Raw genomic sequence first — 72089 nt, forward strand, 5'->3', positions numbered from 1 at the left:
GCCCTGAGAATAGTTATTTACTATCTCCAGGTTTGTAGATTAGGATGCGAATTCAGGAAGTGCAAGGGACCTGCTGAAATTTGGATAGACAGTCAAGGGCAAAGTTGATTCTTGAAACCAAGGGTTACTAATCCACTCTCCAGACCACATTTTTCTCTTTCTTATCTCATTAAATTCTACAATATCTTTCCTACCTAGTCAACTCTATTTTGTAATACAGAGAGTCACTTAGGACACTCATTTTACTATCCCCTCAATAGTGACCAACGGCAGTATTAGACAGTAAATTAATGTTTTCTTAATAAAAGAATTGATGCATATGCTACCACTTAATGAGAAGGGCCTTATTAGTTGTTTATTTTCTATTCATTTTTGTGTGATCCTTAAAACAGAGTCACAAAATACATCATCCCCACTGTATAAGTGAGGAAAACACATCTCCAGAAAAGATAACTTTCCCTATCATCCAATTAGAATGCATAAACCAGGTATAGTGGCACACGCTCTTAATTCCAGCCCCATGAGATGCTGAATAAAGTGGAAGGATCGAAGCCAGAGGCCAGCCTCAGCAACTCAGCAAGACATTGTCTCAAAATACAGTAAAATAAAATAAGGACTGGGGGTATAACTTAGTGATAAAGCATATGTGGGTTAAATCCCTAATACTACAAAAAAGATGTATAACTGAATTTTTAAAAAAATTTTTTTAGTTGTTGATGGACCTTTATTTTTATTTACTCATATGAAGTGCTAAGAATTGAACCCAGTGCCTCACACATGCTAGGCAAGTGCTCTACCACTGAGCCACAATCATGTCCCTGTATAACTGAATTTTCATGCTAAGCTTATTTGTATATGTCTGCCGTTCTCTCTATATTTCTAAATCTGCATTAACCAGTTCATTAACCCCTATGCGACTACTGAGTACTTGAAATGTGATAGTACAAATTGATATGTGCCTATGTGCTAGGTATAGAATATGTACCAGACCAAACAATATAAAAAGGTGAAATACATTATCAACATTTTATGTTGATCGTACATTGAAATCATAATATTTTAGATATATTGAGTTAAATAAAATATATCATTAAAATTAGTTTCTCCTATTTCTTCTTACTTTTTTGTGGCTAAAAGAAAATTTAAAATTATATATATAGTTCACATTTGTGTGACTTATATTTGTTAGACCATGCTAGTCCAGATATATTCTATGGCCTATAAGTCTAAACCTTCTCATATAGTCAAGCATAGAGAGCATCTTTTAGTTTCAGGTTTTTGTTTGTTTGTTTTGGCATTGGAGGTTGAACACAGGGGGCTCTCCACCTCCAAGCAACATCCCAGGTTCTTTTTTATCTTTTGATATAGGTTCTTACTAAATTGCTGAGGCTGGCCTTGAATTTACAATCCTCCTGCCTCCATTTCCTGAGGCACTGAGATTATAAGCATGTGCCATTGCACACAGCTACCATCTTTTAGTATCTAAATCACTTAAAATACATAATATGAACTGTATTACTTCCTTACATTCATTTCTGATTCTTCTGGAAAGGACTTAAGAAACAAAAATATTTCTTTGATCTCCTTTTTATTTGATCTAATTTTGGTGTGAATCTAAGTTTTCATCCTCTGTTGGAAATACCTCCCTGTCCTTCTCCACATCTTTGCCTAATAAAAAGTACCATTTTAGTTATCTACTACTTTATTAATCCCAATGGACTTGAATTTAACACTGTAAACAGTGATCCCAAGATCTTTTTTTTTTTTTTTCTTTAATTTTGATACTGGGGATTGAACTTGAAATCTTTTTTTTTTTTTATTGTAAACAAATGGGATACATGTTGTTTCTCTATTTGTACATGGAGTCAAGGCATATCATTTGTGTAATCATAAATTTACGTAGGGTAATGTTGTTTGATTCATTCTGTTATTTTTTTCCCTTCCCCCTCACCCCTCCCACCCCTCCCACCCCTCTTTTCCCTCTATACAGTCCTTCCTTCCTCCATTCTTACCACCCTCCTTATCCCAAACCCTAAACCTAACCCTAACACTAACCCCCTCCCACCCCCCATTATATGTCCTCAAGCTCATCAGCGAGATCATTCGTCCTTTAGTTTTTTGAGATTGGCTTATCTCACTTAGCGTAATATTCTCCAATTTCATCCATTTGCCTGAAAATGCCAAAATTTTATCATTCTTCATGGTGGAGTAATATTCCATTGTATATATATATATATATATGCCACAGTTTCTTTATCCATTCATCATCTGAAGGGCATCTAGGTTGGTTCCACAATCTGGCTATGGTGAATTGAGCAACAATGAACATTGATGTGGCTGTATCTCTGTAGTATGCTGATTTTAAGTCCTTTGGGTATAGGCCAAGGAGTGGGATAGCTGGGTCAAATGGTGGTTCCATTCCAAGCTTTCTGAGGAATCTCCACACTGCTTTCCAGAGTGGCTGCACTAATTTGCAACCCCACCAGCAATGTATGAGTGTACCATTTCCCCACATCCTCACCAACACCTATTGTTGCTTGTGTTCTTGATAATCACCATTCTAATTGGGGTGAGATGGAATCTTAGGGTAGTTTTGATTTGCATTTCTCTTATTACTAGAGATGTTGAACATTTTTTCATATATCTGTTGATTGCTTGTACATCTTCTTCTGTGAAGTATCTGTTCATTTTCTTAGCCCATTTGTTGATTGGATTATTTGTATTCTTGGTGTAGAGTTTTTTGAGTTCTTTATAGATTCTGGAAATTAGCGCTCTATCTGAAGTATGAGTGGCAAAGATATTCTCCCACTCTGTAGGTTCTCTCTTCACATTACTGATAGTTTCCTTTGCTGAGAGAAATCTTTTTAGTTTGAATCTATCCCAGTTGTTGATTCTTGCTTTTATTTCTTATGCTATGGGAGTCCTGTTAAGGAAGTCTGATCCTAAGCCAACAAGTTGAAGATTTGGACCTACTTTTTCTTCTATAAGATGCAGGGTCTCTGGTCTGATTCCGAGGTCCTTGATCCATTTTGAGTTGAGTTTTTTGCAGGGTGAAAGATAGGGGTTTAATTTCATTCTGTTGCTGGGGCTATAGCTCAGTTGGCAGAGTGCTTGCCTTGCAAGCACAAGGCCTTGGGTTCAATCCCCAGCACTGCAAAAAAAAAAAAAAATTCTTCATTCTGTTGCATATGGATTTCCAGTTTTCCCAGCACCATTTGTTGAAGAGACTATCTTTTCTCCATTGCATATTTTTGGCCCCTTTGTCTAGTATGAGAAAATTGGAACTTGAAATCTTAACAACAGTATTTTGGTTTTTTGCAGGCACTGAAACCCCTGAAGCTAGACTTTTCCCTTGGTTATTGACTTAACACTCCAGGTAACTTTGATTTTTATGGTACCTCCTATCAACACAATTTTCATGATCCCACTAAAAAGGAAGAGCACAAAATACTAAATGTGTCCATCAGAAGGGATGTGTGTCACTCCCACACTCTATCTCTGTACAAAAAGCCCCATGGCTAAATTCAGTTTTAAAGCAATGGGGAACAGTGGTGCTATGTATCTAAAGTGGAAGATAACTGAATATTGGCGAAAGGTTATAATGCTTACCATAACTTCTTGCTGACTACGGTGGTACATGACCTCATGTGAAATATTTCCAATTCTCATAATAGTCTTCTAAAATATGGATTAATGCCATTAAACAAAAAGTTAAGATTAAATAGGTTGCCTCAATTCAGTCAGTCAGTTAAGTCTGGATTTGACAAGAACCCAGCCAGATCTCTCTAGTTTTAAAATCTGCAAATTCCTCAATTCCTCCTTCATTCATAGTCTAGCAGAATCATTTATTTCATTCCTGGGTCTCTGTTTGCACTTGGTTCAAATTTATAAGTTTTTGTAATTTATTCTTTTTTTAATTAATTAATTTTTAAAAATTTTTTACAGACTGCAATTGATTCATTGTACACAAATGGGGTACAATTTATTCTTTTTAATTAATTGTGTTATATCCTGAGTCCTATAGGGAGCTGGTTATCTTTCTATTCTCTGAGCCTATAAGAGAGAGTTATAGCTTAGAAAATGTAATTTCACTTAAATGACCGTGCTGATCCATTTTCCAGGGAAACCCACAGACCCATTCCAATGCGTAAAGGTAATTCTGTGAACCTTACTCAATTTAGAGTTCTAGCTGAACAAAATGACATTTCTATATGACAACCATAAGGGGAGATATTTCTGCAGAGTAATCATGCTCTAGTTAAGGAAATAAAGTCAACTAAAGAAGCTCTTTAGGAACAATGAGTCTGTGTATTCCATCTGTTAACCCCATCAGGCTAGCCAAACCCAGAGATCCCAAAACAACCACTTTGCAGGCCAAATCCAGCCTTGCTCATCTGTGTACATGTTACAATGCTGCTTCTGTGCTACACTGGCAGAGATGAATTGCTGCAACAGAGATCCCGTGGACTGCGAAGATGAAAATAATAACTATCTGGCCTTTTACAAGAAGAGGTTGGCAACTCCTGGTTCAAACCAAAAGATTTTCCTTGAGAGCTAATGAAGGAGAACAGTTATATCAATGCAACACTTAATCTAATCTGAGAGCTTCATTAGGAAGAGTCTTTCAATGCCGTCCCACCAAGGACAAACAACACACCTATCGTCAAAGAAAGTTGGATTTATATTAGCTCAACACCCCAAAGGAGATGGCACAGTGTCTCAGAAAGTGAGGATTAGAGGAATTTGTCTCAGTGCTTCTTTTAGGTGATTGGGGAAGAGTTTGGGACAGCAGTTTTGCTCTGCACTGAATGCTGCCAAAGAAGTGAGGAAAATTCTATACTAAGGCAACTTAATGATTTTTATCTGGAAAGCAGAGGATCAGAGCACGGTTAACCACAGAGAAAGAAACCATAGCCACTCTGTCCAGCTAGGAGAGGGAGGAAGGTGTCTGATCATTAATGTGGGTTGGAAAGGGTACTGGTTTTCACTGTGCCTCAGACACAGTTACAGAGTGGTTTTGTTCTGTCTTACTTCATCGTAGTCGCAGAATGACCTGGTCTGCTATTGGATTCTGTGAAATCACTTATGTCGACCAGGAGAGCACCATGGTCCAGGAAGTAGTGTCCGGTCAGCCTCGCCAGCAGTCATGGAGAACTGATTTTCTCCATCTCAGAACTTCTCCTCTGCCTTTGACCCCCACTCTCCCCTTAATTTCTCCCTTTACTTTTCTATAAGACAATGGTGGATTTAGAACAATATCATAACCAAGACTCAACAAAATGAATCCAATAAAATCAATCCCATCTCTTGAATTAGGGGAGTAGCTTCATGTCTTAGAAAGAGGAGAAACTTTGGAGTTTAAATAAAATCTCTCCCATTTTCAATTATGCCATTTCTGAAAAAAATCTCAGAATCACTGAACCTTATATCCTTATATGTAAAACAATAAAGTTGCAATAAGAATTCCATAACACGATGTTTGTATAAGTATGAAATGTAGTATCTGTCACATAGAGACTGTTCAATAAGTGATAGATAGTAACAATAATGACTGACATTTCCTGCATCAAACATTTCAGTTTAATGAAAATAAACAATAAAGTGTCAATAAACATAATTAATTGGCAGAGGTGAAGTTTACCTTTTTCTGTGCTATACTATTCTATAACCCAAAGAAATATTGCAAAATAGGATATATTTACACATTCTCACTTTCATAAATAAAATATCGTTGAATTGACTATGGACTCTTTGGGCTATTGAATTGACTCAATTATTTTTCATATACTCAACAGTTATTTATATTTCCCCTTCTATAAGATGGATATTCATATTCTGGCCATTTTTATTAGGTGGCTGACTTCTCCCCTTACATTACCAGATCCAAAAGAAATAATAATAAAGGGAATTTGTTGAATATTTTCTTCCAAAAAATTCTTTGTAGTGACATATTGACAAAAGGAATTTGTCAATTTGCATCTACTTTAGAGTTCATGTTGAAAAATGACAAGAAAATTATAATTCTTTAAAAAATTTATAGGACCAAGGGGTAACTAACCTTGAACATGAACTACAGAAATCAAGTAGGTTGAGCCAACAAAAGGGGAGTACTATGGGCCATCTGGTTTTCACTGAATTGTTCTTAGAGCTGACAAATATGTTATGAGCCATTAAAAGCTCTTTAGTTGGCCATACATAAATTATGGTCCTAATTAGTTGGTTCAGTTTTGATATGGGTGGTTTATGAGGCACCAGACGGAAAAGACCAGCTCCTGCCTGACTTCAGAATGAGTTCACGTTAAAATATTGGCAGCAGGGCAAATATCTCAATTACACGTTCCAGTAACATTAGAAGAATGTGGCGTGAATTCCATATGGTAAATGAGCAGGACAAGGAGTTTGGGGTGACATCAGAGCACATGGAAACCTACAGGACTGTGACCGTCCTACTGGAGTCCTACTTTACCAAGTGCTCAATAACAGATGGAACATAAAAAAAAAAAAAAAGAATCACATGTATTTTTCTTAATGATTGCCATGGTTTACAATTAATAGAGTTTTAACACAATGGACTGTAGCCAAGAGTTGAAAATATCAAATGTGAAACATGAGTAGAAATATCTACTCAAGTTCAGAGAGATTACAAGACACACATTTTTAGTGACTGAAAATTCAGATGGAAATACATAATTCCAGGAATTTGGAATTTCTCAGACAGTAAATTAGAAAGAAAATAATTTTATAACCTCCACCAGAAATCTTACCTGTTTTTAATTCTGAGACATGAGATTAAAAAAGCAAATTTCTTTGTAAAAGTCTCTCACAGGTGATGAGATGAAATGGACAGAAAATGTTGTGATAAGAAGACTACTAAATTATATATAGGACAAGACCAAAGTACAAAAGGTAGTGATTATCTGGGAAATAATTGTCAGAGAAGTGCAAGTTTTGGGGGGGGTCCACCCAAATCCTCTTTACCTGTTAGGCACACTTGCTCTGCCTGTCTTAAGTATGACCTGGATGATCATTTATTACTCCCCATTTCTCTGGAGATTCACCTTTGTCCAAAGGGGAGCAGCCTCGGTGACACAGTCTATAGATCCCTGTAAAGGAGAAAAGATGTATTTTCCTTATTGATCATGAGGTTCTTAGACAAGGCCTCCATACAAATGGGATTAACAAGAGAAAAGCATACTGATGTATTTAACGGCTTTCACAGGACGTAGGAGCCTTCAGAAGAAAAGACCCGCAGTCATAGTAAAACCTGTGGGTAGGTGTGATGAAGAAGTGGGCCGCTGTAGGAAATAGGATTGGACAAGAGTCACCACCTAACAGTGAGAGACAGGGAGAGCTTCATAAACCTGCTGCCTCAGGCTCTTCTCTGGGTTCTTGTGTCTTCAGAGAAATGGACATTCATTCCCTCCTGGTAAAGGGAGGGTAGCTCCCCAGTGAGGGTCTTAGAACACTTTTGAGAAGGAAAAGGGCAGGAGAAGGTCAGAGTCCCCTTCCCACTTCTGCTGTTTTCTCAAATGCAAGGACTCTGTATTTTCAGGTACTGTCTTGAACCACAACCTCTGTGGCACCATCAGGGTTCCAGATTTTTCCCAAAGGCAAAGATGAAACTAGTCTCCAGGAGATACCAAATTGTTGTTTAGCTCTTTCTTGCCCCTGTCTTTCTTGCTTTCCTTAATCCTCCTTTGTGAGCATTCCCTCAAGAATTCTCTTGAACAAGAATTGTATCTCGGCCATTGTTTCTAGAAGATTCCATCTAATACAATCATTTTATTGGGCGGGGTTGTTTGTTTATTTATTTGGTATGATCCAAAAGACCAAGCTAAGTATTAACATACAGGCATCTTTTCAATCTGAAAATAAATTCAGGTACCTGAAGAATTGAAATCATCTTACTACAATCATACATGCAGATCCATGTTTATGGCCACAATTCACACTAGCTAAACGATGGAACCAGCCTAGGTGTCCATCAACAGACGAATGGATAAGGAAAATGAGGTACATATTCACAATGGTGTTTTATTCAGCCATAAATAAAACTGAAATTATGGTATTTATAGGAAAATGTATGGAATTAGAAACATCATGTTAGGCAAAATTAGTCAAACTCAGAAGGTCAAGAGTTGTATGTTTTCTTTCATATGTGGAAGCTATAGAGGAAAAGGAAAAAAGAAAGATAGAGGTGGAGCTCATGAAAATCAGAGGGAGGCCAGTAAAGGAAAGGGACCAAGGGGCAGGAGGTCGAGAGGGAGGGGGGAAATGCTGGGAAGTGATATTGGTCAAATTATATTGTTACATTGTATTCCTGTACAAATATGAAAAAACAGATCCCATTATTATGTACAACTATAATCTACCAATTTAATATGTAGGGAAAAAAGAAATGTTAAGATATAAATAAATAAACAGAAAAAAAATTTTTCTATCAACATTTCCCCTTCATCCTATATAAAGGTAGATGTTCCTGGACTGTGGTGCATTAAAAGTCATTTGCTTCTTTGGTCCTGTTTTCCACACAGTGTCTCTGTATAGAAAATCTTGCTTAGTTCTTTGTATTTAATTTGACTTTGGGGTCCAGGTTTTTAAACCTAATCTGAAGTAGGTGATGTCTGTTATATGTTCAGAAGATCAAGCCTATTCTTAAAAATGCCTCCTTTCTAATCCAGGAGCTCTTGATATTTGCAGCACTAAGTGCTGGAAAAGCATTATCCCATTATGCTTTGGGTATAGTCAGAAGCCCTCAGTAGCTGATCGGAATTCTACTGAGGTCCCCAGGGGCCATTCTGAGCAGCCAGGAAAGTGGTTGTTGTTGTCACTTGGTCCCCTTCCCCAGCTCTCTGTTCCCTGTCCAAGGAGAGCAGGAATCATCTCAGAGATGGGAAACTTACTTAATTGCTGTCTAGGCACTACATATTTTTCACGGGTTGCTACCAGGTCATCTTTCTCTGAGCTTCTAGCTTCCTGACCTCACCTTCTTGCTCAAAATAATAAAAACATCAAACAAACAAAAACTTGTTGAACTCATTGTAGCAGATGGTAAGCTGCAGCTCTGCAGCAAAGTCCATTCATGCTACAAGACAGCATAAATAAACTCTGGCTGTAAAGACTTAAGACTATATGCCAGATTTATTAGGAGCTCCATCCATGTTGTGAAGCTTCACTTCTGTTTGACTGAGGGATCCAAGAAATCATTATCTTGCTTCACCCCATACTTCACAAAGTAGCCAGATAAAATGATCTCAAAACTTAAATTCTGATTTGCACCTGACATTATTTCTTAAGAAAAATCTAATTCAAGTTGTAAACCTTGCACGGTTTTAGGGTTAAATAAGAAACTTGTGTTCTTCTACAATGTGGCTAACAAAGGAAGTAGTATCCCAAAGGCATTTAGCATTTTTAATGCATGTCCCTTAATATTTATGAATACATTCAATAAATATTAATGAGTACCTGTTAGGTAACAAGCACTATGCAGAGTCTTGGCATTTAGGCCTATGCTCCCAATTCAGCAGGAAGATTGACAAATAAGTAGTTACATGTAGTTTCTTAATGAATGCATATAGAGCAGTTCCTGACACTCTGCCTCAGGATGATCCCTGGCAGTGAGTGGGGTATGTGTGTTTGTGAGTGGCAGGCTCAAAAAACTAATTGCAATGACGGTATCCTAAATGCAAAGAGAAGTCATTAAAGTTGCCTGAGCCGACTTCACGAGAGACACAAACCAAATCTCAAAGAATAGGCAGGTACATGCAGGATCACGCAGTGCAGGTGTAGGGGTATTGTGCCAATAGGATTGGAGTTGTGAAACATTGACAAAGGCATAAGACCTATGGATTGTTCTTTTCAGCTACAGTGTACAGCATAGGTATCAATGACAAGAGATTAAGAACAGGTAAGAAGGAAGCAAATTATGGGAGAAATTATCTCACCATTGAGTAATTTTAATTTTGTCTTAAAAGTAAAAAGGAAGTTGGTAAAGGGTTTTCAGCAGATGAGTGATATGATTAGGTTTCATACATATATCTACACACACATATATATAAAAATGTATTGTATATATACATAAATACATATGTATAGATGTATATGCATACATAAATGAATATAATAGAAAGCATATATATGAGAACAACATCATTATTAGAATTATGTTTTAAAGTATTCAGGAAGAAATTATTAATTTTTCAATAGATGGTGTTTGAACAATTGGTTAATCAAGTCAGAAAAAGAGAGAAACTGGATTCCCATTAATATCTTAGCAAAAATAAATTTCAAGTAGAGTTGACCTAAGTACGAAAAGCAAAACCTTAAAATGTCAAAAGAATATATAGGAGAACACACTTAAAACCTTTGTAGGGATGGGTGTAATATTTTATGCAAGACATGAAAAGGGAAAAGACAGATATATTTGACTACATTAAAATGTCAAACTTCTGTTCAAACAGAAACACTAAAAATAAAGTTATAAGACAAGGCAGTCCGTAAGAGAACAGTCCATAACTGAAGACAAGGCAGTCTGTAACTGAAAAAGGACCAGTATCCAGAATTATAAAGAATCTCTATAAATCGTAAGAGGAGAGCCCAAGAGTCAAATGGACAAAGAATTTGAACGAGCCCAGTCAAAATAAAAGCAAACTGAAATGGCCAATAAGCAATTCAAAAGATTCTCCGCTTCACTAGCAATTTGGCAAATGCATGTTACAATGGCAATGAAATACATTTCATACCCATTCTAATGAGTAGCATTTTAAATGCCTAACAATCCCTCCTGTCTATGGAAAAACAGAGATTCCCATGTATTACTGGAAAGAGTCCAGATTATCTTACACACTGGGGAGAGCTTGGCCAGCCTGGTGAAACCAAGGGTGTGCATCCTCTCACCTAGAGTCCTATATGTGCACACGGTCCCTGCAAAAATGTCAGTGCAGGTCATAAGGACTTGCAGCTAATGCTATTCATTATCATCCTATCTGCATCAGCAGAACATCTAAGAATAACTCAAACATCCATTTATAAAACAATAGATATATTGTGGTATATTTACATAAATGTCTTAAGCATTTGAAAACAAATTAAATTAACTAAAATATATTGAACATAAAGAAATCTCAAAACCTAGTGTTGACCAAAACAAATACATTGTCATATCTCACATAAATATGTGATACCATTTATGTAAAGTTTTATAACATGCACATTATCACTATGCAGAATACACAAATAAGTGACCATTTACAAAAATAGACATAAGAACGAAAAATAACAAGATTAAGGATACTTCTACTACATTATCTACTACTAATAATAGCATTTTTTCAGAGTCTAAGAAGTGTCATGTTCTGGTGCAAATGATTTGAAGGAGTTTAATTCCATCATTCAGCCACCACAACAATCTCATGTATACCATTATTATTCCAAGTTTATAGGTAGAGAAACTGAGGCACAGGGAAATGAAGCAATTCATTCTTATTATAAAGCTAGTAAATAACAGTGTTGGAATTTTAACCCTTCTTTTAATGAGGAAGACATGAGAACAGTTAACTCTAAGAAGAAAGAGAATAGAAACAAAGAAAAAGAAAGAAAAGGCTACAGAAGAAGATACACACACACACACACATACACACACACACACACACACACACAAAAGTACGTCCCAAGTTTTGCATAGATCATATTTATTAGAAAATCCCTAGTTATGTGAAATTCAATTTTAACTGGATGTCTTATATTTTTATTTGCTAAATCTCGCAACCCTAGCCCCCTGATTTTTCAATATTCTTCCAAGGTATGCTATAGTACAAAAAGATAAATTCTGGTCAAAAAGTCAACTGGCAGGTGGAAAGGAATCAAGGAACTGATTTTTTTAAAAATGTCAACAATAGCAAGGGCAAATGACTTATAAACAACACCAAGTTGTGTGCCAATGAATTGAAGAGTTTACCATCATTTGAAAGCACAATTTTATAAAAGGCCCTGGGGGTCTGCAAAACATAACTTCTTTTTGAAGTAGAACTGAATATCCAAGTATACAATGATAAAAGGGAAGAGACATTGAAAAATGTTTTTAAACACTGCATTTAAGACTTTACCAAATGCTTACACAGTTTTCTAATGTAATTACCTCAGTTGTCTTTTTTTTTTTTTTTCCCTACCAGAAATTGAACCCAGGGGCACTTGTCCACTAAGCCACAACCTCAACAATATTTTGTATTTTACTTACAGACAAGGTCTCGCTGAGTTACTTAGCTCCTTGTCATTGCTGAGGCTGACTTTGAACTTGAGATCCTCCTGCCTCACCCTCCCAAGTCACTGGACTTACAGGCCTGCACCCCCACACCTGGTTCTCAGTTGTCTCTGAAAGAAAAAAATAGAGAGAATGGAATATAAGGAGGCTTCCACTGAGATGTTTTGGCTCATTAAAACCATGATGAAAACGATAAGACTTGATAAAACTAATTCAGGAGAACACAAGTGTGCATTTTATCATTCTCTTTATCTGTTGAAGAGACAAAGGAGATGGACAGGGAAGAGAAGATGACAGAGAGAGAGAGAGAGCACACTAGACTCATGATAAGGAATAAACTGAAATGGAGCAAATGAGAAAAAAGAAGAGCAAGGAAGAGATTATTTTAGGTGAATGGATTATAAATGTCACTGAGATATTTGCTGACACTTGGTGATGGTGTACCCAAAATGATTCCCAAACTATTTTGCTAATGAAAAATCTAAATAATATTCCCTAGAGTTTACAAAATGTTTTTAATATATATCACCATTCAGATATTCTCCATAACACTATAAGGCAGGCACTACTGTTACCAGTGTGGTTCAGTTAAGTAACTTGAAGCTTAAAGAAGCATACTAACTTATTCAATACCCCTACAGCTGCAAGGTGCTGGGATTAAAACTCGGACTCAGGTCCACCAACTTGAATCCTCTTCAACCTCTCAAACATGAAGAGTTCAAAGAGGCTCCCAGCAGCCACGTCTGCACTAAATTGACTGACTGACTTTAAAAATGTATTTACATGGTCCTTAGTAGCAGTCATATTCTTCAAACTTAAAACCTTCATCTCAGACATCATTTTCTATAATCCATATTCTCAGTACTTGTGCTTGCAGAAACATCAATATTAATTCCAGCTTTAAAGTGGGTGCTGGCTAGAAGCCTTCATTTCATACTCATTTGCTCTAACTTTTTGCTTTGAAGTTGCAATAATTACCAAATACTCAGTTCCTCTTTTGATAGATTCTGTCATTCCTGGAAATCTAAAGTTATAGGTAATATTATCTCAACTCAAAATATAGTGAAGAAAGAACTGAGCAGGGGGAGGGGATCTAAGTAATAATGTGTACCTCACCTGGATCCCTAAAAGGTGATGGTCTAAATAAGAATATATGGGTTATTTGTAGTCTCCTCACTCATAGAAAAAGCCTGCTGAGAAACAAGCACATTTTTTTGTTGGGGGGAGTGTGAAGAAGTTGCCAAGTTTCCAATTTGACATCACTTGGGAAACAGGAGGCAGATTCTAGAACATAACTTTCTTAGGGCAGAGACAATAAAGAAGTCTGTATGTATGCTTGGAAAATTCTGCACAATGACTTTATTTTTTTTTTTAGAAAACTGCCTTTTAGAACAGATTGCATTAGAATGGATTGATATCTTAAGTTTCTCAAGGAAATTAAAAATGCCTTTATATTAATCAAACTTAATATTTAATTTATACCTTAATTCTCAACAATTCGTAAATACTACTAAAACAATCCATATCTATTCAGACTACTTTGGCTTTTTTTTTTTTCAGTTTCTAAATTTTCCATAACTTTTTGGAAAAGTCTAATGTTTCTAGGAACCAATGCTTTATGCTTCTTCTACCAAGTCATGGTGTTGTGTTCCTCTATCCGCACACCATTCATACCACAGCGAACCATAAGAATGCTCATAATCTTATTGGGAGAAAGGCTATCTCAACACATAAAAGTTTAAAATCTACTATAAGTACAGTTACATAACTTCATTTGCTTGTACAACCCACCCCTTATTTTTCTCTCTGTTTACTTAAAATTAAAGATTAAGGTGGGACAAGAATGTAGTTTAGATTCTGCTCTGCCATTCTCTTCCTGTTCAGAAGAATGTTGTGTAAATGGTTTTACACCAAAAAGACTCTGTGGATTCTCAGGTGAAAAATAGAACCGAAGTGTCTAACAGACATAAAATCTTAATTAACACCTTGGAAATTTACCTTTCTCAGTGACTTTTCTTCAGAAATCTGAGACCTTAGCAAAAACTTCCAAATTTCCCAACAAAAGATTTATAACCAAAGCAGGAGAAGAACATTTTTCTTTCTCCCTGATGTCTTATGCACAAAACTTCTAGGATGCAGCAGCAGAGACCACAGTGTAAACAAGGGATTGATGTAGAAATGACAAAATCACCTTCTAATCCAAATGCACCAGAAATTCACCAGGAGAGCAACTGGATGTAAAGTTGATGAAATAATTGAGGGACAGACAAAGAGGAAAATTGAATACCAGCATATGGAATCCATATTGTCCATGATGTTCTCTATTGAAGATACGCTTTACTTTATTTGTGATAAAAATGATAGAAATTAGCATAAAAAAATTTTAAAGATTTATATGTTTAACAGAGCTTGGCAAATAATTAGATACATGAACTTTAGGATATGAAGGGAACTAATGCTTAAATGGCTAAGTTTCACGTCTCTTTTCCCCCATAAACTTTAAAAAATATTACTTGATTTACTTTTGTATTTAAAACTCTTTAATTGTCAAAAAATAATTGTATATATCATATTGTATAAGGTATAATATGATGTTATGATATATGTTTACATTGTGAAATGATGAAAGCAAGTTTTTAAAGATATCTGGAAAGCTGGAGTAGTTAATTACATTTAGTGGGTAATGAAGCTATAGCTTAGGGAAGGTAACTAGCTTGCCTGGGAATATACAGGGTAAACATGATGGAAGTAGAGGTAGATTTTCACTCAGGTTGGCCTTGATAATGCACATACAATCTTTCTAATACACCAAGTGCTCTTCCAAGGGTGATTTTTGTTTTGAGAGGCCATATTTAGAATAGTTAAGAAAAGAGTGTGCATGGAGTAAGACTAGCTGGGCTCCTGTCTCAGCTCCATTATTTAATACTAGTGTTTTCTTGGGCATATCATTTCACCTTATTTATAAAGTGGTATTCATATCAGTGCCTACTCAAACGAAGTAGTAAGAACAGTGCCTGGAAAACAGCATGCATTTGTAAAGTGCTCACTGCTACTATTATTCACAGCTTTGATCAGGAAAAGAATGGAGGTACTGTAGCCAGGGAGAAATGACACAGACACATGATTTTGGAAAAAAAAAAAAAAAAAGATAAATTGGATTTCAGATATGATGAGAATGTGTTATCGGCAATGCATCTATTTTAGATAAGGTGACACAACACATTCTCTAGTGTTAGATAAAATGCATACGCTTTTAGTTGCATCAAGAAAAAAATGCATATTTCATCCTTTTAAAATGACATGCTTTATAAATTCCTCATTAAATCATGCAAAAACTATATTTTACATTGCTTTGGTATCTTCAGTGAAGTTGCAAATATCTACAGTCCTAGACTACCTAATTCCAAACTGGAGATTAACAAAGGGATATCCCTGCAGCTTGTATCTGCAACTATGCAGGAACTTCCAGGCCAGGACTTAAAAGGATGTCATAACCCTTTTCATGATCTTTCTGGAGCAGAGAAAAAGGGGCAATCGTCTTCAGATTAAGCTGAATCCCACTGGGTAAACAAATATATGAACCGCAGGATCTCTAAATAAGATCATTTCAACAAAGAAGTCTAGAAATTATATTTACCTTCTATAGAGCAAACAGGCCACACCATAAAGAAAAAGGGATGCAACAATCTTTTTATATCTTGTTTAGGAACAGTGAACACAAGCTCAATATCCATCATTCTTCCATATCAAGAAGGAAAAAATGTCATATCGTTTGTATCAAACACAATAGGGGGTAGACACTTTAACAAAAAATGCCCTTCAGTAAAACATTAATGGGAATTTCCAGGATGCAGAAATGAAGGAATATAGTCTATACGAGAATATAGTACTATTTTAAAAAAAAATACAGAGGGTTTAAAGTCTTTGAGAGTTCCAAGGACCAGAGTAATCAAGACCAGTAACCCAAGACAGACATTTGAAGAATACATAGCTGGACTACAGGAGAAGACAGAGTTTGCAAAAGGGGACACTGGAATGAGAAAAGAATAACGGCAGCATGTAGGTTATTAAAGGTTAAGAGGGAAACCACTTCAAGGGCTCAGCAGAGAGGTCTGGGGAAATGAGAATTGATAAAAGGTTAATAAGTGTGTTAATAAGACGACTACAGAAGAGTTTCAATAGAGTGGCAGGAAAATGGTGGAGAAGAAATTAAGGCAGCAAAAATGTGCCTCTTGTTCAAGAAGACTGGCAGTTACCACCAGGGAAACGCCACGTAATTGCCAATACAATTAAAAAGAAATGTACCTAGACTTGTAAATACACATGCATTTGCTGCCAACTCATTTTCATCTGTAGCCAAATAATGATTTCATCCCAGCTGTTCTCGGAATTTTCAAAAGAGTGAATTAGTAAAGTGTAAATTAACAAGCTCTTAAAAATGTATATTTTGATTCTCACCCATCCCAAAGATTTCCTTTTTTTACTCAGGCAAATCTCAAAGAATCTTATGTTCTATGGAATCAGAGATTAACAATGATTTATGATGTTGTTATTTGGCACAATTCTATTTTTCTAGCTGGATCAAAATTTAATGTCAATTTTAAACAAATCTGTATTTTCTCATGTATATTTGGAAGTAACCATCTACTGATACATATCTATATATACATTTGCAAGTGTGAACTGAACACCCCTTGAATAGCTGAATTTGCATGTCAGCATAAAGTCAAACTGCCTCATTTTGATCTCTGCTCTCTCCTTTCTCTCAACCCATTAGGAATAATCACTTTCACTTTTTACGTCTTTTTTTTTTTTTTTTTTTTTTAAAGAAAGGGCAGTCCCATAATAAATTTACTTCAAATCTTCCTGATATAGTTTGTTAGTTTTTCTTTGCAACCCTGTCTCCTCGGGATCCCTAAGCACCTCCATGAAGCCAGAACAGGATTGATTCAATGATAACAGTGGTTGCAAACTCATAAGGCAACTATGCACAAGCTATTACATAGATCAGGGTCCACAGATTTTAGCCTTCAGATCTGTGTTTATAAATAGTTGGATGGGGACACAGCCACTCTTATTCATTCATGCATTGTCTATGACTGCTTTCCTGTTACAGAGATGAGCAGTGGAGGTAGTGACCATATGATCCTTAAAGTTCAAAATGTTTACTATAGGAAACCCAAATGTAAATGCACAGACCAGATGTAAACAATAGTGAGCAATAGGGTGACCAGCATCACTCACTATATTTGAAGCCCTAATTTATTACCTTGTAGGAAGGCAGATCCAACTTAGTCACATTCTGACAAAAGTCAGAAATTCAGATTATTCATAAAATCTTTGCTTTTTTAAGTGTCAGTGACTAGTCCATATTAAAAAAAAACGAGTGAGTTAACATTGTAAGCTCAACAAAATTGATTTATTGCTTACATCTACCAGTTTACAACCTCTGAAGTAGTCCTTAACACCCATGACTTTTAGTTAATAGGTGAGTTTTTTGGAGTCTCAGTTTCTTATTTTGGAAAAGGTTGACTGTCAACAACCCCAAAAGACCAACAAAATAAAACCTGCTCATTAAGCAAAGCCCCTACTTTCTGGGTCACTTATAACAGACTTGAGGAGAAAACAAAATTATTCAGAACTCCCCTTGAATAACTAGAGTTTCAGTCCTAGGCCTTTGGTTTACCCTCAATAAAGGAAGCAAAATTAGTCCTACTAAGGTCTAAGAAGAGGAAAGGCAAAAGCAAGATATAAGATTTTGGGTGAGAAAGGGATCTGTTTCAAGGTGGGGCTTTCACTGTTGGGGGGGCCTGGCTGATATTAAACAAATGTGTGACTTAATAGTTTAGGATTGGCAAACACAGTAAGGGGAGGCTTTGGATGTAAGTTTTGAAGAGTAAACCATTTTTTTAATGAGCACAGTAGAAGGACCTATGTTCCCCAAGAGAGCAAATATCCTCTAATAAGAGCTGGTTGACTTGTCTATTATTTAGATAAATGAAATTTGCAGTAAGTTCCTCAAACAAACAATATATTTATTTTTACATCATCTCTTTAGGTAAGATATTCCTAGAATAGTAAAATTGTATTAATACTGTTAGCTCTACAATTGCAGAGGGTTCCAGTTCTCAGATCCCCTCTTGTCCCTCATTAGAGAAGACACCAGGAAGAATGAGAATATGATTAATGCAGAATGTCATTGCTTTGTGAGGTGTCATGATTGCATGTGAAGTTTTAGGGGATGGCCATTTTCAACTTCTAGGAAGGATGAAGTTTTCCTGTTCTCATTTGATGGGACAGTGGTCAGAGGACAGCAGTTATATATCAGCACTAAAGATTATGAAATATCTATGGAGACAGAAATTATTACCGTATATACATGTATGATTATGCTACTGGTGTGATTCAGCGCCATGTACAGCCATATGAATGAGAAGTTATGCTCCACTTGCGTACAGTGTGTCAAAATGCATTCTAGTGTCATGTATAACCAAGTAGAACAACAACAAAAGGACTATGAAAGATCAGAGAGTTGAGCACAGCACAAAAATACTGTAAGAATGATCATAATCAGAGTTTGTATATACTGTAGTTCTCTGCGAAAGAGCCAAGAATGTCCAAAGCACAAAGTCATACAAGAACACAGACCCAAAGTTATTAATTGCATCACATAATTTGTGATTTCTTCACTGCTTGCTTTTAGGGTCATTTCTAAAAAGTTAAAGATCCCAGAGAGGTCTGAAGGGAGCATAGCATTCTTCCTTTAAAATTGCATGTTTGCCCAAAAAAGGCCAAATTACAACCAGAGGGATTATGCTCTAAACTACTATCTGTTCAATTTCATGGACCACTCTGGGAAAGAGTTCTGCCATCTTGGTGGCTTTATCTTGTTCCCCAGCTACTTGTTGAACCATGGCACGTAGAAGTTCCCTACTTTCTGGGTCACTTATAACAAACTTAAGAAGAAAGCAAAGTTATTCAGAATTCCCTTGAATAACTGGAGTTTCAGTCCTCAAATAATCAAGACACAGAATTTTATTTTGTTTGGCTTTTCCTTTTCTTTTTGAATTAAAACATGTAATTATCTCTTCTTTAACCAAGTGAAACTGATGGATCAAAATGAAGCGTGGTGATGTGGAGGAGAATCCTGGGCCAGGCTTTCAGTTGACTGAGGTAACCAATTGATTTCTTATTTTCAGGTTGCAACCAGTTGACTATTGGGCTACAATCAAATGCCAGTCATCTAAGGTTAGCTAATGATCTGTTTCCCATCCAAATTTGTCTACAAATAAATAGACATTCCACAGTGTGACTTTTTCAGCCAATCACTGAGCTTTCCTTGCTCAGTTTGGCAATAAGTATTGCATCTCTCTCTTGCAGCTTCCCCTTTGAAATATGTGAGAATCCAGGACTTTCTCTTATATTTTCCTTTCAGATACCATCCAAGTGGAGAGAAGCTGGAGAGTGCAATCAGTCCCCTATTATCCTTACTTTCTGTCCCTTCAACATGTCTTTTGCTGAAAGGTGTTTCTGTTGATGTGTATCTACAAGTTATCCCACACTTCCTCAGGCTATAAGTGGTTATGCCTAGTTTGGGCTCCAAGTTACTTCAGTATTTTATCTCTGAGCAGGGCCACTGGTCATCTGCTAACTGGGTCATCTCAGGGATGTTAGCCTTATCTCCTTGCTGTGCCAGGAACAGCCTTTCTCTTTGAGCCTCTAACCTAGAGGTCAATCATGGTCTGATCTCTTTTGCTGAAGAAAGTATTTGTATTGGGTGAGATGTCATTTCCTGCTAGAATTCACAACAATCCAATTCCATCAGAGACTCTCAAAGACATTTGTCAAAAGAAGAAATATGAATGGTCAACAGATACATGAAAAAAACATTCAACCTCTTTAGCAATTAGAGAAATAAAAATTAAAACTACACTGAGAATTCATCTCACTCCAGTCAGAATGGCAATTATCAAAAATACAAGTAACAATAAATGTTGACGAGATTTGTTGAGGGAAAAGGTACACTCATATGTTGCTGGTGGGACTGCAAATTGGTGCAGTCACTATAGAAAACAATATCAAAATTCCTCAAAAAGTTTGAAATGGAACCACCATTTGACCCAGCTGTTCCACTCCTCAGTATACATTCAAAGGATTTAAAATCAGCATACTACAGTGACACAGCTACATCAATGTTTATAGCAGTACAATCCACAATAGATAAGCTATGGAACCAATCTAGGTGCCCTTTAACACATGAATGGATAAAGAAAATGTTGTATGTAATCAAAATGATTATATTCTTAATCAGTCATTAAGAAGAATGACTTTAAGACATTTGCTGGTAAATGAATAGATCGGGAGACTATCATGCTAAGTGAAATAAGCCAATCCCAAAAAGCCAAAGGTTGAACGTTCTCTCTGATATCTGGAAGCTAACCCACTATAATAAGGAGGGGAGAGAATAGAAATTCAGTGGATTGGACAATGGGGAATGAAGGGAAGGGAGGTGGGCAGGAAAAGGAAAGACAGCGTAATGAATGTCACATAATTTTCCTATGTACATATATGGATACACCACAGTGAATCTCACCATCATGTACATCCATAAGAATGGGGTCCCCTAATTAGAATATGATATATTACATGCTTGTGTAAGTATACCAAAATGGATTCTACTGTTATGTATAACTAAAAAGAACCAATAAAAATATAGAGACTAATACTATTGTGCTTTTAACAGGATATGATTTGGGGTCTCAAGGGAGTTGGGAGTTTTGTGACTTCTGTGGAAATGTGCTCATCTTCTTTCTGTAAGCCAATCTTCAATATGGAGCAGTGTCGTCTAAAACTAAGTCTCTACAGCCTTTTCAAAGGTCAGGTGTGCTGGCCTTAATTTGCACAACCAGAGGATCCTCTTTAGTGTTTAGGGAAGAGGCAAAGAAGGCATATTCCAAAATGAGCCCATCCCCAACTTCTGAAGCCAAGGAAGGTCCTCCAAAGTCCATTTCTTCAAGCAGAAACTACATTTGTTTATAGAATATTATTTTATTTGTATATTAATTTCAAAAGTAGATGGTATGCTTCACATTCTCTTTATTTCTAAACTGATTGCAATCAGTTCTCTTTGGTTTTGTCAGCTGCAAACACAGCTATTGCTTTTTTTTTCTCCCCTGCTATTAACACCTCATTTATTTTTCTTGTCTAATCAAATTACTTCTTTCATATCAATGTTGAAAGTGATCATGGGCATCTTTCCCTTGTTTTTAAATTTAATAGGAATGTTGCTACTGTTTTATATTTAATATGAGACTGGCACTGTTTTTAAAAGATCCATTTGTTTGTGGTACCAAATATGGAATCCAGGGTCTCATGCTTGCTGGGCAGGGCTCTACCTGGATTACACCCCCAGCATACCATGGTATTATTTCTCTGTTGTGCTTTTCATAATAGATCAATCATTAGTTTCACCACACTCACTTATAGGTCATGCTGTATTAATCTTTTCATTTACTGCTGGATACTATGAGCTCATTTTTAAATTTAGGAGCTTTTTCATCAAGATTGGTAATTTAAATTCGAAAATTGTATTTTTTATGTTATCTGTAACAAATATACTGTCTTCTAAAAATAAAAAGAATTTTGATGTTTATCTTATTTCTTTCTGTATCTGACCTATAAATAAGAATAATATAGCCTTTAAAGTTTTGAAAGAACCAACCAATGAAACACGTAAGGCTAGTTTTCCCATTTGTTGGTTTTTTTTTTTTTTTTTTAATTTTAAAAGACAGTTCTCGGTAACTTTTTCATTTTTTCAAGGTTATTATTATATCTTCTCTAGTCAGTTTTGATGATTTGTATTTTCTTAAAAATAATCTGTTTTTTTTTCCAGGTTTTTAATTCACTTACATAATGTTGTAAAAGGAGTTCTCTCATTTTTGTTCAATTTTCTCTGCATCTGTGAGTGGTTCACTTCTCATTCCTATTTCTGTGAATGTCTGTTTATTCCCTTTTTTTCTTGATTAGAATGTGTTAGGATGTCTGCAGTTTACTTTGATATATTTCAACATAGATAGTAATACATTCTGAATGCTTAAGCCTAAGTTGTACCCAAGGCAAAAAATACTAGACCTAATCATAAGTTCATGGAGTAAGACTACCATCTGTCCTTCTTGTCAGATGTAACTGTGTTAGCTATTCATACATCAAGCTTTGGAAATTAACATAATTAATATCAGAAATGATTTTAACCAAGCAAGTTACTGATGTTTTAATCTGTGGAACCAACCTAGATGTCCTTCAATGGATGAATGGATAAAGAAACTGTGGCATATATATATACAATGGAATATTACACCACCATAAATAATGATAAAATTATGGCATTTGCAGGCAAATGGATGAAATTGGAGAATATCATGCTAAGTGAGATAAGCCAATCTCAAAAAACCAAAGGACGAATGATTTTGCTGATGAGCGGATGATGACATAAAATGGGGGGTGGGAGGGGTTAGCATTAGGGTTAGGGTTAAGTTTAGGGTTAGGGTTAGGGAGGGGGGCAAGAATGGAGAAAGGAAGGACTGTATAGAGGGAAAAGAGGGGTGGGAGGGGTGGGGGGGAAGGGGGAAAAATGGCAGAATGAATCAAACAACATTGCCCTGTGTAAATTCATGATTACACGAATGGTATGTCTTGACTCCATGTACAGAGAATCAAAATGTATCCCATTTGTTTACAATTAAAAAAAAAACAGTCATAGTGGGTTCTTACTAGCGACATGGGTTACATTCAGTACACATAGAGTAGTTAGAACATACTGATGTTGCCCTCTATGACAAAACATTTTCAAAGATGTCCATCACTAATTTCTTTCCTCCTTCCATTACATGCTGCTCCCTTCATTAAGGGGCAGAGTTACATCTCATTTCCTCAAGTCTGAATTGGTTCTGTAAACATACTATGAGAATGTAATGAGGGTGATATTTTGGTTTTCAGAATCCAAATCTTAAGAGAACTAGAAACTTCTCCTTTTCTTTTCAAGTCCAGAAACCACGCTGTGAGAAGCTCAAGTCTCATGAAATGACCGCATGGGAGAGAAAGAAGGCACCTGTGTTAAAGTCAGAGCTGAATTTCCAAACAAGGACCAACACCAACTTCCAGCTCCATGAGTGAACATCCTGGGTATTCTAAGTTGGTGGGGAAAAAAACAACACATCTCATAAATAGTTTCCTCAATAGAATTCATAGCAAAAATTATGGAAGCCAGAACAGAGTAGGGTGACATTTTTAAGGAGTTAACAACAACGAAACTGTCCTCCAAGAATTCTGTACACTGCAAAATTATCTATAAAGGACAAAGGGGAAATGAAGACATCCCTGGATACCAACACTGAGGGAGTTGGCCAGTAGTGGCACTGCTGTACAAGAAACGTTGAAGAGTCCTTTGGGCTGAAACGAAAGAACGCTACTAAGTAGCTCAAAGTCACACAAAATAATAAAGAACTCCAGTAAAGGTAAATTCACAGATTAACATAAAGGCAATATTTTTAAAATTTGGTTATAACTCCTCTTTTTCCTTCTTACATTATTTATAAGACATACACACAACAATTTTGATGTCTATGCTAATGCATATATCATATATAAAACCATAATTTGTGACAATAACAGAATAAAGGGGTAAGAATTTAAACAGCAGAATTTTCATGCACCATTAAAGCTATCAATTTACAACATATTGCTATATATTTAGAATATTAAATATAATTCCCATGGTGACCATTAAGAAAACATTTTTAAATATATTCAAAGAAAAAAAGAGGTGACTCAGATTGGTACACTACAAAGAATCTATTCAGCATGAAAGAAGGTAATTATGGGAAGATTGAGGGACAAAAGGCAGTGTGACATACTGAAAATAAATATCAAAAATGACAGCAGTGCTTCCTTGTCAATAACTACTTTAAATGTAAATGGAGTAATCTTTACAATCAAAAGTTAGAGACTAACAGAATAAAAACCATGATCCTACTGATTGTCAATAAAGGACTCATTTCAGATACAGTGACCTGAATGGGTTGACAGTAAAAGGATAGAAAAAATAAATTCCATTTGAAATGTAATTAGAGAATTGGAATGGCTTTAGTCATATACAAAACAGACGTTAAGCAAACTTCTAGAAGAAAAAAACACGTTATATTGATAAATGAATCAATCGTTCAAGATAATATAACATGTTTATGAGCACAAGCACCAAACAAGAAAGTTCTAAAATAGATGAAGAAAACACTGTCAGAATTGAGGGAGAACTAGAGTCCTACATTAGCAGTTGGAGACTTCGGTACTGCTCTTTCAATGGGTAGAATGTTTAGACAAGCTCAGCAAGGAAGTACAAACCAAGAACTTGAGCACTATAAACCAAGTAGACTTGAAAGACCCAGGTAACTCCGTTCGATATCAGCAGAATACACATTCTTCTCAAATGCACATGAAACTTCATCAAATTTACAGTGGAAAATGTTCGAAATGTTCTGTCCCAGCTTTCTAGAAAAAAAATGTTTTTAATTAAATGTTGATTTTCATGACAATTATAGCCTATGTCTTGTCATTAATAACTAATAATGCTGTTTTAAAAGCCAGTTTTGAGGATTCTCCACACTGCTTTCCAGAGTGACTGCACCAATTTGCAACTCCACCAGCTAAGTAAAAGTGTGACTTTTTCCCCATATCACACCAACATCTATTATTGTGTTCTTGATAAATAGTCATTCCAATTGGAGTAAGATGAAATCTTTGAGTTGTTTTAATTTGCATTTTTCTAATTACTAGAGATGCTGAATACTTTTTTCATATATTTATTAATTGCCTGTATATCTTTTTCTATAAAGTGTCTGTCCAGTTCCTTGGTCCATTTATTGATCGGGTTCTTTATATTTTTGGTGTAAAGTTTTGTCAGTTCTTTATAAATTTTGGAAATAAGTGCTCTATCTGAAGTGTGTGTGGAAAAGATTTTCTCCCACTCTGTAGGCTCTCTCTTCACATTGTTGATTGTTTCCTGTGCTGAGACAAACCTTTTAGTTTGAGTCCAACTCATTTATTGATTTTTGCTTTGATTTCTTGTGCTTTGGGAGTTTTGTTAAGGAAGTCTGATCCTAAGCCAACATGATGAAGATTCAGGTCTACTTTGTCTTCTGTTTGGTGCAGGGTCTCTGGTCTAATTTCTAAATCCTTGATCCATTTTGAGTTGAGTTTTGTGCAGGGTGGGAGATAAAGGTTTAATTTCATTTTACTGCTAATGGATTTCCAGCTTTCCTAGCACCATTGGTTGAACAAGATAACTTTTCTCCATTGTATGTTTTTGGCTCCTTTGTCTAGTATGAGTTAACTGCATTTATGTGAGTTTGTCTCTGTGTCTTCTATTCTGTACATTGATCTGCCTATTTTGGTGCCAATACCATGTCATTTTTGTTACTATTGCTCTGTAGTATAGTTTAAGGTCTTGTATTGTGATACCTCCTGCTTCACTATTCCTGTTCAGGATTGTTTTGGCTATTCAAGGTCTCTGTTCTTCCAGACAAAGTTCATGACTGCTTTCTCTGTTTCTATGAGGAATAACATTAAGATTTTAATTGGAATTGCATTGAATCTGTATAATGCCTTTGGTAGAATGGTCATTTTGACAATATTAATTCTGCCTATCTAACAACATGGGAGATCTTTCCATCTTCTAAGGTTTTCTTCAATTTATTTCTTTAGTGTTCTGTAGTTTTCATTGTAGAGGTCTTTCATCTCTTTTGTTAGATTGATTCCAAAACCTCAGAAAACTTGGAATGGACCCACCTTTCAACCCAGTTTTCCCACTCCTCGGTTTATACCCAAAGGACTTAAAATTAACATATTACAGTGACGAAACTACATTAATGTTTATAGCAGCTCAATTCACAATAGCTAGATTGTGGAACCAAACTAGATGCCCTTCAACAAATGAATGGATAAAGAAACTGTGGTATATATACACAATGGAATATTATTCAGCCATAAAGAAGAATAATATTATGCATTTGCAGATAAATGAATGGAATTAGAGAATATCATGCTAAGTGAAATAAGCCAATCCCAAAACACCAAAGGCTGAATATTTTCCCTGATAAGTGGATGATGATATATAATGGGGGTGGGGAGTGAGAGAAGAATGGAGGAACTTTAGATTACACAGAGGAAAATGAGAGGGAGGGGGGTATGAAAAATGGTGGAATGAGACAGACATCAATACCCTATATACATGTATGATCACATGAATGGTGTGAATTTACATCATGTACAACCATAGAAACGAAATGATGTACCCCATTTGTGTACAATGAATCAAAATGCAGTCTGTATAAAACTAAATAAAATAAAATAAAAAGGCGTTGACTCTCAAAAAAAGAAAAAGCTAGTTTTGTATCAAAATAATCAAATTGCCTAAGGTCAGTTTGTGACAAAGTAGAAAATAATTTCCCTCTGCAAGCAGCCAGCTCATATATTTAGTTCTCAGTTTGTATTTATTTGGTTTTCCATCCTAATAGTTTCGATTTTTATTTCCTCTATTTCTATTACCTCTATTTTCCTTAAGTTTTTACAATCTTTTTTCCAACTTAGATTTAGTTCAATACTTAATCCACTATTTTTATATTTTACTTAGTAATACAAGTGTCTAAGAAATCATTTTTGGCATAATTTTAATAATATCAAGTAAATTGTGGTCTTTATGTTTTTATTATTTTTACTTTTTAGACAATGGTAATTCCTATTAACTATTACTTGAGAATAAGTTAACTTTGTGTATCTTCAATTTCCAACTGGAAATTGAATTCCAATTTTACTGATGCTAACGTGGCAAGCTCCGAGTGCCTGTGTGCACACTTGGCATTGATCTATTTAATATTGCTGTTGTGAATAGGTGGCAGAGCACACCGGTCTTTGTCTTCTTGACCCTCGCTTCTCCACAAAGATACGCAGGTACATATGAATTTAGTGGCTATTTCAGTTTGTTTGACAGTAAATGAATAGATTTATAATCCAAAAAGGAGAAAATGAAAAACATGTGCTAGACATGGTTATTATAATTATTCTGAGAAAAACACAAAAATAGATTCAGCTCAGTGGTGCACACCTGTGATTCCGATTCAGAAAACTGAAGCAGGAGATTCTAAAGTTTGAGGCCAGCCTGGACAACTTAGGCAAAATAAAAATAAAAAGGGTTTGGGATGTAGCTCAGTCATAGAACACCCTTGGGTTCAATTCCCAGAAAAGGGGGCAAAAACAGAAACATAAAACCCCTCTACAGTGCCTTCTCATGGACATTCTCAACTCCTCATCTCATTATAAGGTCCAACCAAATCCTCTCTTCTCACCTCTACACAATCCCCAAACCCAACAGAGGCTGACTCCTGAGAAGTTCAAAGCCAAAGGGGTCACTGGAAATGCAAATCTTTTCATATCCTACCCCCCCACACTTAAAATTTTTGTATGTCTTAGAACCCTTGGAAACTATTGGCAGAAATGTAAATTGGTTCAGACATTATGGAAAACAGTGTGATGATCCCTCAAAAAATTTGAAAACAGAAACACCTTATGATTCAGCAACAACCACCTCTGGATATACAAATCCAAAGGAAATAAAACTGGTATCCTGGAGAGATATCCACCCCCACCCCATGTTCATTGCAGAAGTAGTCATAATATCCAATGTAAAAATAATCTAAGTGTCTATCAACAGGTGAATGGATAAAGAAAATATAATATATACACATGCAGCGAGATACTATTCAACCATTACTAAGGAGAAAATTCTGTAATTTGACAACATGAATGAACCAGGAGGATATGAAATGAAATAAGCCAAACACCGAGAGACAAATATGCCATGATCTCACCCCTATGTGGAATCTAAAATAGTCAAATCCAGAGAAGCAGAGAGTGGGAGGTGATTGCCAAAGCCTGAAGGGTAGGAGAAATGGGGAAATGTTGGTTGAAGGGTACAGTTTATTTCTAAGACAGGCAAGTTCTAAGGATCTAGGTAGTAAAGAATGTGTTCATCTGATTGTGGTCATCATTATACAGTATACCCATGTATCAAATATCTAATTTAAAAAAACACACCTCTATGACTTTGTATCAGAAATCACAGTTTCCTGCTTCCTGCGTATTCCTCTAGCTTTGTCTCATACCCTCGAGTTTTGTGCAGTTATGGCAGACCTCTCTCTGTGTAGCTGGAATAAGGGAAACTCTCTTCTGCCTCAGGGAATGTGCTAGAAATGTTCCATTCCTCTCATCCAGCCTCCAGTCCTTCATTCCATCCATGCTTCCTTAAGACTTCATTTCCAAAGAAGTCTTTATAGACCAAATTTGATTTTTGTGGACACATTTCCCAGATAGCACTCACCATATTGGACACTGCTCATTTATTATCTTCCTCTCCCGTTAAACTCCATGAAGGTAGCAGGAATCTTGTCATTATGTTCCCAAACCTGTCGTACTTCCTGGGATGTGGAAGCTGCTTGATAAATACTCACTCACTACAAGAGGAAGTGAAGTTACCTGAGAATACTGGATAGAAGGTGCACAGATTTCATCAAGTTTTTTAAAATTATTCCACCTTTTATATATATGAAAATTCACTGAAGGCTTATTTATCCCAATGCACACAGAACTTATTTGTCTACATCATGAAAATAATCTCCTCTGAATTAGGAATTCCTACAGAGGTCCAAAAAAAACCCATGATTACACTTCCAGTTTCCTTGGATCCTTCTTTCCTCTGAAGCAATCTAATAGACTTCTGAGACATGACTAGATAAATCTTGTCTTGCTATCTTATGATTTCTAATGATTCCAAACTCAAACATGTTATGGATGACATGCTTATAAGAGATCTGCACCCTTGATAGATGATCCTTGGCAAATGTATACAATTAATCAAACATAGTTTCTAATAGACACCTTAGTAATAAATGACTTCTTTTTTTCTTTTTTTTTTTTACTTTTGCAGTGCTGGGGTTCAAGCCCAGGGCCTTTTACGTGCTAGACAAGGGCTCTACTACTGAGCTACCTCCCCCGCCCCAAGTAGCTTATTCAAAGAGACAGAATTACACTCTAAGTTATTTTAATGAGTATAGAAGTCCAGCAGCAGTATTTCTACCCATTTTTTCTAAGAGTTAAAAAAAAAAAGTTAGGGGGAGTTTAGATGATATGTAAAAGCAGCAAACTCTGCTGATGGACTTTTATTATTATTCTTATTAAGTGAAGGAAGTGCACAGAAATGTGGGATGAGCTTATTTATAGAAATGTCAAAAATAACTTTCAACACATGCTAAAACCCTTTCTTTTGCAACTACTCGGGCTGCATTATACTGTGATTTGAAACTTTCCCCTGAAGCTTTCTCTTTTTTAGTTATAGAGTAGAATAGAATTAGATATTCTTTTTTAAAAAATAGATGGTATGTAAAGTTTTTTTTTCCACTGGTCATATCTGTGGACTCAATTTAAAAACTTAATATGCTTCAATAGTTTCTTAGCTTACCAGAGTTCTAGGAAAGTAAATGGATAACGTCAATTTAGAATAATATTGCCAAATTCCAGTTTCATCTTAGCTAGAACTGGCATGAAGAATCACCGGACAATGAAAACTTGGTTTATTTATTTTTCTTACAATTATTGGAAATTCTGGTTATTTTTCATAATATAAAATGTATGTTTTTTTTATTATTTATGTTTTATTTGGTGCATTAGAATTATACATACTAGTGGGATTCAGACAACCAGATTTATTTTAAAAGCGTAAGCATTTAACATTTGCTAGACATGGGAGCTCAAGGAGGCTAAATTGCCACCCTCACCTAGTTAAAAATTGTAGCAGTTACTTTCCAATGATGAATCTCCGAAGTCCTGGAATTCTATAGATGTGCCTCAGCAATTGGCACTGGTAGAGCAGAAATGACCTGAGTTTCACACCTCCTGCCCTTTCCTCAATGACCTTGAAGAAGTGTGACCTTGAACCTGTATTATGTGTTGTAGGGACATGTATGAGATTTGACAAATCCAAATTCTCTAGTCACTCTACTGTCCAGCTCCTTCTGATACTTGGAATTCTTCTTCCCATGATGGTCCCACACAGGTTCTGTGATCTAAATTAACCTTTCTTGTTATCCTGAACTGGCACACAGCTGAACTCATAATGATCCGAACCCATGTTTTATTTTTCCATGGGTTAAGTGTACAACTTGTCGGCTCAACTACAAGGTACCTCTCCAAAGGGTACTCTCTAGGGATGCTTCTCTGTTGCAGCCTTTAGTGAAGGGTTTCTTCAAACTCTCATGAGTAGTGAGCCTCAGACCAACAGTCCTTTACCAAGGACTTACTGGAAAGAGACTCAGGTTTTGCGCCAGTCTTCCTACTCAGAATCTGCATTGCGGTAATATCTCAGGTGGTTCATGAATTATATACACATTAAAGTTTGAAAAAATGATGCTTTAAAATACTGTACCCTTTGTATGTATAGTAGTAATTTGAAGCTTTATACCTAGAGACTCAGTTTTATTAATTTCTTGCTTATTCGGTAACTTTGAATTCCTTTATCTAGTTATCTGGCTCTGGTATAGGTATTCATCTTCTCACTCTCTTTTTCACTCTCTTGACTCTGTTCCCCTCCTTTGTACCCTCCTCATTTCTCTCATTATTTTAAAACTTTTTTTGCATATGGAAACTATCATCAAGCTAGATCATTTATAATGAGTCACTAGGATTTCAGCTCCACTGAGTTAATGCTTTTGAAGTAAATGAAGATGTAAGCACTTTGAGTAACCATTGATAATTTAATTTTTATTTTGAAACACATATAGATTCACAGGAAATTGCAACAGAAAGTACAAGGAGGTACCATGTACTATTCACACTTGTTTCCCCTAAAAGTAATATTTTGCATAATGCTAGTATAATTTCAAACCCAGGAAGTTTATATTGGTACTATTCATGGAGCATCTTCATTTTTTGCCAGCCATGTACACACTTGGGTGTTTGTGTAATTCTATGCAATATTCTCACAAGAGTAGATTTGTGTGACCAGTGCAATCAAGATATTTACCTGTCTCAACATCACAACACTTCCATATAGCCTCATCTACTCTCCCTCATCTCTAATTCCTGGCAACTCCTTTTCCAGCTTTCATCACTAAACTTTCCAAAATTCCTTCCACAAATTCCAAAAAAGCTCCAAAAGCTTCTGAACCACGTGATCAGGTTATTCTCAGCAATAGCCCCTCTCCCAGTACCAATTTCTGTTTTAGTCAGCTCCTTCTCAGCTGTGACCAAAACACATAACAAAAACAATTTGCGAGGAGGAAAAGTTTATTTGGCATTCACAGTTTCAGAGATAGCAGGTTCCATTGCTCTGTGCCCAAGGTAAGGCAGAACATCATAGCAAAAGCGTGTGGTAGAGGAAAACAACTCAGGACACAGCAACAGGAAGCACAGAGAGAAAGAGCAAGCTCTACTCAACAAAGATAAAATATATACCCCAAAGGCATGCCCCCAGTGACCCACCTCTTCCAACCACACCCACCCTGCCTACAGTTATCACTCAGTTAATCTCTATCAGGGGACTGATGCACTCATTAGTTCAAGATTCTCATGACCCAACCATTTCACCTCTAAACTTGCTTGCGTTGTTTCACACATGAACTTCTGGGGGGAGATACTATCTAAACCACAATGAATGCCATCTGCAAGTAAAAGCTGTTTTATTTCTTCCTTTTCCAATCTATATGCTATTTACTTCTTTTTCTTTCCCTTTTTGTGCTTCAAGTACTATGTTAAATAAGGGTAGCAAGTATGAACCAACTTGCCTTGTTCCAGATCTTTCTTTTGTTATTCCATCTCTCCCCAGTATTCAGTCCCTCACCTTTAAGTATGAGGCTGGTTGTAAGTTTTTCATAGATGGTCTTTATCACTTTGATAAGGTCTCCTCTCAATTGCTAATTTACTGAGTGATTTTTTTATTATGACTAGGAGATGGATTTTCATAAGTATATAATTGTACAATTGATAACATCATGATTTTTTCTTCTGTAACCTGTTAATATGATGGATTATACTGACTGATTTATAAAAATTGAATCAACTTTATATACTTGGAATAACTATCACTTAGTTGTATTGTCTTATTCTTTTTATACATCACTGGAATTACTTTGCTAAGTGTTGGTGAAGGTTTTTGCATCTATATTCATGAAAAATATAAGTCTATAGTTCTCTGGTTTTTATATCAAAGTAATACTGGCCTTATAATATGAGTTACATGTTCCTTCCTCATGTTTTTCTGAGATTATGTAAAATCAATGTTACTTTTGTTTCTTTTTGTTTTAAAAGTTTGGTACAATTTTCCAGTGAAATTTATCAGGAGACAAGGGGAGGGGAGTAAGTGGAGCTTTGATTTTGATTGTTTAGTCACTCATCTTTATTGATAAAATATTCTCCTATGCATTACATACTCTCAGCATAAATTTAAGGTTCTTGAAAAAGGGGGGTTGTGGAAAACTATCATTAAAACCAAAGTACATGTCTTTCAAACACCCAACTTAAAATAATATTCAAGCAAGAACACCAAGAATAAATTAACTCAATTGTTTACAAAAATATCTATCAAGTAATGTTTTATAATTAGAGTTGCCTAATGAATTGCCTCAGACAAAATCTCAACTGTGTAACTTATTTAATTTTTACTTGGGATAAAAATCTCTTCGTGCCACTGAATTAAGGACTACTTTCTGAAAAAATAATAGAAAAGTTTAAAAACAAAAGACTGCCATTTATTTATTAACTATCAATTAAGGCCTCTGAATTAGAAAAGAAATTGGATACTTTGAGCCATTATCCCTTTTCTGATCAGTCAGCTCTACCCACCCCTCAACCCCAAACTTAAAATGGAACATTTCTAAAGTGAAAAGTAATTTTGAATTTTACCAATGTATGAATTATCACCACATGAAATGATATTTCTTCATACTCAAAAGTAGAATTTCCTATATTATATTTAATAATATTTGATACTCATTCTTTTATTCTATGATCACTACAAAATAAAGAAAAAACTTAATTTCTGTATCTGGTGGCTTTTTAAAAAATCTACATACTGTTTGATATTTTTTAATAAAACCAATACTTGTAAATACATACATTTCTAACCCCTATTAGAACTGAAAAGTTATTTTAAAAAAAAATCCTAAGGTTAGGAAGACCAGATGGAGCTTAAAAAGAATGTTTTTTTAAAATCTGAGTCTATTTTTTCTGTATCTTAAGTAATTACTTTTTTTTTCTTAAACAAAAAATGATTCTGGAATTTTGAATTTACTTTGAAATTACCATACCTATCCTACTATACCCAACATTTCAACTCTGTTAAGTAAATGAAATATGTAATATCCTTAAATATCAAACAGAGAAGAGAGAAACCTTGTTTTCATTATTGACTAAGAAAAACAAAACTCATTCTTTCAATTTTTAAACGTTGTAGAATTTTTCAGGTTGTCTATTTCATCCTGGTTGAATTGTGATAGTTGGTGTTTTTAAGGTACCGATATGACCGTTAACTTTGAATACTTATTCCAACATAGCATTTAAATCAAGTGAGCCAATAAGCAAAGTTTATGAGGAAGGCCAAGTTGAAAGAATGTCACTAATTTGAAGTTTGTTTAAGCACTCTTAAGGACTGACACTGGAGCAGAAGCAGGGTTACACCATACTTTTCCCCTAAAAACATGAACAAATATAGGGAAAACAAAAACCAAAAAATAAACAAACAAACAAAAAACACTCACAAATGAGAACAGAATAATTTATCTTGTTTTAAATTTTGTAAGGGGTAACTAAAGGCAAAATCCTGCCACCTACTAAGACTAAGTCACTTAGTCTTCCCTAAAAAAGTAAAGTGAGAATGGACATGAACAGTCTTGAAAACTGCAAATTATCTAATTTCCTAATCTAAAGGGAAGTTCCCCGAATGAAAGGAAGAAAAAGGCAGATTAGAAGGGCCGACCAGGCTAGTTTTTATCAGTAGGAAAAGACAGAGAAACTGAAGAAATCAGAAAGACAATCAAATTTTATGACTGCTTTTTTTTTTTTTTTTTTTTTTTTCCTGGTTAGGTACAAAATCAAAAAAGTAGTAAAAGTGTTTACATCCAGTTCAGTTCACTGCCCAGGCTTTGGGGATCTCAGGGAAAAAGAGAGAGAAAAGAAGGAAAAAAAGTTCAGAGCTCCCTGGAAATTCTGGGGATCTCAATAAAGGATCACTGAGAAGTCCCTGTAATGTTTCTTACTGCTCAACAAAGTCTATGGGTAGGAGAATCATGGTAACTGAAAAATTCAGTACCAAAAATTACATATATGATTCCCTTTACATGAAGTTCTTTAAAATACAAAATTATAGAAATGAAGAACAGATGATAGTTTGCCAGAGATTGAGGAGACGATGTGGGGCAGGTAACATGAAGGATTCTCCTGTTGATAGGAAAGTCCGTGTCTCATCAATGTCAGCATCCTGGTTGTGACTGGCATTACCACTCAGGGAAACTGGTCAAAGGGTACAGGGAATATTTGTGTATTATTTCATGTGATGGCATATGAATCTACTCAACAGAAAACTGTATTCATAAAACAAGAGATTAAACCTAACAGTTATTGAAATAGATTCACTGTCATTTATTTAATATGCAGTTATTTAGCCCCTATTTTTTTTCTTTTGCCAAATGGTATTTGAGATATTGCATATATATGAAACTCCATATCCTTAATGGAACTTATTTCTAGTGGGAACAACACAAGGTACAATGAGAAAATTATGTAGCGTTTGAAAGGGTAAAAATTGCTGCAGGGAAAATTGAAATTTGGAAGACAGAAGTAGAAGAGGAGCAGGCAGAAAAGGCTAAACAGAAGAGGTAACAGTTAAGTAAAGATTGGAGTAAAGAAAGGAGGAAGCATCATTTATAGATTTCCAGGAGAAATGACCGAGCTGGGAAAAGTCCAGCAGGGTATGTTCAAGACTCAACCAGAGCCCTGTATTGCTAAATCAAGAATAAGGGACAGTAGGAGATCACGGGGCCAGAAAGGGAAGGGGAAGGAAAAAGGAAGCGTGGCTCTTCAGAGTCCTGAAGGCAGGGTGATGATTTGGGTTGTATTCCTAGTGAGATGAGAAGCCCTCAGTAGGCAGAGCAGTCACTTGAGAGACTTACGTCATAACCAGATCACTCATGTGTCCCCAGTGAGCATGAACTGTATATAGGGAAGCAAGAGCAGAAATAAGGATACCAGTTGGGAATCTGTTGGAATAATCTAGGAAAAATATAACAGGGAAGAAGTTAAGAGCAGCTGGATTCTTGGTATACTGCAAAGGAAAAGCCAAGGGAATTCTGGAAAGATGGGACGTAGGGTATGAGAAACCAAAAGGGAAAGCGAGAGCTCTTGCTCACCAAGGTCCTACTGGAGGGCTTGCCTTGGACCTACAACATCCTTCCCACAAGGCCTCTCCTCTAAAGCAGCCAGCTGCCCCGGGGCTCTGTGGCTTCAGTGTGGGTGACTGCTGCTTTCTCAAATTATTCTAATATACGTGCACTTTCTGTGTCCTGCTAGGACCACGGTTGACTCAAACACAGAAGACAGAGTGAGAGGGACTCGATGATGTATTTTTGTAAAGGGTGAAATAGAAGTGAAGCAAATGCCTTGGCAACCTGAACTTGACCTTCATTTTCACAAGAAAATATGTCCATTATCATCTTGTGCAAATTAGCTGACATCACTATCATAATTAAATGTTTTTGTTCACATATAACAATTTTCACCAAGATTTGACCACAGTGTTTCACACTGGCAAAGTAATCAGTGATCAATGCTGGCAGACTTGAAGCTGAAAAAAAACACAGAAAAGGCCCCCCCAAAATGTAAAATATCACACTTCTGTGAATATTAGCCCACCAGGTCTGGAGAATTAAAGCATGGAAATCAGTTCAGCTCCCCCAAAGTTATTTTTACACTGAAACTATTAATAACACTGGCAAAGAAGGGAATTATATTAAATCCAAATCTGTCAGTTAATAGAAATAAAGAATAATCGTGGATAACAAGCCAAGTTAAATGTTAACCAGAGAAATGTTTCGAAGAATGTGATCTGAGTCAATTTTTGGAAAATGTAGATAGTATCAAATGACCCAAATGAAAGAAAGGAAGCAAAGTCTCATGAATCTAAAACTTCATAGTGATTCCTAGAAAGCTCCATAAATCTTAGAGGTAAAAGCACATGGTAAAGAGGGAAATCTATGGCACACAATGTATTATATGTGTTCAGGAAGTCTGTGAACAGACAACATAATATATGTGCCTGAGTTCTGTTTCACTTGCAACTAGAACTCTGTAGCTTTTCAGATTTATTACATAATCTCTTGAACTTTTCATTGCCTTTCATTCATCACCAAAAAACAGGCTTAGTAATGTTTATGCTACTTAATTTACAACTGTTTTGAGGATTAAATAATAGAGAGTGCTTTGGAAGCACTGAAGAAGTTAAAATGATTCACAACCATGTCATTACGATTATTAGGATTAAAATAATTTATACATATTATGCATTGATATTCTTTTCGGTGGATAATAATTACAGAGGATGTCTCTCTGCTGAGTAGAGTGGCTCTGTAGCTTGCTGGTATCATATACTGATCACAAGACTTGCATTCTCAGAATAAATTTGCTATCTTATATTCTTCTAGGTCCTATCTAAGGGTGACTAAGAACAAAACTATATATGGTTGAAGAGGCAAAAAGGGGTTGTTGAAAGGGTCGCAGGTACCCTAACAAAGATACTGGATGGGCTAGAGAACCTAATTGGCAGCTATGCCACCCGGAATGGTGGCTGCTGCTTTGCTGGAGAACTGGCTCTGGCACCGTTTCCTCCACTAAAATCTAGTCACTACTGTTGACACTGCTGGTGGGAAATAGAATTTTTTGCAAACAAAACGGCCAAAAGCATTAATGCTATTTCTGTGCCAAGATTTTGGCTTTATGACAAATGTTCCTTGCAAAGTTGTATCACTTCTCTCACTCCAGTGAAATAGGTTCCACATGGAGATACCTTCTTCGGGTGGCTTATTTCCAAATGAAAGAGAAGGCCTGTGTTAGTCTTCTTTGGCTGCCATAAGAAAATATCACAGATTACATGGCCTAAACCAGAGAAATTTATGTTCTCACACCTCTGAAGGCTGGAAAGTCCAAGATCAAGGCTCCGGCTGAGTTTGGTTTCTGATGAGGTCTCTCTTCCTGGCTTGGAGACATCTGTCTTCTCACTGTGTCTTTATATGGCCTTTCCTCTAGTATGCACAGAGAAAAGAAGAGGGAGAAAGAGAGATCTCTTCCTCTTCTCATAAGTCCCCCATCCCTGTCAGATCAGGACCTCAGACTTATGACCTTATTTAGCCTCACATACCTCCTAAAGAACCTGTCACAGTGAACCTGTCCAAATCCTGTCACAGTGGGAATCAGAGTTTCAGTGTGTGAATTGGACGGAATACCCTTCAGTTCATAACACTCAGTTATCTAGCAGGTAAAGACCAGGACATGTGCTCAGGAACTAGATACAAAAGAACCTGAGTAAACTGGAGAGGTTGAAATTTGACAGGAAATTCCCCACCCGGCACACAGTCATGTAGTGCAAAATGACATTCTGGTCAACCACAAGCTGCATATACCACCATGGTCCCTTAAGATTATATCGTCTAGTGATGATGTAGCTATCTTAGTTTGTGTTAAGTACATTATGTGATGCCAGTCACAATGACAAAATTGCCTAAGAATGAACTTCTCAGAACATGTCCTCACCATTAAGTTACCTATAACTGTAACCACATTGAAGGAATGCTGGTTACAGAGAGAATATAACAAATGCTCATTGCATTTGATAAATAGAATTCAGGAAAATCAGACATAGAATACCACCTTCATCAAAGTTCTTTATTGGAAAATGTAGGCATATAACCTACATAACTGCAAAATTTAAAGTCATTAGAGATGCTTACTTCTTACGGCATAGTGTTAAGGAACACAGAGAAAGAGTTGGAGTGAGGGAGGAAGGAGGTGGGGATTATACTTGGCTTAGCAGGAAATGTAGATGAATTTTCTCTCTCACAATAAGAGTTTTTGCCAAAAAATTTAGAAAGAATATTCTAAATAATGTTAATTAGTAAGACATAATGGTTTTATACCAGTATCAATTTTTATTCAAGTGATTTTTCTTGATTAACAAATACATGAAATTAGTATAAAAAGATGCAACTTAAAAAAAAAATGGGTCCTTTCTTATCCAAAGTACAATTCAAAGATCACAGTATTGATTGTTCCATTTCCAAAGTTCTCTGGCAATAAATTAATCATTGGAATGGGGAAAATTCTAATCTGCTACCAGAAAGTAGAGGAAGAGTCTGTCTGTGTGTCTGAAAATTAGAATGTTTCAGACAGAAATAATTTCTGCCAGAGCCCAGTGAGAAGAAGGCTAGTTCCCAAATGTGCCAGTGAATGCTGCCTGCGGAAATAGAAGAGAGTCCAGCACAGGGTACAGGAAACTGTCCTCACTGACCGGATCATGGCAAACCACTCCTGGGAATAAGTGGATAACAAGTCACCAGACACGCAAAATGACCCAAGACTTCAAGCACAGAGCATTCTGATACTGCAGCCCAAGAGCATCCTCTCAAAGATACACCCACAACACTTCAGCTGATGGCACTGTGGGCAGCTGACAACTATTAGCCTACCACCCGAAAGAATTGCTTCTCCGATTGCTTACCTAATTTTCTTCCTCTGGCATATTTCAAACAACATGAGATCAAAGCATGCTGATTGCATCTTCTTTTGTCAGTATTCCCAGAGGCAAAACAAAACCCTCCTAATTTAGTTAAGGTCACTTTTGACCTTTCTATTTCAGATCACAGCAGGAAATGAAATAATAATAGAGCCTTTCTATCTGTCTGGCTTCAGAGAAATCAAAATGATTTCAATCTTATCTTTATCAATTATATTGGTCACCTCTATTAACTTCTCCCCTTCTCTTTAATCTACCCATCCTAGTCTTTGTTCTTCTGTTCTTCCCATCCTGGAGAGAGAAGCTCCATGGCCCTCAGGGGCATTTTCCCTTCTTGCTGTATCTACATCTGGTCTTTCCTCTGAGGGTGTACACCCAGAGAAAATGGAAATGGTTGCCTGCTAAAAGTGAGGAGTAGTGTAGGTTTCTCTTTCAGGTGGACTAAAGGTTATAGCTGAGAAGTCACTTTGTATTCTTTGGTGTCTGAACTTCTCTACTGCCAATGATCCAAACTAACTAGGTTATACATTAATATGGAGAGGGATATGACCCCTTGAAAAAACATACAAACTCACCTGGGTCAAAAGAAGTTAGTATAACTCCTAAATCTTACCTAAATCATACCCTAGGGTATATTTGTGGGTTTTGGTGGGGCTCTGGCAGGCCCTATAGTTTCTGTTGGATTTTTATTTTTATTTTATTTTATTTTTTTAGTGAGTGCATTGTCTAGATCTTTGTGACTCAAGGTATGTCAGAGATTTATGATCTAAGTGACATCACCATTACCTAGGAGTTTGTTAAAGTACAGAATCTGATGTCACACTGTAGACTAAAATGTCAGAATCTTCAACAATACCCTTAGGTGATTACTGTGTTCATTAGAGTGTAAGAAGTACTATTCAAGTATGCCTGTCCACAAAGCTTAAAGTACTCTCATCCTCGGTACCACAACATTAGCTGAGGAGATGACCTTGACTGAGACATTTAAGGTTAATCTATGAATAAAATAATAATGACTCAAGCAACCAATCAATTAGTCAAATATCTTCTAGCATTTCCACCTTTAAGGATAAATGATTGGCTTTGGAATCAGAATAATTCTGTTTAATTTTAAAATTAGGTAACACCACAGTCTCTACCTTACCTTATAAGCCCAACCTGAGAGATGAGCATTGGGTGGGTGATAAAATGTATTACACCTACTCATGTCAACAATTACTGACCTCCTAGTATACTAAAGCCATTATGCTTGGTCTGTGGCTTTTTAACTGCATAGTTGCTCCTCTGTGTCAATGTGCCAGGGATTTGCCAACATTTAGACTCAATTATATGCACCGTGCACCAAACACCTGATCTGAAACTAAAACATTGTTGTTAAAAGTATAACTGTTTCTGAACTTAAGAGATCATGTAAGTTGTTTGAAAACATCCTAGTGCTTATTACCTGGATTAAAAAAAAATAGAAAGAAAGTAAAGAAAAAACAAAAGTAAAGAAAACAAAATTAAAGAATGGTGTGCCAGGTGTGGTGGTATACACTTGTAATTCCAGGCAGGAGCATCGCAAGTTCAAGGCCAGCCTCGGCAACTTAATGAGGCCCTGCCTGGAAATAAAAATTTTAAAAGGGCTGGGGGTGTAGCTTGGTGGTAGAACACCCCTCAGTTCAACCCCCAGCACCAAAAATATATATTTTTTAAAAATAATAGTAGGGAATGGATACAATATAAGGTGTTAACAAAAACAGAAAGAGACCACTCTATTAGATAGGTTGATCATACATTGTGTAGAAAAGTAAAATTTTCCTGTCCCTTCAGTTCCTAGCGGACACTGTGGGTCAACATTCTGCAATTATTATTACTCCGTAATCTCCAAAGCTGAGGAGCAAGAAGTGCAATAATTATGGTAAAATATAAATATTTGGAGAAGCCACTGCCCCAGATGCCTCCGCCCTTGCCTGGAGGTCTTTTCTCAGCCAGCCAGCCATCTGCTGCCACCACCACCCTGGGGCCCACCACTGGCAGAGGGTCTGCAGTTTTGGTTGCAGGCGGTGGTTTGGCCACCTCCATCTTGGGACATTGGCCAGCACCTGGGGGACCAGGGTGCCCGCCAGTTTACAGTCACTGCCATCTCAGGGTGCAACTGCCTCTCTCTGGGGACACTGGCTGGGACCTGGAGTTCCAGTGTTGGAGTGCCTGAGGGGTTAGCTGTGCCTGGAGTCTTCCTGTTGGGAGTGCAGATGACCGCCATCTTGCAGCTTTTTTTTCAGGGTCACTCCTCTGTCTGAGTGCATCCCTGGTGGTCCTTCTGCAAACTGGAACAGGACTGAGACCTTAGGACTGCAACGAGGCCAAGCCTGGGGTTTCGGAGACCCAGATCCCTGGGATGGCGACTGAGTCTCTGTGGGCTAGTCTGGGCCTGGCGATCCCATAAAGAGTCAGAGAGGGTTGAGAAACCTTTCAATGTGGATGCAGACGGTTGTTCAATTTTCCATTGAGGTTTTTTGTTTGTTCTTTTTAATATCGTTTTCTTCTTCTCTAGCATCTCTATCACATTTGAAATAAGGTATTTTTCATGCATGAGTTTCTTGAAGACTGTGATACATGAATGGTATTTTGCAGTTTTGTTGTATCTTATTGCATTTTTTATTTTTTTATTGTATTTTTCCTCCCACTTGTCTGTTTTCCTGGAGTCTCTATCTTCTCTCCTGCCAGTCTCTATTAATTCCTTTTCCATTCTTCCTCTAGATTTTTACTTCTGTCATCTCTCCTCTTCCCTTGTGGACATCATGTTCTGCACCACTTCTGTTCTTTGTCCAGCATTTGAAATTGTAAACCCTTTCAGCAAATTTACTGTATGTAGTGTAGACAATAATTGAACTCATAATTTCTGTTTATTGTGGGAAACTGTGGAAGCCTTAATAGGATCTAGTGGGTTTGGGGCTGTATGTTGTTTGCATTGGGTGCTGTTGATGTTGGTATCCCACCTTAAAGGCACGTTCCTGGAGACTTTCAGGAACACTATAAGACTGCAGGGAAGAGTCTGTGCTGCCTCAGTTCCATACCACTAGATGGGAAAACATGTGAACAACATGAAAAAGGGAAAAGAGTACCCCAAACAAAGATGCTCAAATAACAGAATCCACTGACAATACAGTAGAAAAAATGTCAGAGAAGGAGTTTAGAATGTACAGTTAAACTGATCTTCAAATTAAAGGATAGTATAAGGAGTGAAATCAAAGAGAAAATATAGGAAGTGAAAGATCACTTCAAAAAAGAGAGATTGTGAAAAAAAAAAAAACATAAATCCTCAAATGAAGGAATCAATAAGCCAAATTATAAATCCAATAGAAAGCATCACCAACAGACTAGACCACTTGGAAGACAGAACTTCAGGCAATGAAGACAAAAATACATAATCTTGAAAATAGAGCTAACCATGCAGAGAAGATGGTAAGAAACCATGAACAGAACTTCCAAGAACTATGGGATAACATGAAAAGACCAAATTTAAGAGTTATCAGGATAGATGAAGGAGCAGAAATACAAACTGAAGGAATGCACAATCTTTTCAATGATATCAGAAAATTTCCCAAAGAATGAAATGGAAAATCAAATACAAGAAGCTTACAGAACCCCAGATGTATACAATTATAGCAAATCCACACCAAGACACATTATAATGAGAATGAATAACACAGAGTATAAGGATAAATTCTTAAAGGCCATGAAAGAAAAAAATTCAAATTACAAATAGGGGGAAATCAATTCAGATCTCAACTGATTTCTCAACCCAGACTCTCAAAGCTAGGAGGTCCTGGAATAATATATTTCAAGCTCTGAAAGAAAATGAATGCCAACTAAGAATTTTATATCCAGCAAAATTTTCAGATTTGAAGATGAAATAAAAACGTTCCATGACAAGCAAAAGTTAAAGGAATTCACAACAAGAAAGCCTGTACTATAGAACATTCTCAACAAAATATTCCATGAGGATGAAGTAGAAAAAAAGGTGAAAATCAGCAAAGGGAGGAACTATACTAAAGGAATAGTCTTTCAAAGGATGAACTAAGTCAAATTATAAACCAGAAATAAACCAAAATGACCAGGAGTACAAACCACATCTCAATAATAACCTTGAATGTTAATGGCCTAAACTCATCAATCAGAAGACATAGACTGGCAGATGGGATTAAAAAACAAGACCCAACAATATGTTGTACCGAAGAGACTCCCTCATAGAGAAAGATTAAAGGTGAAAGGATGGGAAAAAAAAACAGATCACTCACATGGACCACATAAACAGGATTTTCTACCTTCATATTAGATAAAGTGGACCTCAAGCCAAAGTTAATCAGAAGGGGTAAGGACATTTCATAATGATTAAGGGAATTATACATCAATAAGACATAACAATCATAAATATTTATGCCCCAAACAATGGAGCATCTACATACATCAAAGAATGAAATGGAAAATCAAATATAAACCCTTCTCAACTTCAAGAATCAAAGAAGCCACAACATAATAATACTGGGTGATTTTAACACAACTCTCTCACTACTGGACCAATCTTCTGAACAAAAACTAAACAAAGAAAATATAGAACTAAATGATACAATCAATAATTTATAGATGATTAAGATGTATATAGATATTTCATCCATCAATGAGTCAATACACTTTCTTCTCAACAGCACATGGATCCTTCTCTAAAATAGACCATATTTTTTGTCATAAAGTAACTCTTAGCAAATACAAAAAAGTAGAGATAATACCCTGGATCCTATCAGATCATAATGGAAAGAAATTAGAAATCAATAAGAATAAAAAATAGAAACTACTCTAATACCAGAAAACTAAATGATATGCAACTGAATGATGAATGGTTAACAGAAAAAATCGAGGATAAAATTTTTAAAAATGAGAATGGTGATACAACATATCAAAATCTCTGGGAAAACATGAAGGCAGTGCTAAGAGGAAAGTTCATTGCACTGAGTTCATTCATTAAAAGAATAAAAAGTTAACAAATGACCTAACATTATATCTCAAAGCCCTAGAAAAAGAACAAATCAACACCAAACAGGAGACAGGAATTAACAGAGGAGCTAAAAATCAATAAAATTGAAACAAAAGAAACCATTCAAAAAATTGAAAAAACAAAAAATTGGTTCTTTGAAAAAAATGAATAAAATTGATAAACCCCTAACCATGGTAATGAACAGAAGAAGATAAAAATTCAAATTACTAAAATACATGATGAAAAAGAAAATATCACAATGGACACAACTGAAATACAGAGGATAATTAGAAATTATTTTGAAAACTTATACTCCAATAAAATAGAAAATCTTGAGGATATCAACAAATTTCTAGAGTTATAATGACCTACCCAAACTGAATCAGGAAGATATACATGATTTAAACAGATCAATTACAAGTAATGGAATAGAAAATGCCATCAAAATCTACCAGTCAAGAAAAGTCAAGGATCAGATAGATTCTCAGCTGAGTTCTACAAGAATTTCAGAGAAGAATTAACACCAATGCTCCTCAAAGTAGTCCATGAAATAAAATAGGAGGGAACACTTCCAAACTCATTTTATTAAGTTAATGTGCTGATATCAAAACCAAAGACACGTCAAAGAAAGAAGACTTCAGACCAATATCCCTGGTGAACACAGACACAAAAATACTCAATAAAATTCTGTCAAATTGCATACAAAAATATATTAAAAAGTTGCACCATGATCAAGTGGGGTTCATCCCAGGAATGCAAGGTTGGTTCAACATACAGAAATCAGTAAATGTAATACATCACATCAATAGACTGACTTAAAGACAAAAATCATGTGATTAGCTCAATAGATGCAGAAAAACCATTTGACAAAATACAGCACCTCTTTATGTTCAAAACACTAGAAAAACTAAGGATAGTAGGAACATACCTCAGCATTGTAAAAGCTATCTATGCTAAGCCCAGGGGCAACATTATTCTAAATGGAGAAAAATTGAAAGCATTACCTTTAAAAACTGGAGCAAGACAAGGATGCCCTCTTTCACCACTTTTATTCAACCTTGTCCTTGAAACTCTAGCCAGAGCAATTAGACACCAGAAATTAGAAGGATACAAATCAGAAAAGAACTCACTTTGCCAATGGCATGATTCTATGTTTAGAAGATCCAAAAAATTCCACCAGAAAACTTCTAGACCTCAAATGAATTCAGCAAAGTAGCGGGTTATAAAATCAACACCCATAAATCAAATGCATTTCTATACATCAGTAATGAATCTACTGAAAGAGAAATTAGGGAAACTACCCCACTCCCAGTAACTCAAAAACAGAAAAAAAAAAAAAGAGAGAGAGAGAGACAGAGACACAGAGAGAAAATATTTGGGAATCAACACAACAAAAGGGGTGAAAGACTTCCACAATGAAAACTACAGAACACTAGGGAAAGAAATTGAAGATGACCTTAGAAGATGGAAAGACCTCCCATGCTCCTGGATAGGCAGAATTAATATTGCCAAAATGGCCATACTACTAAAAGTGTTATGCAGATTTAATGCAATTTCAATTAAAAGTTCTATGACATTCTTGAAAGAGCTAGAAAAAGCAATCATGAAATTCATTTGGAAAAATAAGAGAACCAGAATAGCCAAGGCAATCCTTAGCAAGAAGAGTGAAGCAGGAGGCATCACAATACCAGACTTTAAACTATACTACAAAGCCATAGTAACAAAATCAGCATGGTATTGGCACCAAAACAGACACTTAGACCAATGGTACAAAATAGAAGACATAGAGACATACCCACATAATGACAGTCATCTCATACTCGACAATGGCACCAAAAAATTCACTGGAAAAAAGATAGCCTATTCATAATATATGAATAAATGGTGCTGGGAAAATTGGAAATCTACATGTAACAAAATGAAATGAAACCACTATATCTCACCCTGCATGAAACTCAACTCAAAGTGAAACAAAGACTCAGGCACTAGACCAGAAGACCTGTGCCTAATAGAAGAAAAAGTAGGTCCAAATCTTCACCATGTTGGTTAGGACTTGATTTCCTTAACAAGACTCCTAAAGTGCAAGAGGTAAAACTCAAGAATCAAAAAATGTGATGGATTCAAACTAAAATGCTTCTTCTCAGCAAAGGAAATAATCAATAATGTGAAGAGAGGGTTTACAGAATGAGAGAAAATCTTTACCACATACACCTCAAAAAGAGCATTAATCTCCAGGATATATAAAGAACTAAAAACATAGCACCAAAAAACTCAAATAATCCAATCAATAAATGGACTAAGGAATTGAACAGACACTTCAAAGAAGAAATACAATTGATCAACAAATATATGAAAAAATGTTCAACATCTCTAGAAGTTAGTGAAATGCAAATCCAAATTACTCTAAGATTTCCTTTCACTCCAATCAGAATGGCAATTATCAAGAATATAAGCAACAATAAATGTTGGCAAGGATGTGGGGGAAAAGGTACACTCATACATTGTAGTGCAACTGAAGAATGGTACAACCACTGTAGAAAGCAGTATGGAGGTTCCTCAGAAAACTTGGAATGGAACCACCATTTGACCCAGCTATTCCTCTCCTTGGTTCATATCCAAAGGACTTAAAATCAGCATACTATAATGATGCAGTGACATCAATGTTTATCGACTCACAGTAGCTAAACTATGGCACCAACCTAGGTGCCCTTCAACAGATGAATGAATAAAAAACAATGTGGTATATATATATATATATATATATATATATATATATATATATATACACAATGAAATATTACACAGCCTTAAAAAAAGAATGAAATTATGGCATTTGCTGGTAAATGGATGGAGCTGGAGAATATCATGCTAGGTGAAGTAATTCAATCCCCAAAAACCCAAAGGCTGAATGTTTTCTCTGACATGATGTTAAATCACAAAGAGGAGGATGGATAGGGAAGAAGAGAGTTACTTTAGATTAGGTAGAGGGTAGTAAAGGGAGTAGAGTGGTTATGGGGTAGGAAGTATAGTAGAATGAATCAGACATTACTCTATGTACATATGTAACTATAGGACCGGTGAGATTCCATATCATGTACAACCTGAAGAATGAGAAATTATACTTCATTATATATAATGTATCACAGTATATTCTACTGTCATGTATAAATAATTAAACAAATTTAAAAAGTAATATATATTTGTTTGGAAATTTCTGTTATATTTAGTTCATTCTTTTAATATACATTTATGAAGTACCCAGTAAGGTCTTTCTTTACAAGACTGTGTGACTGTCTATGTTCCCCAGAAAGAAAAGTCTGCACCAACAGCTGTGTCCTGCACTTTGATTGGGATATACATGATTTAATTGAGGAAGCAGGAATGAGGAAAAAAAATAATTGAAAGGAAAGGAACAAGAATAAATATGAGGGTGATTTCCACTCATCGTTCAGTAGCAACAAAGGACCCTCATGGGAGAGAGACAGGTGTTGTCAGGCTGTACCTTGATGGGGTCAACCCCCTAGCAAGGACTGGGTGAAGCCACACAGAACTGGGCCCCAAGGTTACTTTGCAGCCTAAGTAGGCATTCTCTTACACATCCACCCATTTAAATTCCAGGCTCTGGTCTCAGTCTGGGTACACAAAAGTTAAATGGTGCTATTCCTGCCTTGCAGAAAATGACATTATGGTAGAAAATCAGACATTAAAATAATATAGCATTTAAGTGTGTCAAGTACTCAAATAGGAAATGTATATAAACAAAAGAAAAAAAATAAGTCTATCTGCTTAGATCAGCCATGAATTGCAAAGAAGTCTTCTCTGGACAGAGAAGCAACTGAATGAATAAGAATTAGCCTGACATAGAGGCTGGGAGAGAGACGCTGGAGGCTGGATCAGTAGATGATGGTGTGCACACAGCAAATGAGAGATGAATATTGTGGAAGCTTCCTAGATGATGAGAGGAGAAGGGGAGATTGGACCAGGCACATCCACAGAGAACAGATTACCGCTGACATTTTAAGTCTTATGAGGAAGGTGGTATTTATGCTAAAAGTAATGGGGAGCCATTTAGGAAAATAATTGAGCAGGAACCGAGTTGATAAAATGTGCATGTTAAATAGATTACTCTCACTGAAGTGTGGAGGATAGACTACAGGGTTGAAACCAGAGGATAAGTCGACCAAAAAAATAAAAAAGACTAATCGAATTCCTGATCATCTTTTCTCCCTGCTTTACATGACGGTTGAAAGGACTAAATGAAACCATAGATGCAGATGCAGAGGACGCTATGAAACGTCAGGCAAATGTAACAGAGAATAAGAATGAGACCATCACTGTAATTCTCTGTGTGTTCCTGCTGTCCTTTATGCCAAGAGAATTTGTACCCTCTATGTGTTGGTCCCCACCTACAAGGGCCTGATCAGCAGGCAGGCTCCATTCACATTTGGAAGAAACTGCAATAAAAACTGATCAATGTTTTTTTTGTTTTTTTGTTTTGTTTTTTGGTTTTTTGGTTTTTTGGGTTTTTTTTGAAGATTTGAAGATTCAACAAGAAGTTTACTTGTACAACATGCCCCTTTCCTCTGGGGTCTGGTTAGAGGTATTCTGCCCAAGTTTTTCAGCAGTGATAGTTAAAATCCTCTAAATCTGCTGAGAGATAATGTCATTTTCCTCAAACCAGATGGATTCTATTCCTGGGAGGTATGTATAATTTTTATTTTCTTCAAAGACCCAGAGGAATCAAGAAGAGTGGCAGGATACAAGCAATTAGTGTTCCCATTTCCACTCAGGTGCATCGTACACCTGAGAGAAATCACAGGCGCGACGTAATGGAGAGCCAGATGGACTTCTGCTTGATTTGATTTTGCTGGACTGCTTTTTAAAATTCAGGGACTACGTTTTGATTTTCTACTTTGGTCTGGTTAGGCCCCTGCAGGTTTGGAGCCTGAAGAGAAAGAAGTGGTTTTTGGATGGCAACATGGCAATTTAAACGTAAAGAGAATTAAATGTGGAGTTACACAGCGTCTTCTTTCCTTCCTTCATTCCTTTCCCTTCTTCTTTCCCTTCTTCCTCCTTCCCTCCTTGCTTTCTTCTTTTCTTCCTTTCAATAGAAAGGGTGGAGTAAGTGGTACATTGAAATCTATAGTATCTTCATCAATTCCAGTAAAAAAAACATGCATAAAAGTTTGGATCTGTCTTTAAGGAGTCACCCTTAAAAGTTATGCACCACACCCTTATGTATTTTGCAACCCCGGTGCCGACCTCTGTGATTGGCCATAATGAGAATTCACTAATGCTTGTTGAATCCAATTATTGAGTCTGCCTATAAATGACACCTACCCAATGACAGTTGTGGGAATTATCCCTGCAATGACTGGCTCTCTACTCCAAAAGGTCAGCTAATAATATATACATCAGTATAAATTCATTCATTTGAGCATTTGATGCAGTTAAGCACTGAAGTTTTTGGTAAGATAGTTTTATACTGCCTGTTCTCAAGCCATCCCGTATCCCTGTAGGTGAATTTCCACCATGTGCTGGACATCATCTGCTTGCCTCTCTAGACCTGCTCTTCCTTATTCTCCAAGCAGCACTGTGTCCCTGGAGATGGACTGCTGTGACCATAAAGGGCACTCTATCCTCTAAGTTCTGACAGTGTTGGGCTAATAGGGAACTTTCATGGGAGATTGAAAGGAGAGGGTGGAGTGAGACTGGGTCACTTTCCTTCTTCCCTCCCTGCAGGGCTGCTGAAGGCTAGTTTATCTCTCCACCCAATCACAGCTCTATGAGGCTACCCTGAACATCCCTATTGCTAACTGCATGTTTCCCTCTCCTTCCCTCCATTCTTCCCTCTCCCTTTCTCACTCTCCCTCTGTCTCCCTCTGTATTCCAGGAACCATTCCTCCTGTGCTCATACCTTCAGGACCTAGGGAGGTAGCTTCATCCCCCAAGAGGATCCTCCAAAACTCCATATTATCAGATTCCCCTCACCTTGCCCATCCCTTCTCTACAAATTCCTTTAGTAAACCTTCCTCAAGTGATCCACTTTGTGTATTCTTTTTCATGCCAGGACTCTGAATCTATGTCTATCATAGCACAGTAGCATCTCTCAAGTTCAGGAAATATAACTCTCTTCTTATCCTTCTCTTAAGTGTTTAAGGCTTAATGAAGGAAGGAAGATGCTTCATATTCAGACTCATAGAAGGAGAGGAGAAAAGAAAACAGTATTCTTTTGGCCCTTATAAAACTTAAGAGGTACATACTAGCAAAAGTTCAGTGTTTCAAAAAAAAAAAAAATGAGGCAAAGGGGTGTGACCCTTTCTTGTTATTCCAGAAACAAGTTATCACTATTTTAAATGTAGTAGCTTAAAGCAGCACAGATTTATTATATAACTGTTCTGGAGGTCGTGAGTTCAAAATGGGTCTCACTGAATTGAATTCAAAGTGTTCTCAGGGTTGCATTCTTTCCATGACCTCTTGGGGACACAGCCTTTTTCTGCTGCTGGAAACCACCTGCATTCCCTAGCCCTTGGCTCTGTCTCCATCTTCAAAACTGACAGTGCAGCATTTTCAAATGCCTCACTGATTCTGATTCATCTGCCTTTCTTACCTACCTTTGAAGATCCTTGGGATTCTACTGAGCCCACCTGGATCATTTGGGGTATCCACTCTAGTTTCAGCTTAGATGATTAGCAATCTTAATTCCATGTTCTGGGTACAGTAACATGTTCACAGGTTCCAGGAAGTAGAATCTGGACACCTGATGGGAGAAGGTGCCATTATTCTGCCTACCACAAAGAAAGAAGCACAAAGTCAACTCAGTGAATTTAAATATTTCCCAGACCAGAGTGAGACCTTGCAGATATTCATACTATAAACACACACACAAAAAAAAATGAGAAGTGAATTTGAAGAGGAGGTATGCTCTGCAATAAGCATAGAAAACCAAGGCAGAATCTAAGCAATATATTTCAGCACCCCATGGAAGAAGAAAGGGGTGTTCTGGGGGGTCCGCCATCTAATCTATGGTGTGTATAATCCACAATGCCATCCAAGGAAGATTAACTTTATCCCCATTTTATGAAAAGAAAACCATGGCTCACAAACATGAACTAATTTTCCTAAGGTCATACTGTTACAAAGTGACAGAGGCTGGAAAAAGTCCAGATCTTTCTGGCTCCACATCCTGTGTTCTTTCCACTACAACAGACCAGAAGATGCAAATTTCTCTAACGTGGTGTGACATATGGTGCAGATCCATAATTATTTCAAGTTCTTTGTTTTAATAAATCTTCATCAAATTATGCTAATCTCCTAGGAAAGTGGGGATTGTGGCAGAGCCCCTATCTGGGCAGCATCTCCATTTCAGAATTACCACAACTAGAACTCAGTAGAAAAATATCAGTTCAGGTCAATCTTACAGACAATACATTTTATACATCCAAAGTAACTTCTACATCTCTATTAGTCAAGGCTGGATGAAAGTTTCTAGTAGGATGGCCCCAGACAATCCTACCTTTATCTTTCTGTTTCTATCCACTTTCAGAAGAAGTCTCTGTTAAAAGGAAAGAACATTGGAATAATCAGAAGTTGAAATAGACATGTTGCAGTGTAACAGGATCACACCCATCCGGAAGTTGGGTGTATGGCTCAATCTTGCTTTAAAGATGGGAGTGACTAGGAGAAGAGATGGCTGTTCTGGGCCCGGCTGTGCCAGTGTGCATTGTCATTATGGCTAGGTCAACATTGCAGGTAAAAAGCTCTATCTACACCCAGGGTTCCTTCAAATCCCATTTCTTTAATTTGGTCTTAACTCCTCTGATCTAGAGGGAAGCGGTCTCGAACAATATCAGGGTACTCTGAGTCATGCCACAGTTCCTGGATCTGAAACAGCAGTTCCAAGCTATGTCTTAGGAGTCAGCTATCTACCCAGATCACTCTATTCTCAGAGGCCCACCAATCCTGTCCACTGATCTGAAAGTCTGTTCTTTCTTGTGATCCTATCTCCTCTGCTGTCTCCTTTCTATGCACTCTCAATAGGTGTCCATGTTTCACACACCATTCTCCTCAACTGTTTTCTTAATCTATGAAAATATCCATCAAATATGGCCTGTAAAATATCACAAATTTGTTTTTTTTTTTTTTTAGAACTGATCACAATGTGCTTCTCAATTGCCACTTTGGTTAAAGAAAATAAAATATTAAATTGACTCACAGTAATTCAATGTATCCCTTTTAGATTTCCTATCATTTTTTTCTCAAAATCTTTCCTCTGTTCTCAGTGGGGATCATGAGAGACCCATAAACTGGCATTGTATAAGAAGGAAACCTTCTCCCATATGTTGTCCTTTGAGTCTTTGTTGGCTTTCTATGAGATATTTCACACCCTGCCTGGTTGCTTAGCATCCAGTGCTGGTGCCCACTCATCTGTGGTTGGTCCTTTTTGGTCATTGGGAGATCTGTTTGCACCAGCTGCTGGAATCCATGGCACCTGCCAAATCCTCTAGATTGGAGGCCCACAAAGGTGACCTGCCTATGCCAACTCCAGGCCTCTACCAAGTTACCAGTTCTTTGGGATTTCTGTAATACCTTGGGGACTGTGATGTTTTGGTGGCTGGAAAGTGCAGAGCTCTATGAAGCTGAATTCAGGTCCACAGAGCTAGGTGCTCTCATGAGCATGAAACCAGATTACCCGGAAGAAAATATTTCTGAAAAGATTTTTAAAATACTGTCCTGTTATAATAATAATATCTGAAGATATTATCCAACCAAGTATTTAAGAATTTACCTGAGCCCCAGTTTGCCTCTCTGTAAACAGAAAGTTTTGTATACATCTATTCTTAGATGCCTTCCATTTGATGTTCACTATTTATAAATTCTGTGCTCATGTAGGACCTAGAGAAGAAGCCCTAAAATTCTCAAACAGAGCTTAGACAGTCCTTAGAAGTCCTAAGGACCGAGCTGAAAATGAACAAGTCAAGAACTGGCCTGTAAGGAAACAGACAACAGGTAGAAACAGAAAAGTAATTGGTGTACAGGGAACAAAAACCAGCAAAGGACACCTGTAGAAAAGTTGTCAGGGAAGTTAAAAGGCAAAATAGGAAGAGATAACACTTGAAAACTCACTGGCTGTTGGATAAGAAGGACTTGTCAAGCAAAGACTAGGCCAAGAGTTAGGTAAACAATGTCAGTCTCTGGGGAAGCAGGGAAAAATTGAGCAAAAAAGGCAAGGTTTCCATCCTACCAAGAATAGGATAAGGGGCAAGTTACAAAGTCAGAGAAAAATGAGAACCAGTGTTAGAGTTTGGATATGAGTTGCCCCCAAGCTCTTGTGTTAATACAGAAATGGAGGTGAAATGCTTGGTCTGTGAGAACTGTAACTTAGTCAGTCCATCCTAGTCTGAATGAACTGAGTGACAACTGTAGATGGATGGGGCATGACTACAGGAGTGGGCCATTGGGGGTGTGCCCTGGAAGGATTCCTCTTCTCTGCAGCCTCTTCCCCCCTCCCCTACTTCCTCTCAGCCATGTCCTGAGTAAATTTCCTCCACCATGCCCTTCCGCCATGATGTACTGCCTTACCCAGAGCAACGGACACAGCAGACCTTGGACTTCACCTCTAAACTGAGCCAAAATAAACCTACCCACCTCTAAGTTGCTCTTTGTAAAGCATTTTGGTCACAGAGAAGTGAAGCTAACTAACACACCCAGTAGGTAAGATAGAAGTAAAGTTTTCAGAACTGTTAGATGATAAGAACTGGAGCAACAGCAAGAGGAAACAGATTCTGAATCCCAAAATATTAGGTTAAGGCTTCCTAAGTTTCTCCTGCTTGGGAATAAGTTCAAGAGTCTTTGACAGACTGTCATCAGAAAATGAGGTCAAGTAACCCAGCTGTGAGAAAAACAAGTTTGCAGAGACTGGAAAGCAGGCAGAATCAGACTTAATTTGCAATATGTTTGGGGGATTTCATTATTAACATCAATCCAAGTGGTTTTTAAAGACCCATGATCTTTTTAAAACTAAGAAATATTTGTCAAAGCTCCAGGGGAAACTTTTTGTTTATATCATAATTATAATCCACATCATAGACAAAATAAACAGTATTAATCTTTTTGAAAATCCTTATATCTTACTGAATTATAGCTTTTGCTTTATAACCTTGTAAGATTGCAATGTAGCATCCATATGGAAAGAGCACAAATCAGGAACAAGTTATTGAAATGTGATGACAACTAGGTAACTCTCATGCAGGTCAAAAATAAAACATGAGCAGCAACCCGGAAGCTCTCTTCCTGCCTCAGCCTAATCATTCTTTCTTTTTTTTTGTTTTTTGTTTTTTGTTTTGAGACAGGTTCTTGCTAAGTCTTCCTTGGAGACAACCAACTTGTGATTCTCCTGCCTCAGCCTCCCAAATTGCTGGAATTACAAGTATGAGCCACCATGCCCAGCTAGACTAATTGTTTTAAATGCCATTGTGAAGTGTGTTTTGAGAAAGAAGTCTATTCTCTTTAAGAATCAGAAGCACAGAGGAAGATCTACAAGCAATCAAGAGATATATGAAAAAAATGTTCATCATCTCTAGTAATAAGAGAAATGCAAATCAAAACCACCCTAAGATTCCATCTCACCCCAATTAGAATGGTGATTATCAAGAATGCAAGCAACAACAGGTGTTGGCGAGGATGTGGGGAAAAAGGTACACTCATACATTGCTGGTGGGGTTGCAAATTAGGGCAGCCACTCTGGAAAGCAGTGTGGAGATTCCTCAGAAAGCTTGGAATGGAACCACCATTTGACCCAGTTATCCCACTCCTCGGCCTATACCCAAAGGACTTAAAATCAGCATACTACAGAGATGCAGCCACATCAATGTTCATAGCTGCTCAATTCACAATAGCCAGACTGTGGAACCAACCTAGATGTCCTTCAATTGATGAATGATAAAGAAACTGTGGTATATATATACAACGGAATATTACTCAGCTACAAAGAATAATAAATTTATGGCATTTGCAGGCAAATGGATGAAATTGGAGAATATCATGCTAAGTGAGATAAGCCAATCTCAAAAAAGCAAAGGACGAATGATTTCGCTGATAAGCAGATGATGACACATACTGGGGGTGGTAGGGGGCAAGAATGGAGGAAGGAGGGCCTGTATAGAGGGAAAAGAGGGGTGGGAGGGGTGGGGGGAAAGGGATAAAAAACAGAATGAATCAAACAACATTATCCTATGTAAATGTATGATTACGCAAATGGTATGCCTTTACTCCATGTACAAACAGAAACAACATGTATCCCATTTGTTTACAACATAAATAAATAAATAATAAAAAGAATCAGAAGCAAATTTTTAAATGCCTTAAGAGTGCAGAATCAGTGAAGAAACTAATGGGAGGTGAATTATCAATTAACCGTTAAACCAACGACAGGCTTTCAGGGGGAAAGAGTCAGAAGGCAGAGTGGAGCAGGCAGAAGGAAGATGGTCTCTTCATGGAAAAGCTCCATTTAGTCATGTACCCTTGTTCATTTATGGTGTGCACGGGAGAGGGGCAGTACAGGGTCATTTGAAGGTAGACTGAGGTTAGTTAAAGATGCATACTGCAGCTGGGCGCGGTGGTGCATGCCAGCCTCAGCATCTAAACCAGGCTCTAAGTAATTTAAAGAGACCCTGTCTGAAAATAAAAATATAAAAAAGGACTGGGGATGTGGCTCAGTGATTAAACACCCCAGGTTCGATCCCTGGTAACAACAACAACAAAAAAATGCATACTGTAAACTAAGCGAACACTAGAAATTTTTAAGAGAAGTGAATGCCAGCTTAATTGTGAACATGATGCCTTGAAGGGAGCACACCGCACGTTTCTTTGGTCTTTTGAATTCAACTATCTAAAGCGATGGCAAATATTACACGCTTCATTCTACATACTGTCATTCAGTTGCACTCTCTAAATAGGAGCCACGACAGGTCTTGGGAACCAAATGGGTTACATATATGTTCTGCATCCAGGATGCCACATGAAGGAGCGTACAAGCATGTATGTCCCCACTACAGTCATGGGGTATAAACATAAATTAAGCTTTACTAGAGAAAAATTCATGAATAGAAAGCACATGATCATAAGTTCCTATTTTTCCATAAGTAAGAGTGTTTGGGCTTGAAGAGCTAAACCGAATACACAAAGTAAAAATCTTCAATAAAGGAACTCTGTATTTGTAATGCTGTACCTCAGTGATTTTCAAAGTGTGGTCCCTGCTCTGATCCACCCTTCTCCTGTCATGGACCAGCAGCATCAGTCACCAACTAGAGACTCAGAAGAAATGCAAACTCTTGGAACCCCTCCATATCGACTGAGTTGATTTCCCTTGAGACTTCTGATTTGACCCATGGAATATTAAGAAGCATGTTCCTTAATTTCCAAGTATTTAGAGATTTTTCTTTTAGCTCTCTTTCAAAGTTGTTATTATATAAAAGAATGGTTTTAAATGATTTAACCTTGCAAATTTGCTAAGTTCTATTTTCCTTTCCATGGTTCGGATGTGTTCTATCTTGGAAAACGTACCATGTGCACCTGAAAATAATGTGTACTCTGATGTTCTTTGAATGATATGTATGATCAATGCCAATTAGATACCTCTGGTTGACAGTCTTGTTATCTCCATGCTTGCTGATTTTCTGTCTAGCGAGTCTATTAATTATTGAAACAGTGGTGTTGAAGTCCCCGAATGAGTATAGATGTATCTATCTCTTCTTCCCTTTCAGTTTTGTCATTTTGGCTTCATGAATTTTGAAGCTTTGTTGTACAGAGGTATACGTTTAGGATTGTTATATCCTAGTTGGGTAGGACTTTTATCATTATTTGATATTCCTCTTTTGTCCCAGTAATTTTCTTTGTCCTAAAATCTACCTATTATATTGGTATAGCCATCTCAGCTTCTTTTGATTAGTGGTTGTCTAGTTTCTCTTATTGCCTTCTTTCATGTTCAACCTACCTACATCATTATTTTTGAAGACAGTTTCTATTGGGTAGCACACAATTGGGTCATTTTTTTTAACCCATTCTATCATCTTCTGTCATCATTTCTAGACTGCTATTGAGTTCATTCATTGAGCTTTTATTTCATGCATTCTATTTTGCAGCTATGAAATTTCAGTCTTGGAAGTTAACCCTCCAGCCCCTGATGATAGACTCCTCAGTCAACTTCTTGAATGTAACTGTATGATCCATAACTCCTCAAAGCCATCGCTGGATTACTGATGACGAATCTCTAAGACAAATGTTTAATGTTTTAAGCCATTGGGTTCTAATTTAATTTGTAATAATAACAAAATACAATTCGTGCTGTTCTTCTTTTTATGTAAATAGGTATTTAGGACAGGAGGACTTCAAAGATTTATTTTATAAATACCACTTTTATCAAATGGAACCAGTACTCAGGGTACCTATGCCCAAAATGTTTAAAATGGTATCAATTAAAACAAATCTAAAATTTTTTGGCCTTCTCTGGATGAGGAAGTCTGTTTTATCAAACATACCATAAGAGATAAGCAATGTGCTAAACATCTAAACTTATTTACGCCATGAAGTGTATCATAAGACCATCTTGGAAAAATCCTCATAGGTGATATTAGTACATTTCTTGGGCCAGAGATCCTTGGTATCACCTGTAAGTTAGTGGTAGGATTTTAGCTTCTTAAGATTTCTGGTTTAAACAATCTAAGCTGCAAGTTCTCTTCTATTGCATCTAAGAAACTGGTACCTGGAACTTCCTATGAGCAAGCAATGCACTCTTATTCAAGAGATGTGGAAGATATGAAATATATCTTATCAGATATATTGTCTCTGCCTCAGGTCTTTGTCCACGTAGAAAATTATCAAGATATTTGAATAATAAAGAGCCCAAATTCTTTTCACTCTGAGCTTTTAAGTCCAAATCATCGACAGACATCTAAAGAAATCAAACAGATTTTTTAACCTAATAATAATGAAAATAACCAACACATATTACAAATAATCGCCATTACACTATCATAGTGCCCTCTCCAGCTAAAGAAAATTAATAACAAAGTGGCCAAAAATGCCAAAAAAAAAAAAAAAAAACAACTATTTTGAAAACCCTCTAGAGGTCCTGCAAATCAGGGTTTCTAGTTTGAAATGTTCAAAAGCACCTGTTCCTAGCACAAACTGTCCAGATGTAAGATGATGTTATAGTTTATTCTGGGACTAAGGAGATAATATCTGATCATTCTATGTCTATGAAGTCTTGGTTATGCTTCTGTCATTCAAAGTCATACAAAGAAAATATAATCTGTGTGTATCCATGCACTGCTTAGACAGATGGGAGCACAGCAGGTAGGTAAATACTGACATTCTCTTCCATGAATGCCTTCAAAGGAAAGGTCAAAGATAAGATAGTAAGTAAAGCGAATGCAGATGAGGCAGAACATCTGTTTGAACAGGAATAATAGAGGAAATATTCATTGCTTTTCCACATAGAATTTTCTCCTGTGAGTTATCAATGAACATTTATTTGCTTATTTCTTTATTCTTTATAGACTACTGCATTAGTTTTCTGCTTAAAATTAATAGCTTGATAAAATAAGCCACAAGAAATATTTTTTTTCTTTTTTGTTGGATTTTCTAAGCTTCGAAGCATAAGCAAAGTTATTATTGTTATTAGAGATGGCCTAACCCAGAAAGGCGACTTTTTTGTGTATGTGTGTGATTGAATCCAGGGCCTCATGCAGGGTAACCGCATATCCTATAACTGAGCTGTATCCCCAATCCCAGAAGGATGATAATTTGAAAGTAGAAATCTTCAAACTATTGTATTAAAGAACCCAGATCAATACAATTTTTATCTTGGCTTATAGACTGTTTCTTCTCTTTGGAAGCATTTGATACTTTTCATTTCCCTAAATAATCTCATTTCTCCATTTGCATGTCAGAGGATAACTGACTTTCTCATCTCTATAGTCTTCCTTATTTTCTTCACAGACAAATCCCTCCATTTCAGCTATCTCTTTCAACTAGTAGTTTCACAGATTCGGATTTAGCTGCTCGAGGTGGGGTCCAGGCACAAGCCCATTTTTCACATGTCTTGTAATTTTGTATTATGTATTAGACAATGTGTAGAAAAGGATGGTAAAGACCAAAATAGAATATTGTTCCATTTGTCTTGTTTTCTGAAAGTGAACGTCTTTCCCCATGTCTGAGGGTTAGGGTGGGAAATTGAACATTCACATTACTCCAGAAGTTGTTTATCTTCAGCTGGGCTGCAGTTTTAATTAGATTGAGTTCATTTATTAGCCTGACCTCCAACTTCCTGCAACAGCTCTCCAGAATAAATCCATCCCTTGAATCTTCACAGTGTATGAAATAGGAACAGGGTTGGGTGACATTTTCAGATACTTCTGGTTCATCTTTTAATTCAAATTCATAAGGCTCAAAGAATCTAAATACTATGAAAATGTGAAGCTTGTGCAAAAATATATTCTGCTTTCTAACTCCTATACATCCCTCACAAAATTTTTGGTGGGAGGAGCTATAGCAAAGGAATGTAATTTCACACTGAGACTGGTTCTGTCCAGTTACCAATTCATTTCAACAGTGTCATTTAAAAGCTCAGCTGGTTTATCCTGGTCCCTGCAAAATCTTTTAATATGTTCAATCTGTTCTTACACATGTACATACCCAGAGCAGGCACCTTCTCTCAGGTATGAATTGCTTGTATCTTTTAATGAAGGATTCCTCCCTCACTCATATGCAGTTAATCAAGGCTTCCTTATTTTCTTCATAGCCCCACACAAAAGCATGATTTTTATATTATCTGTTTTTCTTTCTTGTTACTATAGTAACAAAGGTCTTTTGCAATTGGAAGTAGAAATCTGCTACTACCAGAGATGCTGATTCATCAACCTATGGACCTTACTTTGAGAAATCTGATTTAGAGTCATGACTAGATATAGTTAGAGCAAGGACTAGATATTATTTTATATTGCCAATAGCCTGAGGCTATTAGACAAGTAAGGAAACTGTCTTATTTCAACTAGGTATCAGAAATACCAGTCATTAGGAATTCTATTAACCATCCCTTCCTGGTTTATATGGACTTTTTCTCAACTTTTACTATTGGTTTCTCAGAGCCTAACCTTCTACTCTCTATTTTAAGTGTTGAAATAAAACTCATTCTCAAAAAGTGTACAGCAAAGGAATGTCTTACTCCCCCCACCAAAAGTTAAATGAATATTAAAAATTAATCAATACATTTTGTTTCTACTATGTTCAACAATGAATGAGCACTGTATACAACACTCAAGTAAATACTTTTGATGATTGAAGAGTGTAGTTATTCTGGCCCCACCCATTTATCTTTATCCTCTTTAATTTCCAATTTCATTTCTACAAAGCCTAGCTAGAATAATAATCCTTTTCATTTCACTAAAAGTTTTTATTTAAAAACTTTTAATAGCTCCTTTTTCCTACAGTTTGAATTTTCATTTTGGCGATTAAGGTTTTTCAAAATGGGGTCTCAAACTATATTTCTAGTTTGCTTCTTTGCATGTACCATGTTTCAACCAACTGGAAGAAGAGTTGTAGGTTTCTTGAATATGGCCCCTGATTTTCCATCTCTATGATTCTTGCATGATAAAGGTAGAAGCAATGCTTTCACAATGCCCTCTTAACCTATTAAAATCTTATGCACACTTCAGCACCCATTTCAAATGACAGTCACCTTTGAAACTAGACATGAGCCCTTGCTCCTTCCATTTCCTACCACATGTAGCTTGTACCTCTCTAAAGTGTTTAATCCTATGCTGCAGTCATGGGTATTTTCATTTGCTTGTTTCTGAAGCCAGAGTGTGAGTCCCAGCAGGGCGGGGATTATGCTGACATGTCTATCACCACACATCCTCACTGGCAAAATCAATTGCATGTCTAGTATATATTTGACCTAACAGCTGCTTTCTTGTAAACAGTCAGATGGTATTGTTAGTACCATGAAACTTGCATTTCTTTAAAATATGAGAGTATTTTATTTGAAAAAGTATTGGTCACCATGTGAACAACTCACTTATTTTACAGACAAAATACATTGGGCTCTAGAAAACTGAATTGAATTTCACCAAATTTAAACAAACTCAAATATAAATTATGAAAGTGATATTTACTTATGTGGATCTGCATTAGAAAAGACTGAGCATGATTTACATAAAGGGAAATATGCTGCCCCTGAACTCCAATTGTTTTCCACGTGATGTTTAGATTTACCATAGTTGATTATTCCCTTTTATTTTACCCTGAATGAAATAGTCCTAACAGAGTCAATCAAGGCAAACCTTCATTCATTTTAATGAGTCTTTTCTGGTATAAATGCAAAGTTTATAGAGGATTGATGTGACTAAGACATTTCAGGACACGCATTATTACCCAATTATGCATCTTACAGCAATCAATGATTTTATATATTCTCATTCTAGGCCTTTTGAATAGTTTTAAAAAACATTAATTCATTCATTAAAATTAATGCCAAATTTTAATTCTGAACATATTGTATAATATTTTGGCCTGCCTAACAGCTGCTTTCTTGTAAGCAGTCAGATGGTATCATTAATACCATAAAACTTTGCATTTGCATACCTTTGTGTCTTTCCTCAAGGAATATCAGTGCTTCTGTGCAGGTTCCTCAAGAGGAACTCAACATGTGTAGAGGGCTGGAGGGGTGGTGAGTGGCTGGCCATAAGACCAAAGGTTGTGTATTTCTCACCTTATGACAAATGAATCCACACAGTCTCACTTAGAAGGCTTGTGAACAAACACATGATTCACCTCCAATTCTGTTTTGTATTCAGTCTCAGCTGGCTCTAAACCTGTTCTTTTATTTTGTAGGACAGGCTAGAAATCTTCAGATACAACCAAGGTCAGCACTGAAAAAAATCAATACCCCTGTGAGTATCAGTTCACCATCCAGCTTCTCCACTGTCCCACCATATTGCCTTTTGAACAAGCAGAGCAGTGTGTGAGTCACGCGCTTACATGTGTATCTGAGGTGGATGCTATCCAGTGGAATCAGAGATGTTTAGACTAATACTTTTGCAAAGGAGGAGTAGCATCAAACTTATGAAGAATTACCCAGACAGAATCAACAATCATTCTCCTGGAGACTAGATGAGCTCTTCTCACTTCTTTTAAACCAAAACTCTCAGTATAAAGGAAGCATTGAAATACATGTATATCTTTTCACAGCAATTATGACACAGTTTCTAATAAGTGTTCAGATGGAATTCTGAAAGATAAATGATAAGTTATATATAAGTTATAAATTAAATTTAGCTCTATTAAGTAACCAAAGTCTCTCCTTAACTTGAAAAACAATATCTGAACTCTAACTCTTCACATTCAGAAAAATTTCAACTATCCGTTTCTTGACTTTCTAAATGTTATCCAGTATGGTATACTTTAAAACTGGGACAATTGTTATGGTTTAGATGTGATGTCCCCCAAAAGCTCACGTGTGAGGCAATGAAAGGAGGTTCAAAGGAGAAACGATTGGGTTGTGAGAGTCTTAACCCAATTAGTGAATTAAACCCCTGATTGGGATTAACTGATTGGTAACTGAAGTGGGAGGGTGCTGCTGGAGGAGGTGGGAATTGGGATGTGGCTTTGGGGTATATATTTGTATCTGGCACGTGGAGACCTCTCTCTGCTTCCTGATCACCATGGTGTGAGTTGTTTCCCTCCACCACACTCTCCCACCATGATGTTCTGCCCCACCTGGAGCCCTGAGGAATGGGGCCTGTGAGTCCTCAAATAAACTTTTTCTCCTCTACAATTGTTCAGATGGGGTCCCTTAGTCACCATGGCAAAAAAGCTGACTAAAACAATAATTAATAAAAAATATAGCTGTAGGGACACTGAAGTAGTTAAAGATGAGGAGAAGGAAAAGGAGGAACAATGATATTGGAGAAAATTCACTGTCAAAGTAGGAATGTAATCAAATCTTGAATAATTGAGCAGTGTACTGATAGTACATCAACTATACTCAACTGTATTATAAAAGTTAAAAGAAAAAATATTGAAATGACTATAGTTACAATGATTTATTAGAGGAGAAACAACATAAAATGTAAATTGTGACATCAGTAAAAAAGTGTGGGGGGAGAAGAAGGGAAGTGCAGGGCATTTACGTGTGGGTATTTATAAGTGCAGGGCATTTATATGCACCATCACGAACTAGTGGAAGCCCCAGTGGCACCAGATAAACCAAAGGGCTGAATGGCCTTACCACGTCTGAAAATTAAACCTTCACTGAAACCACAGCCCACGCAACTAAGTGAAGATTTGCATGCTAAATCTAAATGGGTGCTGCCTGCTAAAATAAAAGAATTAAATAGGACACCAAGTATCCTACCATAACAGAGGAAATGTCCAGTACTCAACAGATAATACATTGTCATACCAAGAACCAGGAAATTCACAACTTGAATGAGAAAATATAATCACCTGATGCCAATATCAAAATGAATCAGAATTTTATATGCTACAATTATGTGACAGGAATTTCAAATCTGACAGTCATGCATGCCTGTAGTTCCTAGCTACTTGGATGGCTGAGGCAGGATGATCACTTGAGACCAGGAATTTAAGGTCAATGTGGGCCTCATAACAAGACCTGTGTGTGTGTGTGTGTGTGTGTGTGTGTGTGTCTGTCTGTCTGTCTTTCATACACACACACACACACACACACACACACACATTTTTAAAGCAGCCATCAAAAAAAAAATGCTTCCATACTCAGTTACAAAATTTTCCTGAGTAAAAAACAGCATGTCAATAAATAATGAATTATATAAAAAAAAAAAAGAATCAAGTGAAAATTACAGAACTTAAATAAAAATAACAACAAATAAAATACTCAGTGAATGGATGAAACAGTGTAGTGGAGATTACAAAGGCTGAAAATCAATGAACTAAGGGCAGGCAGATCAAAGAATCTACTCAATCTGTCCAGGCACAGTGGTCTACACCTATAATCCCAGGGACTCTGAAGGCTGAAGCAGGAGGCTCAAGACCAGCTTTAGCAACTAAGCAAGAACTATTTTAAAAAAATAAATAAATAACAAGGGATGGGAAGTAGTTTAATGATAGAGTGCCCCTGGGCTCAATCACCAGTACCAGAAATAAGGAGGAGGGCCCAGGAGTGGTGGCTCATGCCTGTAATCCCAGAAAGTAGGAGAATCATGAGTTGAAAGCCAGCTTTAAAACTTATCAAGGCCATGAGCAATTTAGCAAGACCCTGTCTCAAAATAAAATATAAAAAGGGGCGGCTGGGGATGTGTCTTAGTGGTTAAGTACCCCTGGGTTCAAGCCCCAGTACCCCAAAACAAAAAACAACCAAAAGAAAAAAAAAAAAAAGGAGAGGAACAACCCAATTTGAACAACAAAGAAAATAGACAAGAAATAAATGAATAATACTTCAGAAACCTATGGAACAATAAAAAAATCAATATTGGTAACACTAGAAATCTAGGAGAAGAGAAAGACAGTAGGGCTGAGAGAATATTTGAAGAAATAATAGCTTTGATACCTCCTTCCTGTATTTCCAGGAAAAATGATTTGAAAAACATTTCACTCTCTTTGACTTCTACAGACATCTAAGAAGAGAAACAACAGGACTAGTTTGTTTCCCTGATTCTGCACTAATTTGTCATATGACATTAGTTAAGCCATTTCATTACTATGGTTTATAAGGCTTCCATTTATTCATTTGTAAAATTAGTTGGGGGTAGGAGGAAGTTGATGAAGACAATCCCTAGGATCCCTTCTACCCCTCTGGATCAATGATAGCTTGTTTTATGTTTTAAGTAGTTTTCAGAGACCTAAAGAGTGCACATCCCTAAATCCTCCCTGTTCAGTTCTTATCTTCCCTTCAGTTGAGAATTCAGATATAAAATTTTAGGCCAATAAGATCAGGGCCATAGAGGAACCTTGGACTTCACCTCCTACACGTACACACCCTGGTTCTCATAATTCCCAAGTAAACACATTTCCATTTCAACTTAATGGCTCAGGGCATTTCTTCTTCTACAAAATCCTAACTCACCCAGATCATTTCAAACCCACACCACAAACATCTTGACATTTATGCCCTGCACTTAAGTACCACCCTAACTTTCTTAATGGGAGAGGAGAGCAAAAAAATTGCCCAGAGCCCACTGGGCAGTTTTATGAACATAATGTCAGAATTCTCCTCTGCATTAGAGTTACTGGAAGATGGTAGGAAATCACTCAACCTCTGCTCCATTTTACTATTTTAAACACTGAAGAATAGGACAATCTCAGGGAAGCATTTTGAAGTCCTTGGATAAATGAAAATGCACTCAACACTAAAGACAATTATTATCCCGTTGGTGAAGCCCTCTGTCTCCCTGTCTATGAGAGTTTCTGTCTGCACTGAATTTCAGCATGTCTACAAGCTGCCAGGGCCTTGCATTAAGTATTTCCTGTCATCTGTGCTTGCCAGAGATTAGTTTGCAGACATTTTGCAAAAAGCATGCATAATACATACTGCTGAATACAATATTTATCATAAAACAGCTTCGGTGATTGAAAAGCATTACCCAGCAGCATCGCCTATTGTGAGATTTTCTTTCCATGAATGTACCCTAAGTAGGCAGCACATCCCCCGACCACCGAGTCACATCCCCTCTAACTCCCAAACCAAGACTGGGAGTTGGCTCTATTTTGTAAGAGCCTCATGGTGCTTTCTGAAGGTAGTTGTATGGTATGCTAGAAGGAAAAACTAAAGGAACACAAAAAGATACCTAATTATTTTCTCCTGCTGTCCATTTCAATTGAAAGCTCCCTTCTTTCTCATGGCCATGTGTTAGAATCAGGGGTAGAGAGACACTTAGTTACAAGGAACATTAAGCAGCACCTTATCTTCCTTTCCCTAATATACATGCTCCTGGGATAATAAGATTTTGAACAAATTACTCTCTTTATTTCATGAGTGCCATGAATTCTGGCAGGGTTTACTTTGACAGCTATTTTAACAGCACTATTAACTCTAAAATCTGTCAGACCAAGTTTTTCTCCCCTCCACTAATGACATTCTTACCTAGACTCAAAGTAGACTTTAGGAGAGGGAAGGAGATGCTGAACCAAACCAGCCAGGGAAGCTGAAGCATTCTCGGGACTGGCTAGTGTCCCATAACTCCCAATTCAGTCTTCTGTAGGAAAGACAATTCAGGCCAGTGGACCACAGCAAATGCCTCATTCCATGTTATTAAACCCTTCTCTACTTTGACTTAAAGTTATGGTTTTCTTCACTGAGTTTCTTTCCACAGTATTGTTCTTGGTGCGAAGCATTCACTGGTCCTTTCCTCTGTTACCTTTCTGTGGAAGACAGTGTGTGCTTGTAGTCACATCAGATCACAGAAAGGAAGGGATCCCAAAAAGGACATGCTATTTCAAAATAGATTTTAAAGAAGCAGGCATGAGTTGGGTACCAGTGGAGAAAAAGGAAGAATATTCAGGAGTAGATGCACAACAAAAATTTTCATTTCTAAAACATTAGTTGAAAGTCACACTAGAAAAAAAGGGTAAATATACATGCATGGAAAAAAATATATGTAGTGTTGTGTAGCCTCCTCATGTTCATTTACCAAGCCATAAATAATATATTATGGAAATATCTCTACATTGGCAAATAGTTACCACCTTTATTTAATACCCAAAGAAGAGTACAATACTATAACATTTGATCACCAAATCTGTTGCATTTAGCTCATATCCAGTTTCCATTATTGTAAACAATATTACACATAATTACTTGGTTCCATAGAATCGATGTGTAAATGCTGTAAGTAAAAATGATCGGGGCATGTACAAATTGCCCTCTAAGATTGTAAATTGGTGCAACCACTGTGGAAATCAGTGTGGAGTTTCCTCAAATGACTAAGAATGGAAACACCTATTACCCAGCTTTAATCACTCCCCCGTATTTATCCTAAACATTAAAGTCGGCCTACTATAACCATACATGCGTGCCCATGTGTATGGCAGCACAATTCACATTCCAAACTATGGAACCAGCCTAGGCGTCTGTCAACAGATGAATGGATAATGAAAATGCGGTATATATACACAATGGAATTTTACTCAGCGATAAAGAAAAATTAAATTATGTCTTTTGCAGGAAAATGGGTAGAACTAGATAACCTTATGTTAAACAGAATAAACCAAACTCAAAGTCAAGAGTCATGTTTTCTCTCATATGTGGAAGCTGGAGAGGAAAAAGGAAAGGAAAGGTGGGGCTCTCATGAAAATTGAAGGGAGATCAGTAAAGTAGAGAAAAGGTCCCAGAGGGAGGGAGAAGGGAAAAGGAAATACTGGGGAATGATATTGGCTAAATTATATTGTTATACTGTGTAAGCATGACTATATAACAATAGATCTCACCTTTATGTATAACGGTAGTGCACAAAGAAAACAATGTGGAAAGAAAAAAACCAACAAATTGTCCTCCAAAAAGCTGAATAATTACCCACGCACATTGGAAGAAGGATGGGTAAGAATGCTCACTTCCCATTATCCAAGTCTACAGTGAGGATAATTCATTTTTAATATAATTTCATTCTTCAGTTCTAAAATATTGCATTTTATTGTTGTTTCCACTTATATTTCTTTGTTCATAAATGCAAGTAAACATTTTATCCAAAGTTTATAGGCCTGTAGCACGTTTTATGTGTGGGCATACGTTAAATACTTGTGCTGTTTTTCAACAATTTTTTTCATTAAGGTATTAATCCTTTTCTTAATGCTGTACCAACATTTTTGTCTGCTAAAGTTAACAACCTTAGTTACTTAATAGGTATATATTTTTGTCAGTTTGTCAATTTTTTATTCTGCTATGATGTATTTGCCATTTGGGCTTTTAAAAATTATATAAAATATCTTGTGATCTATTCTTTAATGGTTTCTATTTAGTCATTCCCAATTATGGTTACAGACAGCCCTGGACTTTCACATGCTCAATTTTCTCACAAGCCGGAGTTCTCTACATTATACCACTGTCCTTAAACCATCTCACCAATGATGAATTCAGCCACTCATCTATTAGATCATGAAGACCCATTTTTCCTTATGATACATTTACATTCCCTACTAGCCAAGGTCAGTTCCAACAGTATAGCTATCTTTAGTCCTGCCCAGTGTTTGTGCAATTAATTGTTAATTCACACTGTTTTGCCTTTACAAAAATTGGTTCTAAAAGGCAGCATTTTTTCTCTATATTTGAATGGAGTCCTCCTGTCTTAAAGTATGTAATGCTACTTGCTATTCAAAACAACCCCAAAACATCAGTGACTTACCACAATGAAGTTTATTTCTTGTTCACATTAGAGAACAATAAAATTGTCCTGGGTGGCTCTGCTTGAAGGGGTCACACACTGTGTGACTTTGCCTTTGAAGTATACTTTGCTTCCAGTCTCCTGGACAGGAGAATAAGACAGTAGGGAAGACCCCATGAATATTAGGTGGTCTGGTCTTTATGAGGTCTCCTTTGATTCCTTCCAGGCACAGTCCCAAATTCCATGCCTGATACAAAGGAAGCTAAGAAATGTCAACTTCCTTCATGATCAAGGAAAGGAACAGGACCAGTACACATCTAGTCTGTCTCTACCACACGTCCTGACTCCATCACATGTACTGTTTGACTTTCATACATTTGAATTGTATAGACATTTTGTACAGATGTATTATTTATGAAAATGTAACCTTTGGATAAAACTGTATGGATAAAAATATTTAACTACTTTCTTCTAGTTCTCTTTGGGTCTCACAAAAATATTAAGTACTTAATCTATCCAGAACTTGCTTTTGTATACTAATGTACATGTAATGCAAAATAGGCATCTATTTCAATTTGTTTGAAAAAAGTAACAATTTATAGAATAATCCTTTGACCAGGCCAATCATAACCTTGTTTGAATTTGATTTTTTCTGTAAAGAACCTATCTCAAAATAAGCTTACATTCTGTTACTCAGGGTTTGGCTTTGAACATGACTTTTTGTGGGGGCACAATTCAACCAGAACAAAGCTTTTAATGGGGTTTAGGGAATGAGGGCCCATACTGAGGGTCTTACCTGGTTAGAACTTCATGCTGTGCCAAAGAAGTAAACACCTGAACTTTCTGCCCACCTGTATAGACATAGGCTAAAGGGGAAGATGAAGTAGTCAGGCTTCACTATTTATTTGCACTAGATTATTATATGATTCCTAATTACTATAGCATTAAAATCTTTGCAGGTAAAGCACATGTCCACTTAATTATTCTTTTCAAAAATTGGAAATATTCTTATTTGTCTAATGCATTTATTGTTCTATAAAACATAAGATAGCCAAAATCTTCAAAGTTCTTAAGTAATAAAGGTAACTTTTAATTTGATTGGAATAGCCATATATATACAGACACATGGAGAACTGACAGTTTGAGAAATATTGGTCTTTCCATTCTGAAACATGGTACTTTTCTTAATTTGTTCAACTTGTCTTTAGGCACTGGAGATAAGCAAGCACCAAGATGGTCTCCAACGATCCTCATGTCCCTGTTAATGCCTTTATGCAGTACTTGTCAGCATTGTTTTTAGGGTTATTCTGAGTGACCACCAGAGAACAGTAGAAATGACAGTATGTGACTTACAAGCCTTTGTCCTTGTTCCCTCCTGGATTGTTCACTCTGAGAGAAGCCAGTCACCATGTTGTGAGGTAACACCAGCAGTCCTGTGGAGGGGTCCAGTTAATGAGGAACCACTGACATAACTCCCCCGTCATTAGCCAAGCCCACTTGCCACCATGCAAATGAACCACCATCAAATCACATCTTTTAGCCCCAGTGAATTCTTTGTATGACTAGGACCCTAACCAATTCCCCAACTGCAACCTCATAAGAAATTCCCAGACAGAATCATCCAGCCAGATTAGGATTCTTGGCCCTCAGAAAGTATGTTAAATAATTGGTCTAACTAGTAAAGGAGAAACTTTTTGGGTCCCAACTTTAATACCACCAAGAGTGCTAAAGAAAGGTGGGTTTGGTGGTGAGAGACAGCATACTAGCACACACTCTGAAATACAAAGAAATGCAGGATGTTACAGATGATAAAAGATCTGTGGGGAAAAAAAAAGAAATCAGAGCATGGCTGGCCTGAGATGCTACCTTAACCTGGGAATTCAATAGAACTCAACTCTTATTCTCCATTATAATCCTCAATAAGTCTCCACGATGCTAATATTTTTATTTTATGGACAAAGATTCTAGTAGGTCAAGGGATGAGCACAAAATAGTTCTTTCTCCAGGCTTCACAATCTGAAATTCTCTGGCTGAAAGGGAAGCAATGAAGTTCAGGGTCCCTGAGAGACTAAAATTCTCTGAAAATAAAGGCTCTCTTCAAATACCAAATTATTTTTATCACAAATTCTATTTTCCTTTCATCTCATTTCATCCTGATAGATTAAATACATCGGCATAGATTCAATAAAGAAGGGAATAATAATGAATTTTGACCCATGGGGAGCAACCAGGCACCCATCCACTCCCACTCTGCAAGTTACTGACATGCCGGGAAAAAACAGCCAGCAGTTTCTACTCTTGTTTAGAGAAAGCACTCAGGATATATATTCTCCCTGCAGGGTATAAGTCTATGATCAGAACCGCTTTGGGGAACAAATTCTTGTTTCTTTCTTACTTCTGTTTGAGTTTTCTGCATAATAAGCAATTTAATCAGCTCAACACCACAAGAATGCTTCAGATATTTGCATATCAGCGCTTCTTGGCTCCTTTTTTCCCTCATTAAAATTGGCATCTACCATGTCACAACACAGGACTAGAGAGCAAAGCGCCCTGGCCCTACAGCAACACATGTACAGCCTCTTGTTCTGCAGCCTAAACTCTAACCTGATCTCTGCCTCCTGTCCTTCACACCTGCATTTTACCAGCAATAGAATATCCAAAACAAATCTAGAGAGGTATATTTTGCTGCTGTTAATGAAACTGCTTAGATAAAAATTCTTAAACCAAAAAAAAAAAAAAAAAAAATTCTCCCTCTTGCCTGATAAACATTGAGGGGACAGGGAAAAGGTGAGACCATTCCACATAATTGCAGAAGTGATGTGACATTTGGAGAATTTATGTTGCTATGTTTGTACACCCTATTCAAGTACACAGAAGGAAAGTGTGCATATCAATAAATTAGATACTAGAAGTACCTCTAAAAATCATCTGGTTGCAGTATATTTGCAAAATAAAAGCAAGTAAGCAATGGGACATAGTTGTCATGCAGTCGTCTCCCTTAGCAACAAGCTTCCAGGTGTATCAACTCAGCACTACTATTAAACATTGAATTAAATGATTTTTAAAACCTCATGTGGAAAGTATGGGAGAGACTTTCTTCTGTTCATAAATTTCATTCTCTCACACAACCTGCCTTGCACTGAGGTATAGGCATGTGAGCAGTTTCCACCAAAGGAGTGTGGCAAAAAGTGATTTTTGTGACTCGTGGTACAAAGGTTTTTAGAAGTGGTTAGACCTCCTTCACATTTCCTTTCTCTTTCCATCAACTGAATGCAGAAAGCTGCATGGTCAGAATGGGGAACCACAATTTAGAAGGAGCTAGGTCCCTGAATCACCACATAAGGAGGATCTCCTGCTGACCTAGCGTACGTACTTTGGTCTGCCTCATGAGAAAAAAATAAACGATTGGTTTTGATCCGTGATAAACTTTTGGAATCTCTGATTACTGTGTATTTCTTTGTATATTATCAAAATAGAAGAATCATAATGAGGCCAGATAAAAAGTTTGGAGATCTTTCTCTTCTCAAAAATTTTATTCTAGCCAAGTGATCTAATCTTTCTGGCCCTAATTTTGTTGTCTCA

The sequence above is a fragment of the Sciurus carolinensis genome, chromosome 3, assembly GCF_902686445.1.
Source record: "Sciurus carolinensis chromosome 3, mSciCar1.2, whole genome shotgun sequence".
Lineage (NCBI taxonomy): Eukaryota > Metazoa > Chordata > Mammalia > Rodentia > Sciuridae > Sciurus > Sciurus carolinensis.